Source organism: Desmodus rotundus, chromosome 4 (assembly GCF_022682495.2).
Source record: "Desmodus rotundus isolate HL8 chromosome 4, HLdesRot8A.1, whole genome shotgun sequence".
NCBI classification, from domain to species: domain Eukaryota; kingdom Metazoa; phylum Chordata; class Mammalia; order Chiroptera; family Phyllostomidae; genus Desmodus; species Desmodus rotundus.
Window position 1 is genome coordinate 146813338 of NC_071390.1, and position 72089 is coordinate 146885426.

The 72089-nt window shown below is 40.4% G+C and overlaps 1 pseudogene; it reads left to right on the forward strand.

The window, feature by feature from the left end:
* Positions 1-17574: 17574 nt before the first annotated feature.
* Positions 17575-44775, forward strand: LOC112316930 (large ribosomal subunit protein uL15 pseudogene; annotated as a pseudogene).
* The last annotated feature ends 27314 nt before the right edge of the window (positions 44776-72089 follow it).

Below are 72089 nucleotides of genomic sequence, written 5' to 3' on the forward strand. Positions count from 1 at the left end.
TGGGAAAACCTGTGTTATTAGAAATTCTGAGATTGAACAAGTTGAATACATTTTAAAAATATAACTCTGCCATTGCTCAGAGAACTTATATCTATCAGTAAACTCATATTCACTAGTTTTCCCAGATAGCAAATATGAAGAAGGTATGACAGCATTTCCTTGTTTGTACTCAAATGGAAAAAGTACTACCTTTCTAAATGAGATCTTATACCATTAACAATTTAGTTAATAAGCAGTTAGTATAAAGCTCTTCTAGCACTTACCACTTGACTTAAGTAGGCCCTTGGCCCCTGGTAGTCTCAAGGATATATCTGGAGACTTTGAAAAAATCTGAAGTGTAGGAGCTTCTAAGGAGAGTGCTGCCACAATGGAGCTTTATTTTATTTTATTTATTTTAAAGAATAGAAGTTTGTTTAATAAATAACCAAACTGTACATTATATCTCTAAATTGCTTTGAAATTACTCAGCTTGTGTCAAGGGCTCATTCTGAATTTTTAGGTTTCATTGGCTGTAATCGATGACTTGAAAAGATGCGGTCCTCTGTGTATGTGTGCACCATATATTAAAATAAGTATTTTTGTTACATAATAGCTTCTGAACTAGTTTGAATCATTAAAGATTCATTTTTTCAACCTAATTAAGCACGCTAAACTTCAGATTCTTCAAAAAGAAATGAGGCCTATTCATGTGATAAAAGGAGGAAAGATCCTGGCTCACCCCATGACCCATCCCTTCCTGCTCTTGTGACCTGAGCGTTCTTCCCCAGGATGCAACGGGCCGAGGACATGGAAAGTCCATGCCTTGGAGTCGTGACATGTCTGTTCTGGGTGTTCATGATTTGGGATCGTTTGGTTGGTCTTACAAGAAAAATATTCAGGGTTGAACTGGGTTTCAGAACTTCATTTGAGCAATCAAGATGTGCATGAGAGTGGCCTGCCTCCTTGTCTGGGGTGCCATTTTCTTTGTGTTTCCAGGCCTCTTCCCTCCCACTCACATCTTCCAGTTCTGATTCAGAGGAGACCTGTTCCTCCCAGAGTCATCCATCTCTGGATTGTTACATCAGAAATGGTAACTTACCTCTCATTTGCTCATTTTCAGTAAAGACCATTTAATCACTGCTGGTGCACTCCCTTTATCATACTGACTTAGTCTAATATCAGGAATGATAGTAATAGCAATAATAATAGCAAACAGTAACCGAACACTTTATATATATATTTGCCTCCAATAGCTTTGTGTTTTAATTTGTACTTGGTGTCATGCATATGTGAACATTTTCTGTTAATTGTTGACAATATTATGACTGCATTGCAAGACCCATTTGACCCCCAAATGACCACAAATGGAAACTGCTAATACTATGACTCTTCCTAATGAGCAGCATTTATTCTCCAAGCTGTGATTCTCTCCACCACTCTAGAGCAGGGAAAAGCCCTTCCCAAAGCACACAGCAGTGTGTCAGGGTGCAAATGTGGGCTCAAATGAAATGTTTCTTTAATTAATATCAAACCAAAAGTCTGTGCAAAGCATTTTCTTTTGAGACTATTCTGGATTCTTCATTATTGAGTTATTTTCTATGGCTTTTGGGCCCTGAAATCCTCTTTTTTCAATTACTCTTTCCCACTGAACCTTAATGTTCAGGACACAATTTATCCTGTATTCACCAGTTATGGCTTTTGAGGTAAAATTCAAAAATGAAGCATGGCTTCTCTGAGACCCTGGGAAATTGAGTCTATTGACTTGCCTTTACCATGTGCTAAAAGGCTTTGATTTCTCGACCTTTTAAATCTTAAATCTTGGCACCAAATAAAGGCGATGAGAGAAATGAGCTCTGAAAGGACAGTTTTGGTTCTGTCAGACAAACCAGCCAGGGCGTTTTTTTCCCCCCATTCTGGGCTTTGTGGGGATAAAGGTCTGGTGGGAACAGGCACCCTCTGAATGCCATGCAGTGCCTGGGGCTGAAACAGGGCCTGGCGGGAGGGCACAGAAGGGGCTGCTGGGTCCCAGGACATGGTTTGTAGGGGCTCAAGGAGGAGAGCTGTTTGGTCCCCAAGTTTCTCCTTCCAAGTCCCACAGGGTCTGCAATGCTGAAATTTGAGATGAACTTTTCTAGGTCAAGCACCTCCTTCCTTGAGTCCTTACTGAAGGGGAAACAAAAATCCAAAATAAGTAAATAAATAAATGTAAACATTAAAAAATCAAATATTGAAATCAATTGCCATTAACCCTTTAATGTGGATTTATTTCTCAGCCTTGGTAGCTAAAATCATCATGGAAAGTATTTACCAATTTGTCAGTGAGTCTGAAACAGTCCCTTTTTGTAAATCAAGTTTTATGGGAACACAGCCATGCCCATCAGTTTGTGTGCTGCCTATGGCTCCTGTCGCTCCGCAGTACAGGACTGAGCATGGTGAGAGGGACCAGAAGGCTCAAAATGCCTGAAATAGTTACTATCTGGCCCTTCACAGAAAAAAGTATGCTGACATTTTGTCTGAAGTTGTGGCCTCTAATACAGCAGCCATATGTGGCTATTCAAATGTGAATTTCTTTAATTAAATATAAATAAAAATCCAGTCCTTCATTTGCATCAGCCACATTTCAAAGGCTTATCAGCCCCCAGTGGCTAGTGGCTACCAGATTGGTCAGTGCAGAGATAGAATATTTCCATCAGTGTATAAAGTTCTATTGTGACTTATATATTAATTAATGTTATATATTAACATATATTTATCCTTTATGTTACACCACTCATGACCCAAACATATCATGTTCTTTGATCTCCATTACTTTTTAAATCAAAGATAAAAATCATCTCAGGCAATGGTTGTGAGTCTCATTACCTGCCTCTGGGCAGTATAGTAAACCTTGTTCTGTAAATAATCACCCACACAGAATTTTCTCCAGTGTATCCATGATCTAATTTGTAAAAGTGATTACCTTCTTCCATGTGAGTCTAAGCTATGGGCCTTCTAGCAGTTTTCATATGTTTTGTTTGACTCTTGCATTCACAATTCCTTGCTGGCATCTTGGTAGGAGACAGAGTCCTTGGACCACGGTGGATTTCCCTTCCTTGGAAAGGGAGTCACTTAGAACCACAGCCTGAGAACTCTTGGCTGGAGCTGTGATGAGAGCAGCAAACTCTTCCCCAAAAGTTGTGGAGACATCTCTGTTGCTAAGAGCAAGACACTGCCCCAAGGAAAGATTTTGGAAGCTGAAAGGAACCATTGCCCACAGTCTTGGCAAAGGCTTGCTTGGCCCTCTCTGAGATGATATGCGATATATTGGAACTGGTAAAGAAGGGGGTGGGACCTGGGGAACCCCTTCCAATCTGCTCTAAGAGTCCTATCTGTTTTAGGGCAAAAGGTGCAGTTGCTGTTCAAAGAGATCCAACAATGCAGTGACCTAAAAGACAAAGAAGTTCATTTCTTTCATATGACAGTCCAAGGCAGATGTTCCAGGTGTGGTTGGCTCTGTTCTACAGCTATTTAAGGAAGTTCCAAGTCTTTGCTCTGTCCTCTCCTACTCCCGTGTCCCTAGGAAGGATTGTCACATGCACAGTTGAATCTGTTTACAGGCTTGCACAATTTTCAACTTGGGGGAAGGGATGAAAAGTATGGAGGAGGCATGCCCACTCCCTGAAGGCCTGGGACCAGAGACGTAACTCCTTGCGCTGCTCCGTTGCCCTGGACACCATGACCTAACCATAAGGGTGATTGGGACTGCAGCCTGGACTTGTGCTCAGGAAGGACTGGAAGTGGATTTGGGGAGACCGACAGCACTCTCCACCATCTTTTCCCTTTCTCAGCTCCTAAGAATTTTTATTTTCAAACATCAAGACTCCATATCCACCAAGAAAATGTATTTTTCTCTCCCCTTCCCTTTTTACCTTTCTCTCTCCCTTAAAAATATTCCAAGAATAAATGTTAATTTGTTTTTGCAATCTTTTTGTTATTGTTTCAAGAATGACAAATCCTCCAAACCCATATAGTGGTTTGAAAATACATTACATTTCTATAAGGAAAAAACCTTTTCTATATAAATACTAAACTCTGCGAAACGGAAGATATGGAGTGTTTTCATGGAGCAGGGGTGGTGTGAGACACTGACCCCTCCCATCATACCTTCAACAGCCAGAAGCAGAGATACAACCAGAAAGTGCTTCAGAGCCAATCAGCTGTGTGCAAGTCTCATTACTTTGTTCCCTTCATTCCACTAGAGCGGCTCCAAGTCCTGACAATCAGTGGGGATAATTGACATGAAAATGCTCAACTCCGAAGTGCCCAAGCTTTCCCAAAACAATTGCTGAATTGTTCCAGGACCTGTTGATGCAACAAACCTCGTGCTGAGAAGTTTGCCCCGTAATTAGCAAGCAGCAGCTGTCAAGCCCATCAAGTGGTTTTATGGGATGAAGTGAATGAGACAAAGCAGTTTGTTCTCTTTCTCTGGCAGGGGAGACAGTTGGTTTCTGAGTGGAGCTGACACTTCTGTAAAGGAAACTAAGTGAATTTGGCTTCCATTTCACACTGGTGCTTTCCAGATTGATACCGAATCTATGAGGCTCATCTCTGGAGCCTGGTTCCTTGGCACTTGGCTGATGGGGTAGCAAATTCTTCGTGCAGCCCGGGAAGGAAATATAGGCTATGGGTTGTAAGCCCCATCTGCTGTATGCCTGAATAACCCTTAACAACCTCTGGGAATTCTCAAAACCAAGAACCCTTTGCACTGCTTCAACGCTGGAAGGAAGCTCCACATGTGATAGTTTTAATCTTAACATTGACTTTTCATATTTGGGGAAATTTGAAATGGGTAGGTTGAAGCCAATTACTCGGTGCTAGAAGAACACCATTCACTGTATACCTGTGATTAAAATCAAGAAGATTTTCATTTTTTATCTGCATTTAATGAAAACATACAGTTGTAAAGAGACATTGTGGCATGGCGGCAAGAGCAGCAGATAAGCGGTGGGTAGAGATTGCTTGATTTCTGTGGGTCTCAGCCACCACACTTGTAAATTGGGACCGTTCTTTACAATTTTCTCTAACTCCAAATATGTATGAATTGATGGAGAGTGTCCTATACCGAATAATACCAAATACTGCAATATATATAGCGATATACTTAAAGTGGTTTTCAGTAAAAATTTATCTCGTTATATACATACGTTAATATGTTTATATGGCCCTGGCTGGTGTGGCTCTGGATTGAGTGATGTCTGGCAAACCAAAGGGTCACTGGTTCGATTCTCCGTCAGGGCACATGCCTGGGTTGCAGGCCAGGTCCCCAGTAGGGGGTGCTCTCTTTCTCTCTCTCTAAAAATAAATAAATAAAATATATATTTAAAATATGCTTATATGTGTATTTACATGAGCTGTGATAAAGCTCCGTGGACACACTGATGCATCAGGTATTTACACACAGACTCAGAGCAGTTAGAAATGCATATGATTTCAAAATATGACTATCATGTTGCTGAATATATGAGAAGGGAAATTCATTTACTCAGCATTATATATCAATATTCAATAATCATTGTTATTAATATTATATTTATACTGTGGTGATGACTATAATACTCGTAATGAGATCTAAGAAGGCTAAAATTTTAACTGGCACTTTATGTGTGTTAAAAAATTGTGATGAGAAAGAGAAAAACCCCCATTTACTTTAAACTCTCACTGTAGGCTTAAAAAGCTTTTAGCCAATTGTGTCATTATAGAATTGGGGAAAAATATACAGTGCATAATAGTACATTGTTTATTTTATTTTACCAACCATGCCATCCATCTCTTGGTGGGCTTTAAATTGTAACCAGGTGAAATGAAATTGGACCATTGGCATCAATAGCACATGAGCGCCTATAAAATGAAATACGTACTTGGGAATTTTGTTTGTATTTCCCTTAATTTCAGATTATCTAACAGCAGAAAAGAGCAGCTGCTACATGGCCTCTGAGATAATATAGCAGAAAAAATGTCTTATTTAACTTAGAGGATGACCCAATTTGCAGATTAGAGAAATAAAATTTTATTTTTTGATTACTGCACATTTTATAATCTAGAATATTAAGACTCAGAGCCAGAGATGGGATAAGTTAATGTAGACAGTTAGGAAGTAATCCCTTCTAGTATTTCTTTGCACTTATTTTTCCCACTGTAGTTCCACCTTTTATCACTATAATTGACCATAGAAGGAATTCAATAAATCTTTGTATATTGGGTAGAGGAACAAATGAAAGAATTTGGAAAGAGGTTCCTAATGTCTTTGTGAACATCAGAGTTACATTTTGATAGAGTTCACCCAGACCAAAAAGATGAAGCATGTCTAATTTCTCTGGAAACTAAAGGAATGAAATGTTTTATTGCCATCTAAATATAGCCCATTGATATTTTTAGTGATAGAAGAGATACCCATATACCTACCTCGACTTTGTGGAGACGGGAAGACTGTGCGGAATCTGCATTTCAATCGCACAGCTCTCTGAGCTGCAGAGTATAATATACTGGGACTGAGCATTTGTTTGTTCATCAATTATTTCAGAACATTTGCTGAGCATCCCCTCTGTGCCAGGCACCATGCTATTTCCAGATATTCAGAAATGAACAATACAGGTTCTTTATTTCTACTAAAAAAGTTCTACGTCTGTCTGGGGAAGGGAATACATAAGGAGACCCAGCTTGAGCAGACTGAATTTGGAATCCAGCTCAGCCCTTCGAAGCCACGTGGCCGTGATTAAATGCTGATTCACTTTCTTCATTTATAAATTGGGAGATGGCATACTTGTGTATTCTTATTGTTTGTAATTTCATATTTGAATGCAGAATGAATTTGGAATCCTGCATCTGCTGGATCCTTGTATTGGGTGGTGATTTTTAAAGTGGGTCAAGGTAGCAGTCCTTTCTTACCACAACGTTAGGGTCCCTTCTGGGTGCAGATTGGCTCCCCATCACCTTCTCTGCCTGAAGGATTCCAGGCTGACATTCTGCTCATTTATGTATCGACCATTCTTGTTGCTGTGCATTAGGGTTTCTGTCTCTTTAATCCCACTGTGAAAACAGAACCTACTCTTGGTACTACTTGCCTAGCCTTCCATATCTGAGGCAAATTTATAGCTCATTGGAAATTTCCACGATTCTTTTCTGTAGCTGCTGGAAACAGAAGTGAAGCAGGGCTTGTGTGTGGTGCATGTGTGTGTGTTTGAGTGGGATGCAAGAGCGGCTTCTTTTTCAGTTCTCTGTTTAGTCTTTCCTACAGGTTCCATTTTTTAAGCCACAGTTTGTTTTGTTTTTTTAAAACTTTGTACAAAGGAATGAACTTCAGGTGTTTCACAGAAAAATAATACATGAAGTGAGTGTCCTGGGGTGAGGTGGAGACCATTATAAGGTGTGTGTGGCCATGGACCGGACTTATGGGAGAGATGGGCTCGCTCTGGTGGTTTCCCTGAGAATATTGCCATGAAGGGATGTGGCTGGTAAGTCTGCTAGTTCAAAAAAGACTACAGATTTCTTGACGATGCTGTCACTGAGAAGTGGAGTGTCTGTCCTCCTTAAATTTGGGTGGGCTTGCGACGTGCTTGTAGGCAGTAGAATGCTGCAAGACTTTGACAGCCAGGTTGAAAAAAGCAATGCAGCTTCTGCTTTGTTGACCAGGACTCTCACTTTTGAGCTCTGAGCTGGTCACTCTGCGAGGAAGCCCAGGCCACATGCACAGGGCACATAGAAGAGGTCCCACATGACAGCCAGCATCAACCACCAGACATGTGAGTGAAGGCTGCTTCAGAAGATTCCAGTCCCCAGATGGTGAGTCACCTCTAGCTGTGGAGTTTGTCCATTTGGGGTCCTACCTATTGCTGAGCAGACATAAGCAATTTGTGTTGTACTCTGACCAAATTCCTGACCTACAAAATTTGTGAACATAAAGAAGTGATTGTTTTAAGCTATTGGGTTTTGAAGTAATTTGTTTTGCAGCAATAGTAACTGGAAGAATAGGACATGGGAGTAAGGATGTGGAGTGGGAGGGACCAACAGCCTGCAGGAAGCATTATGTTCCCTTTTTCCTGTGGCACCTCGTATTCTGCTGTGGTTGGTTGTGTCCTGAACCAACACTGGAGCAGAGTAAGAAGACTGGGAATAAGGGTCCAGAACAGGCTTTAGCATCAGTTACAAGGGAAAAGAGAAGGAGATAGGGAGGAAGTTTTTGTGGCCAACAGCTGCAGGCAGTCATTTTTAGGCAACCCAACATAAATCCAGTGTAAACAAATCAGTGGGTACCTGTACAAAAGTTCCTTTATAAGAACCTAAGTTTCAGGAATGGGGGATTCTGTTTTTGTAAAGTCAGATATATATATCAATTTCCTAGTCAAGGTTTTTCAAAAAGAATGTTTCCATGTAGACTGTGGGAACAGTTACTCCCCTGGTTATTTGACAGCGGAGAGGAACGGCACACATGCAATAAACCAGGACTCCTCTGCCCAAGGCAGGCCCATGGAACCAGGGCAGGGAGAGTGGCGATCGGTCCAGTCCAGGGCAGGGCCCAGCCACTGAGAGTCAGGGACTTTTTAAAATTTTATTGATTTTTGTTGAGAGAGACACACACACACATCATTTTGATTTTCCACTTATTTAGGCATTTACTGGTTGGTTCTTGTATGTGCCCCGAGGATCAAACCTACAAACTTGGCATATTGGGGTGATGCTCTAACCAACTGAGCGACCCAGCTAGGGTGAGAGTTGGGGACTTCTGCTCCAGAACCTTCCACGCTGAGAAACAGCATGGTTCTCACAAGGCACTGAGATACCCTGCTACACAAATAAAGAGTGCTTGGAGATTTGATGCTTACTATACCCAGTTTGAAGTTTTCCCCTAAGATATAATTTATAGATTAATCTTTTTAAAAAAATAAATAAAATGATCTCAACTGGGGGAGAAAGGCTTCTAACCCAGTAGGTTTCTTAAATCATTCTTATGAATAGACTGTTTTTCTAATTTCTTCCCTAAGTTTTTGTATGATATATTATTACACCAGAATGTGAAACCAGCCAAATGAGCCCCAGGAAAGAAATATTGCTCCAAAGTAAATATAGAAACTTGGTTAATACTACATGATCAGATATCTTGCAAATAAGACACACAATTAAAATATCATCATATATGAGATTGGGAGTTACAGATTGTATGATATAGTCCCACCCTGCTGAAGCAGAAATTTAATATACTTACAGAGCCTGGAGAAGAATTCTGGGAACATGGAACTTTGGATCTGTATGGGGAGGAGAGAATGATTATGTAGAAATATGGCTGAAAACTAAGGGACACAGAGGAACAAAATCAGATCATAAATCTTTTATGGAGAGTAAGTGTTTAGCGAACCATTGTTGCTGCACGAAGCAGGTAACATACTTGGACGTGAAGCAATTCTCAAAGCTTAGTGGTCAGAACAAAACTGCCAGATTAAATTCTATTAAAGCAAATTATATATATATGTATAAATATGCACACACGTATATATATGCTTTAATATATATATTATATATGTATGAAATATATATGTATATATGTATGTATTTCTCATATATAGATGAAATTCAAAGTAAAACAATGTTCTACTTATTTGAAGCAAAACAATGAAACTTCACTAAATGAAAGAATTAAGGATGAGGAGGTATTTTTAAAAAACACATTATAATGTGTAAATTATATGTACCTGCAAAAGTACATGAGTAAGTAGCATTATTCTGATGCTATTGAAAGTGGCAGCATCAGAAAAGTAAATACAGGGTAGCAAAGTGGAAGCTACAAACAGAGACACTCAAACTGTAGGAGAACATCTATTATTAGAGAGCATAAAGTAAGTCATTGTCTGACATTGCAAAAATTTTTATTGTAAAAACTTTTTATGTTGTGATATTATTTTACTTTAATGAGGCAGCTTACACAACTTGATATATATATTCATTAAAAGTTAGGAAGAGACTAAGTATCTTCTAATAAAGATTATTAGGCACAAAGAGATTGAAAGATTTCCCTTGAAAACCCAGTGTAACTCTTTTTTTCTTTTTTGGTGGATCCTTTCACGGGTGGTGATCAATTTTATTCTCTGTTTAATGGAGATAGGACTCTGTTCTCCTGACCTGTGCATTTTCACACATTAAGGGACATTGAGCCTTTCCTTCCCTAGGGTCTTACAAATGGCTGACCGTAGTCCAGCAAAGCTGCAAACCCTGGTCTTAAAGGATCAAAGACTGAAATGGAGCTAATTTCCTACAATGATTCTACAGCCTGGGGAGTTAACGAAGGAAAAGGTTGCCTATTGCCATTTATTGAACTAATTAAAAAATTGAAAAAAACATAGCTTTCGATAAAAAGTATATCTTAGCACATGATACTGTTACAGAGCAAACCCGGAACAATATACTATTACGGAAAGGACCCCCCCTTTTCTCTGGGGGTCCTCCCCAACCTACTAGGTTTGCCTTGCCCACCGCCAGAGGAAAGATGTCTCTCAATGCCAGAGACTGGTGAAAAGGAAAGGAATTATTTATTTAAAAGTTATACAGACTTAGAGTAATGACTTAATGTCTTCATTAAAATACTAAAGTCCTTTAGAATACCCACAGATGCACACAGTCCTTCCTTCTCCCTCTGCCCAGTCTGGGGTACCGTATCTCAGGAAAAGAAGTACAAGTCCCTGATTCAGGCTCCCAGCACCATCAGCTGTGTCGCCACTACGGGGTCTCCACTCTGTCAAAGCTGCATGGTCCTCTCTCCCTTCTCCACCAAAGCCGAGTGGTCCTCTCTCTGGTATGACTGCCTTGCCTTGGTTTAAATCCCCGTGCCAGTCTTCCTCTGCAGCCCCATTTCTGACTCCTCCTACAGTCAGTTACACCTGCCAACATCCCCGTATCCTTCCAGCTTTCCTGGGCTGCCATAGTAAGTCTGGGCAGGTGTGGCCCCTTAGCATGGAGCCAATCTTCTCCAAGCTCTCATGCAGGCGCTGTAACCAGGGGGAGTTGCTTCCCCATTACATCTTGGGTGGAATCACTCCCATCCCCCTGGCTCAAAACATGGCCACAGCTATTTAACATATCCATGAAACCAGTTAAAAGGTTATGGATATGTTAAATGACCATGCCAGAGGTTAGCTGCACAGCTGTTGCTATATAAAACAGCTCTGAATGGCCCTGCTCCAGGTGTCCCTCCCCCAGCTCAGGCTTGTGGGGGTGAGGACAACCTATATACATTTTTCTAATATTTCCTGGACACCTTGAGTTCTGGACCCCATTACAAATCCCTATTTGGGCCCCCCCCTCTTGGCTGCACCCTGTTACAATACTAATTAGTTATTTTATGTTTTGGTTCGAAAAAACCATAACCTGATCCTACTTTTTTGAAGGTTTCCAACACTCAGTAAATTTTGTTAATTGGTTTATTAACTTTTCTGAATCTGGGATAATTCATGTTCAGACTTCTTATATAGGCTCACATTCATATCCTTTTGTAACCTCTGATTGCAGATTGGGTTTTTCTAACTACACAACAACAACACGCAGATCTGTGGGAGAAGAGAGCCCAAAAGCCTATCTTATCTTGAATGTGCTTTCCAGCAAGTGTATTCTAAGCTAAGAAAGGAAGACGTGGGGTCTCCAGAGGAGGAGGTGACTGAGTTTAGACCGTGAGCGACTAGTGAGGTCATGATGGAGCAGAGTCTTACTGCCTAGTTTCACAATCCAGAAATCCGCTAGTCATCTGCTTCAGTGACAGTCGTGCTCGAGGGAAGATGGCACAGACCTGTGACGCAGCTTTCCAGCAGAATGTCAAGTACTAAAGTTAGTTTAATTTGGATAGTGCTTTTCTGGTGAGCTTTGATTGTTTGAGTTAACAGATGCTGTAGGCATCCAGGTCTGTCAAAACATTCTTATACTGTGGCTTTCGAGCTGTTGCTTTTGAGTGGTTTTTCTTGTCTTGAAAAATTGTATGGCCTCAGGTACTAAAACCATAGGCCTCTGGGGACAGAGCCCTCTCTGATTTTGACTCATTCAAGGGTCCAGAGTTTTTCATACACATCTTCAGTTCTAACCAAGTAACCCTGAGCCCAGGAGTGAGGTTTTCCTAAATATTTGTAAAGGATGAAGAAAAATCAGGGAACAGGTTTTATCTGGCTCAGTGAGTACTTTTGAAGTCTTGAGTAAGACTGGACATTGTGTAGCACTTCCTTTGTGTGTCAGAGAAATTTTCAGCAAGCCAGGCAGCTAGATAAAAGAGAAACCTGGACCTATTTGGAGATGAAAGTCTTCCAATGAGGGCATGCCAGATTTATCGAAGAATATCTTTTCAAAGGAAATGTTTGCTTCCTTTTGAAAATTCATCACTATAAAGCCCATCGTGTGATTGTGCTAGTTGTGTGATTTTTGAGAACCGACTGAACGTAATACATGGATGCCTCATCAAAGGCATGCTTGTGCTGGGTGACCCTTTTTATTGCAATGGTGAGATGTGTGTGTTCGAAGTGCCTGGCTTCCCAAGGAAAAGACATAATTTGTACCCAATCACTATTTCTAACTGGGAAAGCTTCTGAATAACTATGGTCTGGAGAAAACTTGAGGCTTTCTTTTTTTTTTTATTCCTGGAAAATATTTTACATCTGAACTTCTGAAGAAATATATATTTTTCTGCTCTGTTTTTGGCATGCCAGATTGGTCCTGCCCTTTGAGAAATGGCACAGTTACCTTGTTAACCAGCATCGAGCAGATCCAGCCCTGACCCTGCTTGGGCTCTGCTCGGGGCAGGAAGTGGTTTCTCCCTCAAGCCAGATTTCATTTTCAAGTCTAAATCTTGTGAGATCTTGAGGCACTAAATCAATGGCTCTTATTCAGCCAGCCCTGGGAGGAAGGCAGTTATCAAAATGAACACAAGTGAAGGCAGGTCACAGCAGATGAAGCTGGGATTATTTTCCAAAGGACCAGTAGGCTCTGAGGTCTGGTGGCGCTTCCCTGACAACCCTGATCTTTTTCCTCTGATCCAGTTTGGTGTCATCCTCTGCCTGTCATCAGAATAAGGTGTGCCATTTTCTTCTTGAAATAGTAAAACAAGTAAAAATATTTATATCCTAGTTAACTAGGCAAAAATGCATATTGAGCCAAAAATAATTGCCTACGTTAAAAAGAAAAAAAATCAGCTGAGGAAGATATGAATATCATGTGCCACTGAGTGAACTCCAGCGTCAGCCGTGGCAAACTTCAAGAGATGTGTTCCCCCTCTCCTCACCCTCCCCCAACACATAAAACAAGGAAGTCAAACACAAGCACAGAGTTTTCAAAACACAGAAAGGATCCTTTGATAAAACATACAAAGGAAGGCATGTCACAATGAGAATAAAGGATTGAAAATGGAAAGACCATTTCTTCCTGGAAGTCGTCCTGGATTTGGCAACATACATTGGATTCCCCCCCCCCCCCCCCCGCATTACGTATCTTCTATTTAATGTTGAATATTATAGCAGAGCCTAAGGACATATATTATATGAGACTTGATTGCAAAGCTTCAAGAAGCTCAAATCCTAAAATTGCAGAGAGGTGGAGAGTAGGAGCATTTTCAAAAGTCAGATAACTATCAGACCTAATATATCGAAGTGAGTAATCAAATTTCCCTATCAAAACAAAGCTAAGGGTTTTTTTCCTGTACAGAAATGTTTTCCTAATGTAACAGAAAAATTCACAGAGTTGTATATAAATCAAGTGTTTGTAACTGCAGTTCTATTTTGAATATTGTCGCTTCTTAAGAGGAATTCTGGGATGATTCCTTCCTAGAAAGACTATTTTCTAATGGGCAAAACTACCCCTAATATATAGAAGTACTAGGGTTTTTATGTCCAAAGGAGGCTCCTCTCTACCAAAGCTTTACCAAATGGGCAACTGTCTTTCTGATATGTGGAAATTACTTTCCGTTCATTCCTTACATTTGGTTCAGTTTAATGTTAGTTTCAGTTTCAATTCTGTTTAAGGCACATCACATCATGGAGATAGGACAGTGGAAGCTGGGCGCTAAAGGGGCTAAAACCAAAGGGACCGTAGTACCCAGCTTCTGTGATTGCTCCTGGGTTTCCACGTCTGCCTGTGATCAATTCACACACCTTTAGGGACCAAATTTTAATCTAGACTATCCTTATCACTGAAGAAAACACACACACATGATTTAATCATTAGAACAAATTAACCAAATATACAGAAGAATTAATCTTGTCTAGACGGATAACCATAGTGCTGTTCACTTTTATAGGATTTGGAAACTCAAAAATGAGCTCAAAAACCAATAAAATTCAGATCACTGGGCATCTGAGGACTCTCATGCGTATGGCTCAGGCGTACAGTAAAAACCTGCAGCTTGGTGAAGGGCACCTTGGAAAAACTTTTGAAAGCCAGTGGCCTGTCATTCCCAGAATGCACCAGGACCAGGTTAGGGACACAGGAAGCAGTCCCCTCTCTGCTTTGGGGAGTCTGGGCATGACGCCAGCATCAGGGACCCAAGCCTTGCAGTCTCTCTGGGATGAAGCAGCAAGCCACCAGCCAATAGCCTCCAAGTTCATGAGCAGTGAAAGCTCCAGGTCTGAGCTCAGACATTGTGGAGAGAGGCTCATCAGTGGAAGCCATTTTCCTCTGCCCCTGCAGAGTCACAGCCGGAACTGGGAGAGAAGTTTGTCCTTCCAAGGAATCCTGGGTCAAATGCATTCCGTTGAATGGAATCTTAAAAAAAAAAAAAAAAAAAAATCAAGATCCCTGTGGTAGGTATCAGTCATTGGTTTCCAGTTACTCCACTCTTTTTACAAGTCTTAAGGATCTTATAAACTTTGAAAGTTGTAGTAAAATATTTATGGAGCAAGTCAAAGAAAAGTTGGTAGTCTAGGTAAAATTTTGATATGACTCAAATTCCTTTCTACTCTCTTATTTTTGATCCATAAGAGTATAGGTACCTGGCTGGCCTGGAGAAACATCCGCTCATTCCACCCCCTAGACCTACAGAGGTGTGACTTCCACAGTTGCTAAATTATTTTATTTCTTTTCTTCCTAGAGTTAAAATCCAAGAGATGATTTTAATGGAAAATGACAGTCCAAATTCATGCTGGTGCCACAGCTGAAATCTCTCAGCTCATTACTCCTTCTGAATTTTCCTGGGAAAGGGCTTTGGATCTACTTTTGCACCATGCATAAGAAACCCCAGCGTTGCAATTGGTGTTTTAGGTTTTTAGGGGAAATATAAAATGGAGGCCTGACTAGTAAAATCTGCCACCCAAAGCCCAAGGTACTCTTTATTGAAGCAGTCATAGGGCCCTGGTGGAGCTCCATCTGGAGCAGTCACCTTTTGCCTTTGTGCCTTCACTCCCTGGCCAATACTTGGGACCCTCCCCTTCCTGGCCAGGGTGCGGGCCTTTAATAATAGGGTGCTGTTCAACTGCTGCCGCAACACCATGGAACAGTGGGATTGGTTTTAAGCAAAGTACTTCGGGGTTCATAAATGTGCACGGGGCAGGAAAATGCTATCGTGTATAAATGTGTGCAATATTATTCCAGGAAAAACATATGAATGTTTTGGAAGTCATAAGGGATTTCCTAAATAACTACATCACATGGCAGCCAAGAGGCTTTTGCTCCGAGAGAGCCCAAGATCATAACTGCAAGTGTGTTATGAGGCAAGAAAAGGTCAAGAACCACAGGCAAAAGTAATGCCTTGTTTGGTTCTACTACCCTAATTCTGGGGGTGAAATCAAGTTCATGTCTCTTTGTTCCAAAGCATGATTAAAAAGTAACAGAGTAGGTGCCTCAACAAATACATCTGAATAAATGTGGCTTTCCAATTAGCCATGGGGAAAACTCTAATTACCGTGATACATGTTTGCTGAAACCTTTTGAGAAACTCTTTCCTCAACCCCTCTTATCTCCTAGAGTGTTTATTTTTATAATTAAATATTTTCCCCGAGATTGTGATATGCACGACTTCTTGACGTTTCGTTATATGTTACCATTGTGACGATTCCCACTGAACGCCGTCACTAGTTATTTTCTGGGTTTGTGCCCCATACAGGAATGTATCCTGGCACAGAGTAAAAATGTAAAAAAGTTTACTGAATGAATGGCTTTCAGAGGTAGTTTATGACCCACGCAACAAAAGTTGCCTAATACTTAGAAGCCACGTTTTGCTTTATACCAAAGCAGTGTCACCCATTCGATCATCAATATTCACCAGTTCTATTTTCAAATGATTTTTGGTTAATTTTAAGAATGAAATGCACCTTCTTGGTATACAGATTTATAACCATTGAGACTATTTTAAAAGAATGTACTCTTGGCTTTGGAGTTGATTCCAAAGGAGGAATTTCCAAAATATTTTAAGCCATGACTGCATCGTTGTGTAGTGATGCCCAGTGGAAAAATATTTTTTTAAAGCAGTACGACTGTTCTTTAAATGTTACTGAGACTTACCGGAGGCTGAGAAATCAACTCAATATTGTGACAGATTTCCTTCATTTGGGGGAAAATCAACAGAGTAAGCACTTCGGTTTGTCTAAGAACAGTCATTTCTGTAATGAAAATTATTATCAATTCATCCTAGACATTGCAGGCTGAGATGTGATGTGTTTTAATTAATAAAATTGAGTCCAATTTTAGTAGGACAATGTCCTTGCAGCCTCTCTGAATAGGGATTCAGACTTTAGTATTTCTCTCTGACGTTGTTCTAGGAAGATGTATTTGTGTGTGTGTGTGTCTGCAGGCATATTTTGTCAATTTCTTTGTTTAAGGATATTGCAAAACCCAGAAGGTAGCCTGACCTTCTCTTCACATTGAGGAAAAGACTGGGAATAAAAATTAAACCAGATTTGGCCAGTGCTGTTTGAGTCAGAGCCCCAGGCGTGGTGTGATTAAGGCCAGTAGATGGAAATGAACCATTGATTATTGTGATTGGTGTTTGGGAGCCGTGGAGACTGCATCACAGTTGGTGGGCAGTTTGAGGGTTCCTTTTGTAGGAAGGCGAAGCTCCTTTTGCCAGTCATTTTGGGGTGAAAATAAGTAGGCCTGCAACTTATTTACTGGATTCAGGAGTGGGAAAGAGACTTGGAGATTAGTTGAGAGGAGACTGAGCTGGCTCAGCCATGTAGAAATTAGCCCAGAGCTCGGCAGAAGGCCTGAGTTTGGCTTTTGCAGCTGTGAACTTCCAGAGTAACAACTTTTTTTGGTTAATTTTTATTTTCCAATTGCACTTCACATTATTCTGTGTTAGTTTCAGAGAGTCATAGGGATGCAAAATACAGCATAGGGAACTTAGGCAATAGTGTTATAGAGTAACCACTTTGAATAAGCTTGTGACTGTTTACCTGAGTTGTGATTGTGTCAACCTTGAGCCTCCAGGAGAATGTTAGGTGGAACTGTTCCTCGCTTTGCTGTGAGGATCTCTGGTGTCTGCACTTAGGGGGCCTTGCTGTGGGGAGGGCTGAGCAGCTGGAGAAGCCAGTTTCCAGCTCTCTCAAGGGGACTTGCAGAGTGTGGGGTCAGAGTGGCTGGAGGGATGACAAGAGGCTTCTGGGAGTGATGGATGTCACATCCAGCATCTCTCAGTTGTTCTCCAGAATGTCCATGGACCAGGCAGAAGGTAAGTCGAGGCATGGCATTGGGCCTCAAAGTCATGGCAATTTGGATGCTTAAGGAAACATGATCATTTTGGTCGTTATAGGTAGGTGGGCTCTGGGAACACATTGATTCTAACTGAAGTCATTCAAGCTGACTGCTTGGAAGGAGACACCATTGACATGTTTATAAGATGCTTGTTATCTAAAGAAAAAAGGAAACAAATATTAAGTTCCATATTCAATATGTATTTAGAGGTTCTCATGATGTATGTGAAATGTCAAAATTTCACTGAAATATTTAGTTTTCAGTGAGCTGTTTGATATTCTTCACTATAACCTTTTTTCTTCTGCCCTTAATGTTTCTCACTCCCTCATGTATAGCTCAGTAGCAAGTCCTTCATGAGCCAAAGATGCCTCAAGTCTGTACCTTCTCTCCCTCTCTCTTGCCGTCGCTCTCTCCTGAGTCACCATCCTCTCTCCTAGGCCTCTGCTAAGTGCACACTAAAAACACAGTCCTTCCAGAGCAGCACAGAGATCACTTAAAAATGTGAGATCATTCCTTTTCTTGCTGAGAACTCTCCATGGCTCCCACGGACTTAAGAAAAAGAACCTCAGACAATCCACTTCTGGAAGACTCTATGTAACCACTCTCCCCCGTGAGATCCCTCGTCTCCTCATTCCTGCTGTGCAGCCACACAGGCAGTGTGCTGCCGCTGTGCGTTCTCTCAGGCACTTGCATCAGCATTATTCTGCTCACTGGAATGGGTTTTTCTTGGGTGGCTGCTTTTCCTCAACAGATGTCACCTTAATGTCACCTCCTCAGAAAAGTCTTCCTTGACCACCCTGTTCCCCTTCTCTTCTGTACACATGACTACTTCTTCAGAGACCTGGCATAACCTCAGTGAATTCACTCAGTGTTTGTTTCCTATCTGTAAGCTCCCTGTGCGCCAGAGCTTGTCTGTCTAGTTTACTGCACCATCCCTAACACCTAGCACTTGGTAGTGTTTTTAAATAAGTGCTAAATAAATTAAATAATGAATGTATACCTGAACATGGAAAAAGCAAAAACAGTGGAGTCCATCACAGAATAAATGGTCCTACTGAACACATATATACATAAGATCAAGAAGGGCGTGTAAAACAAATAGCCTATGAGGGTGGACTCTAGAAGGAGGTAAACACCCAACCCCACCCCACCCACACAACTCTTCACTTCAGTCTCAGGTTGTCCCCTGGGATTCATTTAAGAGTGGCTCCTTGGCCTTAGTCATCACTCCCAAAATGCTCCTCAGTGGGCAATCTGGGTCTTTATTCCCCGTTCTTTCTCTGCTTCTCTGGACCCATCAGGGAGCTTCTGCCACGGGCCCTCCATTGTCCTCCAGCGTCTTCAACCTTTATGGTCCACGTTCAGCCCCCTGTCCAATGCTACACAGTGTTCTTTCTCTTCCTGTGTATGGCCTTCCTACTGAATTCTCAGCCATTCCCTTCCATCTTTTCCCTCCTCCCTCTGCCAGGTGCAGCTGAGGGCTCAGCTGCATGGGTTGTTGGGAGGATGTGGGTGAAGGATAGTAACTCTCCAGTCTTGTGCTCAGGCTCGGTCTGTAAGGCCGTCAGACTTTTCCAACTGCCAAGGATGACTGCCTCCTAGAAAACTGTTCAGTGTGATTATAATCAGTCTCTTGTCCACTTTAAGTTGTATTACAAAAGATGCCCTAGTGTGTCATCAAGAGGGAAACATGCATCTCACTACACTGACATAAACACAGAGCTCTCAAAGGTGATGGCTACTTCTTCATTTAAAAAAATATCTACACAAATGTCGACCACTACTGAGGTGCTTCATTAGTATTATCTGGCACATTCAGCTTCTCTGTATCTCCCGGGTGCAGGGCAGGGCTGTGGGAGTTGGGGCAGGACAGCTTCCCTCTTCCCTCTGGCCCTGGGGAATCAACTTGACCCAAGTGGGTTGTGTTTTTGGTAGAGCTGAGTGGGAAGTATTGTTCTCAATTTTCTAGCATACAAATTTCCAAATAAGGAGCAGTGTGTGCTTCTTCTTATTAGTTTGATTGCATTACTAAGTCAGAAAAGTGTCTGGCTAACTTATACTAATTATTTTTAAATAAGAAAACAATTCAGGCACATTTTTAATTTGCAAGACAATTTTGAGAAAACTACATCCTAGGAAGAGATTAGGAAGCAGGTCTGGAATTATGCCTGGCTCCTGTCTCCTGGCCCATCCCTAAAGAGCTGGATGAAACCCTTTATGGTGCCAGTGTCCTACGTGTGGAATGAGGTGGGTGGAGGACCTTGGGAGGTGATGTCACACTCATAGCCCTTGTCTGTTCTTATGTCCTGATTCCCAGGAACACCAACTTCATAAAAATATTCTTCTCACTCAAACCTCCCATTAACCTTTCTAAGTTGGCTAATGATTAATGTTATTAGCTTCAGGATGGGATGACAACTCCCTGAGAGGGTATGGTGCCCATAATGAGGAGGGTTGTAAGAACTCCGCAAACCTAGCCTGCTGTCTCAGTCTGTCTGGGTGTGGAGATAATGGTTTTATCCCCTCTATCAGTGCTTTTTATTGCAGTCATAATTATGCATCTGTTCAGTAAGCACCTGCCCTCCTGGTGGGGAGAGAGCCCAAATAACAATGTCAGGTTGACCAGACCTATACAATGTGTATGTCACCAATAATGTGGCAACCTTGTGTTTGGGAACCAAAGTCTCCACGGGCTTGAGAGCAGCCCAACCACAGTTTCTTAGGCTCTGTTCTGATTTCTTTTATCCCTGACCTGATTCTATCAGGTTAAACTTTTATGAGATTGCTATTTCAATAGGCAATTGCCTCAAGTATCAGCAATTTCATAGGGTTCAACCCAAGATGTTTTCTTAATGTTTCAGAACAACAATATATGTCATTGGCCATAGGGAACAGGCAAGAAGAATAAACTCAAATGAGAAAAACCTCAAAGTTAGGGGTAGTACATTTTTAATTCTAAATTGCTCTAGAGAAGACTACGTGGTTATTGTATACTTTTGCAGTAAATAAATGTTGTAATATTGTACATTAATATTATATGCATGTGGCTTTTAAACAGTTTCCTCTCTTTTGGTTGAGACACTTAAGGTAATAAGTTCATAAAGTTTCATGTCATTGCAGTGCCTGAAAATAGTTTTTATGGTATTTTCACTAATATATGAGGAATGAGAAGGTTGTGTTTACAGAAAAAACAATGGTAGTCTTAGATGTCATGTGGGACATTGCAAATAGCACGGGATGGCTGCAGTCAGGAAGTCTTGTTTGAATTAATAGAAGGTGTAGTTCCAGGCAACAGAAGTCACTACTTGTCCCAAACATTTAGCAATGGGTAAGTGACATGAGAAAGGGAGAAGAATTACATTGCTTACGTACTATGAGACATATCTTTACATGTATTTTGTCTCTGTATCCTCATAACGACCCTTTGGGGCAGGCATTGCTATTGCCATTTCACAGATGCTGTGCAATGCCAGGTGTCAATGGCCACGTCGCTAAACATGACAGAACCAGAATTTACGACCAGCACAGTCTTACTCAAACCCTATTGTTCCCTTATATCTAGAGCACGGGCGTCCAACTCATGTTCACTGGGGGCCACACCAGCCTCCCGGTTGCCTTCAAAGGGCTGAATATAATTTCAACTCCTTAACAGGTAAGGAGCAGTTACATTTATACAGTCCTAAAATTATTTCGGCCCTTTGAAGGCAACTGTGAGGCCGATGTGGCCCCCCGGTGAACATGAGTTGGACGCCCCTGCCCTAGAGACACTCGATGGCCGGGTTGCTGAGATGGTATAGATTTACGCCTGCAGTTCTGGCACACTCACCAGTGTCCCACACCGCCGGCACCTTTCTCCCGCATTGGTCCAGTCTGCGTGCGTTTCAGGAGACCTCCTCCGGTGTGAAGCCCTGTGTTTTGGGGTTGCAGTCAGTTGCCTCCAGGCTCTGCTGCTCCAGGGGCCCTGTCTTTAGGCATTGCTGCTCCCAGGAGAGCTTGAAACTCGGTAGTTGCTGAAACATATTTTTTTAGTGGTGTCTCTGATGGCCTTGTTAGGCACATTTTCTTGTCAAAAATTCAAAAAGGATTTCTAAATCACTTTTGTGTAAGCAAAATGAAACAGTGTTGGAACCTTAAACCACCAAATTCTTTTTGGGTCATGTGACGGCTGTAGGTTGATGAGCCATTAAATCAAGTAACAATTACGCTAGCGCACTCCTGAGAGAGCAGATGGGAGAGAGAAAAAATAGTTTTGATGCTGGCTTTTACTGCCGTGCTGATTCTCAAAGTGATTCAGTTTTAATCGGCTCCATGGTCAGGGCATGGATAAATGCTGCTTTTACATGTACACACAAGTACTGAACTTGGAAATAATGAGGACTAATGCAGTAATTTAATACATATGAATCTGTTTGCTTACTTATTCTGCATCTGTCACAGCCTATAAACCCCAGCAACCTAGAAGCTGCTAATCCTACCCTGTTGCTGGATGCACAACGTAGAGAAATGCCAAAGAGGAGGCACGGAAACCCAGCTGGTCTGCAGATGGTAGTGGGTTCGTCATTGCTCACAGTGGATAGTCTCCTCATTCTACTGAGCTTCGGTCAGCTGTGTGCACAGAATTTCCTCAGGAAGGGAGGCAAACATACATAAAGTAGCATTCCCTGTACATTTTTTGGCCATTTGCTCATTGAATGACTAGCAGTGACAGGCTGCAGTTAATTTGATTCAATTCAGCCACTGAGGACAGCGCTTGGCGAAGCAGGAGTTTAATAAACATTCGAATGACAAACATTTGCTGTGCTCCTATCCCTATATTAGCCAGAGAAGTACAAGGCACTTACACTATTTTTATAGAGATGATGGATATAGATGAAATACAGTAGACCCCCTTATCTGTGGTTTCACTTTCCACAGTTTCAGTTACCCAAGGTCAACCGCCATCTGAAAGTATTACAGTTCGCCCTTGAATCAAACCAATCTGAACTGCAGGGCTCCACCCATAGGTGATTTTTTTCCTATAAGTACAGCTGGTCCTTGTATCTACAGGTTTCACATCCTCAGATTCTGCAGATTCAACCAATTGTGTATAAAAACCAGTATTTTTACCTTCCCAACAGCAGATTTCCAACTGTGGTTGGTTGAATCTGCAGATGGGAAGGACTGACTGTACTGGAGTCCAAAGTTAAAAGAGAATTTTTGACTTCATGTGGGTCAGCGCCCCTAACCGTCCACATTGTTCAAGGGTCAACTGTAAATGGAACATTCCAGAAATAAAGAAATTCACAAGTTTTAAATTGCAGGCCTTTCTGATTCTCATGCTGAAAACTCACGATGTCCAGCCTGGGATGTGAATCATCCCTTTATCTAGTATCTCCACGTCCCCTGTCCCCCTGCCTTAGATGCTCTCCGCCCCTCAGTTACTTAGGAGTCTTCTCAGTTGTCAGGTCAACTGTCCTGATACCAAAGGGCAAGAGCGGTGATGCTGGCAGTCAGGACATGCCACAGAGAAGTTGTCAGGCGCTTCGTTTAAGAGAAAAAGTGAGTACAGTACATTTTGAGATACCTCATTCATGTAACTTTTATTACAGTATATTATGATTGTTCTGTTTTGTTATTGTTGTTGTTAATCCCTCACTGTGCCCACTTTATAAATTAAACTTTATCATAGGTATGTATGTATAGGAAAAAAACAGTATATATAGGGTTTAGTACTATCTTTCCTTTTAGGCATCCACAGGGGTCTTGGAATGTATCTTCTTGTGGCTAAGGGGGAACTGCTATAATTAGACCTGAGAGGTTTAGAAAGCAGTACTAGAAAGGTTAAAATGAGGTGAATTGAAGATAATCAAGAGCCAAGTTAATTACTTCAAACCCCGAAGTGGTATCATTTGTCCAGTTGGCTGCACTTTTAGGGGGACCTGTTTCATGGATCTGAGCCAAAGACAGAAAAGACATAGACAGCAGAGTGGAGACAACTGTATTTGAACAACAATAAAAAAATAAAAATTAAAAAAGTTAAAAAGATTCTTAATTTTAACATTGAAAAAGTCGGTCAGCCCTTTTTTTTAAGGTTAGGGATTTTTATGTCTTTAAGAACCGCCCCCCATACTTTGAATCCATGAAGACCTTTCTTTTTATTTTCTTCTAACTTTGAAAATTAGTTTAGTCTATAGGACACCAGGAAGTGATTTTTATGGATGGTGTGAAATTGGGATTCAATCTCATTTTTCAAATGGGTAACCAATGATCTCTGAATTGCTTTTTCTTTCTTTCTTTCTTTTTAAAAAAGATTTTATTTATTTTTTAGAGAAGTGAAGGGAGGGAGAAAGAGAGGGAGAAAAACACCAATGTGTGCTTGTATCTAGCACACCCCCTACTGGGGATCGGGCCCACAACCCAGGCATGTGCCCTGACTGAGAATCGAACCAACGACCCTTCAGTTTGCAGGCCGGCACTCAATCCACTGAGCTACACCAGCCAGGGCTGAACCACTTTTTCTTTCCCCACTGATTTTAATGTTAACGTTGTCAATTTAATAATGATCTATACATGTAAATCTGTTTGCGCTCCATAGCTTGTTGTCATCTGGTTGGTCACTTGAGTTGTTTTCAAATTTTTGCTATTATAAATTATCGTGTGAGCAACAGTTTTGCATGCAGATATTTGATACAGGTCTGTTTGCTGTTTACTTCCGTAAGATAAATGTCTAGATGTGGTTTCGCTATATCAAAGAGCGAGCACATTGTGATTTTATTACTTTGCCCTGTGTACAGACTCTTCCTCACCCTGCTGTCTCCACATGGATTTTCTTCTCACCTCATTCAGGGTCTGACTCCCCAAACCAGGCTGATGCTCCTCCCAGGCTCCCACAGTCCACCCTAGGCTACCGCAGCTCCTCATGGCCCCTCTCCCCATATTTGTGAGTTTAAGGTAAAGTTGTTCATGAAGAAAGGAAAGAGAAACGAAGAGAAACAGGAGGAATTTAGGTGCATTTTAAGGTGGGCATTTTCCTTTTTTAATGATACAGCTCTCACAAAGGCTTTACTGATCCCTACTTCCACCCGCTGTGTACTTGACCTGAAGGAGGCTCTGTGAAGTCACGGGGTCAGTCTTGTTCATTGCTGTATTTTTTGCACAGTTCCTGGCACATAGTAAATGTCCAATAAGAATTTGTAAAATGAATGACTGTGCTGCTCACTTTTCACCAGCAAGTTTTTATCATTAAAAAACAAATCCACTCTATCTATGTATAATGGCAGCATCTCCCAGCCAGGCGTTGGTCAGCTGTGGAATGCAGCAGAGCCCAGGTCTGTGATGTCTTTGGGGGGTTCTACCAATGCTTCTCCTCTGTAATGCTCCCCTGACCCACCACGGTCAGCACGCAGTTCTGTGAACTGAATTTCTGCAGTGATTTCCAATATACCATGCCAACTAGAGTTTGTCCTCACAGATTTTCTGCTTCCTAAGTGAAATGTAAGACCAAACTGTGCCCAGCATGTAACTGGTTTCATAATTATACAACCAGGAACAGATCGTTTTTATACCATCGTGGGTAAGAACATGGGCTACCGAATCTAACTGACCTGAGTTCAATGTTGGTCATATTATTTGGTAGCTAAGGAACCTTGGGAAGTTTAACCTCCTCCACCCTCACCCACCGTTTCCTCATTTGTGCAGCGTGGGTAATGATACCTAGCTCTCAGTGTTCCTGGGAGGATGAAGTGAGAGATGATGCGTATAAAGTGCTTAGCGCAATGCCTGGCACATAATTCTAATGGCTACAGCTTGTTAGGCACTGATAATTATTAGCCTGCCCAGAGAGCTTAGAAGGTCTGTTTGCACCAAATTTATTTATTAACTCAGTGGAAATGGAGACTTACTTCCAGGAGTGGGGAAGAAAAAGAAAAGCTTTACTTTTAATTTGATTGAACAAACTGCCTCTTAAAGTTCTTGTTGCTTTACTATGGGCTTTGATTCCTATAAATTTCTCCTGCCTTGCCTAGGGTAGTATACCAGGGGGCCAGTAATGACTTCATAAAGACCAGTGTGAGGGTTGGGAGCAGGAGCTAACAGACTAATAAGCCTGCCCCCAGGCAGGCTGTGCCCATCAAAGCCCCAAATCATCCAAGGTCCATCTCCCCCTCCTCAGTGGACTTGCCTTTAAGCACAGTTCATCAAAAGCCGCCATCCTGCACTTCCTGACACACGGCTAGATGATAATAAGTTATGGAGGGCATGAATAGACTCAAAGACATTGCTTATTAAAGCTGAGATGTAGCATGAGAAATAAACCCAATAAATGGCCTCCTTGAATGGTAAAATAAATGCTGTAAGAAGTTATAAGAGACTTTGTGAGCTGTAACATCCTTAGGAGGAATTTTTTTAAAAAGTGTTTTGTTTTTTACAATCTTTCATCTCTGATGGAAAGAAATAAAAATTCTCCTTCAGTGTGAACCCCATTCCGATGAGCAACTCACTAGAAATGCCATCTTTTCTCTGCCTTAAAGTGAACAGAGAGAGGTAAGGGGAAAATATTTCTTTTTATTAGTAGAAAAGTGATATGAATTCTTGGAATTCTTGGCTAGTTGTTGCTTTGAAGGCTTGGCTGACTAAGGACTCATTTTGTGCATCAAAGACTCATTTAGCTTTTCCTCAACAGCTGTGATGAGGATTATGATCAGTTCCTACAAGTGTAAAAATTAACAGTGCTTGGCATCACATCAGTCTCTCCGCTTTTCAGAAGATCTTTAAGGCTTACAGTCTCCCAGTTCTCCTGCCGCTGTGTGTGGATGGAGTAGACTTTACTGGAGGTGAGGAAGGATAGATGGAGGGCATGGCAGGCAGGGCAGTTCTGAAAATGCTCTTCTATGCTTTTGGTCCTCCAGGTCCTCACTAAGCTGCGTGTCTGCTGGCTCCTCTTCTCTCCCTCCCCTGGCTGCTTCTCTCTCCTGGATTGCTCTGGGAGCTTCGCTCTCTTCTTCTCCTTGGATGTAGAGCAATTCCGTGCTCTTCTACAGAACTCTCAGGTTTGACTCCCAGTGCAGGGTCCTGGCAGGAGACAAGCCACACCAGTGATTTTAGCACAGATATTTTAATATAAAGAATTGGTGACTAGAATACCTGGTTAACTGAAATGGCAGAGAGTACATCGAGATACCCAGAGGAAATAACTGCAGGGAGCAGCTACCACCCCCAGGACAGGGAGAGCGAGTGGACAGGGAATGCTGCGGGTGCCACATGTGCCCAGCCCCCTCTGGCTCCCACATTCCCCCCGCAGTTCTCTGAGTGCACGCACTAGGGCAGGCCTGGTGTGACCTGCACAGTATCCTAAACAGGAACGGCAGAGCACAGTTATGAAGACACAGACACTTGAAAGTGGGCTTAGCAGAGCAGGTGCCTGAGCTTGGAGGAGGAGTCTGCGGGGCTGAGCCCCAGACTTGTGCTGACACTGGTGTCTCTGAAGCTGGGGTGTGATGACACTGATTCTGCAAGTGTAGGAAAACTGCCTGCTGGGTGCAGCCGCTGCTCCGGGAAGGAACTGCCTGCGCTTTGGGGCAGTAGCATTGCTGGGGTGGTACTCACAGCACTAGCAGATGGACAGAAAGGAGTCCCTTCCACCCCACAGTAGCCCTGCAGTCCCCCTCTTGGTGGGCCCTTCACAGAGGAGAATGACAAGCAGAAATGTGGTTTGAACCATCTGCCCCCAGCATCACAGAGCAGAGCACAGAGGAGGATCTGGAACCTGGAGACAGCAATTGAATATGTGGTGCGCATGCCCGGAGTCATTAGGGTGCTCAGCAAAATCACAGGGCTTCCGTTGGACATGGGCCCCCTTTTCTAGAATGCAGTTGTGGTTATGACTAACAGCAACAATAAGATGCCATGACACCAGAATTTTAGAGAAACAAACTTCCAGTTCAGGTGCTCCATTTTATTGCAGTTAAGATCCGTGTGTCCTGCCCAGCCATCTGCCAACTACTATTCGATTTAGCTTCCATAAGGACCGATTTCATCACGTCACCTCCCATTACTTACACTACTCAAGTCTGAATTCTGTGCAGTACTTTAAAATTCACCCTTACCTCACGCTTTCCACTTTCGGCAACCCTCCCCGGCCTCCATTTCACACAAAGCCACCCCCCCTCCCCCATAATCTACCGCAGTGCTTCCTTCCTCCTAACCATTCCTCTCCCTGCCTCCTCCTCCCCGCCGGCCCCACCCGTTTTTCTTTATTTTTGTAATTCATTTGTTCTTTAATTAAGCTGGGTCAAAAACTTGTTTGGAATCGAATAAAAGGTAGAAGGTTTCTGCCTGGAAAATACACAGGGACACCACCTTCGTGTGTAATTCTGAGGGCTCACGGACACCCTGAAGATCCTGGGTATGGGTCCTTAGGGGGTCAGCAGTTCTCAGATTAGGGTCTCCCAGAACTGCAGAACCTGGAAGTCTCTCCTCACAAAGCCAGGCCCCACAGCACCAGCTGCACAGATCGTCTTTGGCTCTGCTTCGTCTCCTACAGTGTCCGCTTTATTTCACCAGCATAGAAGGGGCGGGCTTTAGTGACTGAGAGTCTCATGTATTGATGTTCCAGCTCCTCAATGAATGCCAACCCCTTTGTGTGTAGGGACCGCCTCCCTTCCCTCCCTTCCTCTCCTGCATCACACAGCATTAGGTTTCACAAGAAGAAGAAACAAACAATACATATTTATGGACATATATTCATTCAAGACTATTTCTGACACTAGGTTTACTTGATATAAGTTTTAATACCTTCTTGTTATGTAATCAAACTACATTTATTTTGACATATTCCATAATCCCTACTTTTTGTTAATCAGACAAGTGCCTCTCCTACTTAATATTAAGTTAATAGTTTTCTCAGTGTTTCAGAAAAGCACAAAGTGGTGACTTTTGTCATTGTACATAACACATTTTTTTTTTTCAGTCACCAAATGATAAACACGAAGTTTGTTGCTGGGTCCAGGGACACATCCGCAGGGCAACCATCCTTGCTGCGCTTGGCTGTGCTCCTGTGTCTGTTCTGAGGTTTTCCCCATGCAGGTCTGGACTCCGTTTTCCTGCCCCTTCTCTGTTCTGAAGCCCTGCTCTGGGGTCTGCTCAGAGGGCTCCTTTCATCAATGATTTGTCCCCCCCCCCCCCAACTGTGCTGCTCCTAGCTGCTTCTCTAGCCCCTGAGCCACACAGCCTGTGCCCTGCACCTCCCCCTTCGGCAGCCCATAGGGAGCCCCTGTGCCAGTCTCGCTCTGCTCCATGAGAGGGAAGACGGCACCTATGAACAGAGTGCCCTAGCAGGCAGAGATACTGCCTGGAAGAACTAAAGGGAGGGACCATCTGGTCACGGTCGTGGGTATAGTTCAAAGGCAACAACAGTGAAGGTGTTTCTCCTAACGTTCATTCTTTTTGGTGCCAGCTGGCAGAAGACTGTGGAGAAATGGCAGTGTGAGGGTGCGGGTGAAGAGCAGTGAGGCCTGTAAAGTGTGCCTCCTCTGCCCAGGCCAGAGCCTCAGGTCTGTGCGAACCCCTCTGCTAGGGGCTCTGGACATCCTCCAGGAGCCTAATGAAAACCCACCACAGCTGTTTCCGCTCAGCTCCCTCACCATGCACTTTGAGCTGTGTGGGTTACTGTGGCCCCCAAATCTGTGAACTTGGATTTCTGCTCTGCATCTACCCCTGTTTTCATGGCCTGCCTCACCTCAGACCCTCCCCTGTAGGGGCCCTGCCATCCACCCCACACCACCATCATGACCAAGGAGCAGATTTGTATCCAACTGCTTTCATGCCTGTGGACCAACCTCTGCCTCTCAGAGGAGGGGTCTTGACATGTTAAGTGCGTGAAATCTTCTCTCCTTCACTATAATTGCAGGTATGAGTCCCACTTAATGATTAAATTTTCAAATATCCAGAGAGGTTAAGTAGCTTTCCCAAGGTCACACAACCAGTAAGCGATAAAACCAGGCTTCAAATACTTGACAGTTCGACCCCAAAATGAGTGCTACATCTCCTCTTGAAAATGACAATTACATAGAACCTATGCTATACTTCCTTCCCCGCACTCTCTCATCTGTGAATGGAGTTAGTACAGGATAATAGCACTCCTTTCTGCTGATTGAACTCAGCCTCGGAAGCTTTCTTAACACAGTGCTCTAGAAAGTCACTAACGATGAAATTGGTTGGCATATGGGATGACACTTGTCTACCATGCTTGCCACGAGTCCTTCTGTTTTAGATGAAGAGGAATGGCGTGTCGAGTTTGATGAGCCAGGAAACAGAAGCTGCTGTTCAGCATCTCGTTCTCTCATATTTTTTAGGCATGTGTTCTTTTGGATAGGATTTGAGATTTGTTCTGGTGCTCCAGATCAAAGCCAAGGAACGTGGGGAGAGAAGGTGGGAAGTGTGGCAAGGCAACCACACAGGAGGACAGTCCCTGGCTCCCAGAGAGAGCTACTTACCACCTTTCAATCCTTGGGCTCCAGCTGCCCAGGTTCCTTTTAGTGAAACCTGATGCTAGCTGGCCATTTAAAGCAGCCCAGGGAAAGGCAAAGCAGATCTGGCAAGGGTGGACAACTCGCTGCTGCTGCTAAAGCGTGCCAGCCGCAGATTCTAGAAAGGGATTGTGGAGGTTCTGGGGGCGGGGTGGGTTGTGCTGAGGATCCTCAGATATTTGTCCTTCAGGACAGGTGTCTGCCTGTGGGGTGCAGGAATGCTGCGGGATGCCACATGTGCCCACCCCCCTCTGGCTCCCATGTTCCCCCCACAGTGCTCTGAGTGCACGCGCCAGGCCAGGCCTGGTGTGAAGCGCACAGTATCGGAACAGGAACTGCAGAGCACAACAAACACAGCGCGTGCGGAGAATCACAGGGACTGGGAGCAGCAGACCCACCTCCTCAGGGGCTTGTGGCTCCGGGAGGCTGTCGGAGGACCTTTGGCCAACCTCAATTTTATTTCAGGAAATATGGCCTGACTGCAAAATTAGTGCAGTGAAGGGCTCCCTGATACCCAGACACGTCAATCAGGGCCAATGGGCAGAATGCAAGCAACCTGCCCGTCCTGCGCTCAGGTGCCCAGATGATTGGTTAACCTGGTCCAAGACAGGCTGTCTTGAGTTTCCAAGTGCAAAAGGAGAGGAAATGCCAGAAATGGGGACTGTGTGGTTTCTCAAAGCCAAATTGGTGCACAGACAGGACCTTGGGATTGAATAAGCTGGGAACTGGTTGTCCATGGTTCTGTGGAGTCAGGGGTCAGGACACAAATTTGAAGAGTCCGATGGACTCTGTCCCCTGCCTTTGTGATTAGATCTGAGCTACTTAGAGTTCTCTGTTTGGTTTACAAGCCCTTGTTCAACGGATTCAGGCTGGAAGGAGGCAAATGAGTGTGTTGGGATGTGTGTGTCTGTGTTGGGAGGTTGTTCGTAACTTCACTCATTTTGTGATTCTCTCAGAAGCTCAATGTTGTAAATAAAAACCTCATCTGTGTTCGAGAACTTAAGGGGGGATTTGCTTGTTTACTTATCACCTGTATGCACTGCTTGGCTAGGTGGAAATATGGAGGTGAACTGGTCCATGGGGGGCTGGGAGGACGAGCCGTGAGGAATGATGCGCTAGAACTCCTGGCCCACGGTGCCTGGCGAGGAGGCCAGTGTGAAATGTGCTCCCTGCAGAGAGCTCCTTTGTCTGATAGGACATTGCCGTTGTGTTAGAATAACCTTGATGAGATTCTGTTGTGATTCCCTCCACTTTGGATGAAAGTAATTATTTAGTATACATGTCCTTAAAGAAAGAACACTGTGTCAGGAAGTCATCCTGATCTCCTAATGCCCCTCAATATATTCCTAGCTGTGGAAGTTTTAACAGCATTCATAACTTGTGGGGGCCAACTCGGCCTGTCAATACACACACACCCACATATGGATGTGTATGTGTGTGTATATACACACATACAGATGTTTATATCACACACAAAACTATTATGTGAAATCATTGACTGAATTTGTGTTCTAATTAGAAATTAATCCTCTCATTAGTCCCTCCACATAATCTGCTTCATTACAGGAATGCTTTGTTCCTCCTAACCATGCTTCCTTCTCCCCCTCCCTCCAGCCCCCAGCCACACACATTTTTCTTTATTTTCGTAATTCATTTATTCTTTAATTAATCTGGGTCAAGAACTTGTTTGGAATTGAATAAAAGGTAGAAGCGTTTCCCTGGACGTTACAGGGACACTGCATTTGTGTGTAATTCTGAGGGCTCCCTGACACCCTGCAGAAGTCCATAAAGAAGCAGAGGGCAAGCAGAGGGCATGCTTTCCAATTAAGCAGGAGGTTTCAACATGATGATGTAAATAACCAAATAATTATATTTCCCCAAGGCATTGTTAAACTTGTCCTTTAAGGAGAATGCAGAACTTTTCGTTTCTTTCTTGATGAAACAAATTTTGTTTTAGCAGGAAAGCTTCTTGAAGCCAGAAACCAGGTCTTTGGCTCTTTTATAGCTGTAATAATCATGATTGCTGTTCATGAAATATTTCCAGTTCTCTCCCCTACTGGGCACATGGTGGGATTCCACTTCCTGCTCCTTTGAGGGTAGGTGGTGCCCTGAGACTAGTCTGGCCAATGAGTTATGATAGAAAACTACACCTATCACTCCTGTGCTAGAAGCTTTGGTCTCCTGCTTGAGATTCTCCAGGGTTTACTTTTCTCTCTGACATGGCAGCCAATAATATTCAAGATGGTAGCTGCTTTATTTACCTAGATACCTGAATATTTGTAAAGAACCAACTCTTTCCTCTCCCACACTTCCCACCTGCCACTCCCCAAGCCTCCTGCTAACTCTCAATGGATATGTGGCAAGAGTGAGAAATAAACTTTTGTACATTTAATCCACAAAAAATTTGGAATTGTTTGTTACTACAGCATAATCCCGACTAATACAATGTAAGACCTAGCCTATATTTCAAGTACGTATTACATCTGCATTTTTTAATATAGTCTTAGGGCCTCTAGACTATTAGCACCTTGAGGGAAGACACAGCATACCTGAAGCAATAAGGAAACATGAAGAGAATGAGCAACAGAATCCAATGTTTCTCTTAAATTGTATTTAAGCTAACAGTTTTAGCTTTTTCTCTTATCATTGCCCTCAAAAGGACATCTTTCAAGGCTAAAACTTTATTACATGTATTTCCTCTGTCCCTGGACAGTTTCTAGCAGAATCATAGTAAATCCCAGAAAAATAATCTTTGGTCATGGGGCAGCGGGGAGAAACTGGTTACTACATGGCTGAGAATCAGTTATGCTCAGAACAAAGGCGCTGCTTCTCTTTTGCATAATAGGAACACTTTCAAGGTCTATTGTGGGAATAGAAGTGGTCCAGTCTTATATAGGTGGCAGCCTCAAATCTTTTTTTTTAGCCTCAAATATTTCATCACAAATATTTACCATGCACAGCCACCAATAACTTGTTAAGTTATAACTCATTTTTCTGTATTTCAATCAAATTTAGTTTATCCAGATCACTCATTTAGTTGATTAGAAGGAGATAATCAGTAATAACCATATCAAATGGCTATGTTCCCCAGCAAACTAAGATTCATTTTAGTTAACTCACATAAGCAGAGTGCAGTTTCTACTGAGCTTTCTAAAATATTGAAAGTAATTTGGAAGTTCTCCATTACTCCCTTTGAGTAACAGCCTAGAGACTTGCTGTGGCTTGCTTCCTCAGTTCATTGAGGCCCCCGGCTATGCTACCTGATATAGCTATAACCACACTCCCTGAGCATGTCTCCCCTATTCTTCTTAGAGAATTTAAGACCTGAAATTATGCTCTTTTACTTGTTTACTTGGCTATCATCTAATCTTCCCTACTAGAGGGGAGCTGCATGAGGACAGGAGAGTCATCTCTTCTGTTCCCTGCTTTATGTCTGACACCTAGAACAGTGCTTGGCATGTACTAACTACTCAATACATGCTTGTTCACCGAAGGGACAAATGATTGAGTGAAGGAGTCCATCATCAATGAATTGCATGAATCATAGAATCCATATGATAGAAGCAGAAGGAAACCAGAGCTCTTCAGTGCGTAGCCTTACAGATGAGTGCACTGTGGGTCACATCTAAATCACACACAGGTGTGTGGTAGAGTCAGAACCATGGCTCACAGTTTAGTGTTGTTTCCATTTCAACATGCAAATGCCTCGTGTGCAGCTGCTGGAGAGTGGGAAGGTCGTAGGAAGGTGGAAACACCTGGAATGGATAGGGGAACTGTTGGGAACAGAGGCCACCAACGCCTTCAGCATGTCCAGTCTCCCCATTGCTGCCAAACAGATCCATCCATTAGTGAGGGTGATGATGAAGGGAGTGGGGATTCTGAAGGGGGAGGAAAGTCAAGATGTGTGGAGGGCACCAAGTGGAGAGGGGAATTAAGAGAGAAGCTGTACTTCTTTGTTCCTTTCCATCATAAACTTAGCATGCCTTTTCCCTCTCTTTGTGGCTCTTTTTAAAATTATGAGCCACTGATTATTTTAAATGGGCTTTCTGTTATGTCATAAATATTCAGACTGGGGATGGTAATTGTTCCCTGTGATTAATTCTGCTTACTTGGGAGAGTTGTGCAAGGTTTTCACTGGAGGGTATGTCTTTTATGTTTTAATGTTACTTGTGGATAATGCAATTTGTCCTCAGCAGCCGTTGAGACAGTGGAGTTAGGCTAAGGGCTTTTGGGGTCTTTTTCCTCATGCTGATGTTTGGAAGTACTTAAATTGAATGGTTTATATTACCCCTCCCTGGGCTGAGATGAAGGTAATTGATGGGGCTCAGGGCCAGAAGTTCCTACTGGCCCTTCCAGTGGTCTTGGTCTGGGGTTAATGGAGAAAAGCGCCATGTTGAAGGTTACAGCATTTCCCTTTGCTTCCATTTTAATGATACTCGCCTGCCAGTGTTTTCTCTTTGAAGAGCAATTTAATAAACAATCACTGGCGTTTCATGTTGAGGGCAAGATTTGTAATGGCATTCATCTCCCCGGGAGTTCTTCCTTAGCATGTGACTGGATCAAGCCCTTTGCAATGAATACAGGCAAACGCTGGTAGCTCCAAATGCACCATGGGTCCCCGCCTGCACAGGAGGAAAGTGGGCTGGGGCTGGGGGACAATTTTTAGGATGATTCTGGGCTCTGCTTATGTTTCTCTTACCTTAAAAGCATTTCCCGAAGAAGCTGAACCTGAGCCTGACATTATACTGAGGACCCTTAAAGGGAGGACTAATGGGGCAGTGGGTGCACTGAAGTTCTGCAGTGTGATCTTCAGCTCACTCTGTGCTTCAGGGGAAGAAGGAAGCTGAGCAGCCAAGGGCTGTCATTGTTGAAGATGACAATGGAAGCTGTTAGGCTTGACAAGGAACATTATCACCAAATCTTCTTAGTGCCCACAGGGAGAAGACACTGTTCTGGATGCTCTACAAAGACAGCCCCTGCAGGGAGTTGAGTCGTGCATCTATTTTTGATTAAAGTCAAATGTGAGTTTATATAGCCAGTTGGGTGGGCCTCAGGCTCCAGCGAAGGTGCCAGCAGGCCCAAGGAGGCTGAGCCTGAGCATCGATCGGCACTGCCCGTGACAGTTTCCCTGTTTCTCCAGTAATTAACAACAGCAGTGCTCCAGGCACAGCACCCGGAGAGGGGAGCACCCTTGAGAGACTGCAGCAGACCCCGGATACGGTTGAAAAAGGCAGTGTCCTTTCATCTATACAGAGTGCGGCTGCTCTCTGTGAGGCCATTGAGGCCCACACAGCTTGTCTCAAAGACTACCACAGCGACAGTTTCTGTAGGACCAGAGGTCGCAGCATCTCAAAAGTGGCAAGCAAGTTTCCTCGTTTTTCTTTTGGCATGCCAGGATTGGAGAGAAAGTGGTAACCAGGCATCACTGTTTTGGGCTCCTTTGACAGTGAGGGAGGGGTGTAACTTTTCACAGAGGGAAGGGCTGACTGTGGCCATCACACAGGCATTTCCAGGAAGAGGTGGTGATGGGCACGCTGGGGGTAACTCACCCATAGGGTTGATAGTGGTCATTTTGTGGTTGTTGACATGCATATTGTAAGTTTCTGTGTTCTGTTTATCTTCTAAAAAATCCCACAGCAACAGGATAGTCTAAGTTTTAGCCAGTGATATACTTATTATAAGTAATATTGATAATATAAAACTTATACCAGTGATTGCAGAATAATTAGTAGGGTCCCTTGTTGACGGTGAAAATGAGTTTTGGCTTGTGGGTATGAGACCAGCTGTGGCCAGTGCATGTTAGGGGTGGAGCTGGAGCTGCCAGTGACCTCCTGAAATAGCTTTGTAGTCAGCCTTGAGGTTATGCAGACAACCCAGCTCTTACCCAGGCAGCCACATAATCCAGAGACTGACGCTTCCTCTGGCTTAGTCAGACAAGCAAGCATATAAGCAAGATTAACTGTAGGATAAGGAATTAGGGTCAGGGCAACCTAACACTCCTCTGGTCTCCAACCCATCCTCTTGCCCACTTTTATGCCCAACAGTGTGCACTGAAGTTGTCCTCTAAGACTCCAATGAAGTGGAAGAAGAAGTGTGATTTCGCCTCTTCACTTTTGGGGGGAAGAATGAATTCTAATTCTGGTGGATTCTCCTATAGCAATATTGTGTGATAAGTGGCTCATGAGCTGTGATAAATGGAAGGCAGGACTGTTAAATGAGGAGGTTCTTAGTAGAATCCCGAAGGGCTGAGTTTTCCTGGCAAATAGGACGGCACTGGGCCTGGTATAGGGTAGTGGCTGAGAGATTGCTCCGACACTGTTTTCCTGAGTTGCAATCCCAGCGCTGCCATTTACGGGCTGTGTGATCTTAGGCAGAGTGCGGGACTTTTTCATGCCTTCGTTGCTGCATCTGGGAAATGGGCATGGTATTAAAACTTATCATAGATTGTACTGAGGGTTAAGTTATTGTAAGAATTAAACGAGCATCAACGCAAAAACCACTGGAACAGTATCTGGCACATGCTAATACCTGATAAGTGTAACTAATATTTCTTCTTAATCCAGAACCTCAAATAGGTATACTTATTTTCTTCCCTCTCACCCATATTGGCCGAAAACCATCACAGAGGAATCTGTATTGGGCATGAATCTTCTGCCTGATAATGTTGCACTTACTTGGTTTACTAGAAAAATGATCAGTGCAAAGTCTCATGCCCTTCGTGAAAAACAAGCAGGCATGGAAACAAATGTTTGATGAGCAGGCCTGTCGCTGTCCTCTTCCTCCAGGCCAGTGAACTGCAATTCTAGGTTAGGCTAATAAAATGTAAGGGGGGAAAATGTAGGTCTCTATATTTGTCCAGTGAATTGGAAAAGGCATCAGTTATTCAGATTTATCAAACAAACCAGTAGCTCTTAAGTATAGTTGTGTATCAGAAACACCAGAAAAATTTAATATACATACCAACATCTGGGCACCACCCAAGGCGTGTCTGTGATGTGGCCTGGCATCTGTGCCTCTAACAAGTGTTCCGGGTGATCCTGAGGTACAACCATGTGAGAACACTGATGTGAAGAACCTGAAAATTAACAAGTGAGTAAACAACCCATGCCAATTTAGTTAAGCAGACCTGAACAAAGTACCACTAAGGAACTGCTTCTTTAATAGAAGAAGCTTGCTTGCTTCTTAAATAGATTCTTTTGCTTGCTTAAGTAGATTAAGGAACTGCTTGCTTAAATAGATTCTTTTTGGTATAGCTCATTATAAAATTAATAATTTTCTCTTATCTCTGGAGAGGGATAATTGGCAAAAGGAATTCGAAAGAAGTCAGGTGTTAAGTGGTTATGAAAATCTAACAGTCTCAGCTAGAGGTTACATTCATGAGCCTTGTTGTCAGTCTGGGTTCACATTTGGATTATGCTAGAAGTCAAGCATCCCAGCGCTGTGCGACACACTCAGTATCAACTAAAGAAGAGCAGTGAAACAATTTAGATATATTTGCAATTGCCCTTGAGCTCTGAACTTAAAGAAACACTTTTCATAGGGTGTTAGGCCTCCCCTGCCCCATTGCGAGGCTCCAGAGGGCTGTTGGCCTAGGGCAGAGTGAAGACTGCCCTTGATGTTGGCCCTGCAGGAAGGGGTCCAGTGCTCATGGACCCTGCTCAGCACATCCTTGCCTTTGCCCAGCTGGAGTCAGAGGTCCGCCAGGTTGTCCACCATCTTACCAATTTCTTCCTCTTCCATCCTCCTGCCCATCCTTCAACAGGAAACTAATTTGTCCTATAAACTGTGTCCCCCTTTCAGGTTCCAAATTCATCCACTTACACAGTTATTAGAAAAGTTCAATCAGAAGAAAATTCCTAGGCCCTAGACATGAACAGAACAGTTTTATGTCATTAAATGCAATGACCAAGAGACTTTTTATGAGAGGAACTTCTTTGGGAGGTGATGCCTCTGTGCACGTGAGTCCTGGCTCCTTGTGGGGTTCTTCCAGTGACTTCCAGCCAGTTCACCTCCCTTAGTTGGGGCCTGGCACCCTCATTAGGTCATGTTTACTCAAGGTGCTTGTTTTCTATGTCTCCATTCAGTCAGTTACAGGACACAACAGGACAAAGCGTGTTGTTACTGACCACCAATGGAGCTGGCTCTGCTCAGGGATTATGGTTGCCTTGGCAACGAGCTTTGCTGAACTCACCACAGCAAACACGGAATGAATGAATGGCTGGGTCAACACTCCAGATAAAAAGAGGGTTATGCAACTATTTGCTGAACCTTGGGCAGGATTTTTTTTTTTCTGGATATTTCCCAGAATATCCCCATATTCACAAATTCCAAATGAAGAAATCTAATTTAAACCCATAAGTATTTTCATTGTTTGCAGAAAAGAGCTGTTGCTGTTGGAAATATAAGTTAAGGTCTGTAGAAGATTTGAACTGGGTGTTGCTTCAGTTTCGGTAACAGCTAGAAAGCATATTTAATGATAAGCATTCCCTAGACAGGAGACCAGGGAGGCTACTCATGTATTTCTAATGATGTACATAAATAATTTCATCTACTTAGTTTCCAAACTTCAGCCATTAAATGGTTTTACTCTCATCTCAGCTAAAAAGAGTCTTGAAAAATGAATTTTAAAATGCAGAAATAAGCTTTTGAAAAAAATTCAGAGACAGAATGGAGCCTCTCTTCGTAGAAAAGCAAATTGGCAAACAGGACAATTTATTTAAGACAGTGAGTACAAAGGAGCAAGGTTCTGGGAGTGGGTCCTTCCCCAAACCATTTAATTCTGTGCAAACAATTAAATGGTAATATAATCCAGGTTTCCAGAGCAGTTTATGTTTATTTCTGTCTCTGACCGGAAGAAAAACACTGCACAGAGTAAGATAGTACCAGTTGTTATGACTCGTACCTGGCTCTTTGACACGGCATTCCTCAGGATCTTGCTTCTGTGTATTTTCTCCACTTGTGAATTACTTCTGGGGATTTCTTCTCCATTTCTTTCTCCTCTCACTTTTTTCCTCCCCCCCCAACCCCCCTGTTAAAGCTGGTCTGATGTTTTATACAAAGTAAGCACTAAGGCTGGTTGTTGTCCTCTGAAGCAGCTCATTTCAGATGCGTGAGTTAAGGTCTTGCTTCCTTTCCTCCTGCTTGCTCCTCAAGGTTGAGGTGACAACTCTGACCACACTGGCCACATTTCTTTAAACTCAGGTTGTACCATCCTCAGTAGTACCTGGTTCTGTCTTTAATATCCACCTGGGAGAAGTGGAACAATGAAATATCATAAAGGTTTCTTTTCTTTTTACTTTTTAAAAATTGTTCGTGACCCCGATAAATTATTTTGGATTGAGTGATTGTTAGGCGTAGCAAGATCATTAAAAACCAAATAATTTCAAGATATCCTTCCTTTTCATTGTGCTATTATTTCCCATTTTATCCTGGATACAGCCTGTTCTTTTTGGAAAATTCTGGAGAAAAGTAAATAACATCAAAGGAGTATGTGCTTTTCTTTCCTGAAGCAAATATTTTAAATAACACTATTATTTTTAACTTTGTATTTTGCAATAATTATAGAGTCACAGGAAGTTCCCAAAAATGTATAGGGAGGTTCAGTGCCTCTTCATCACATCTCCCTCAAAATTAACATCTTGCATGACTATAGTATAATATCCAAACCAGGAAGTTGACATTGGCACAATCTGCGGTTTACTCAAAGGCCATGTTATACAGCACTAGAGCACATATGTGTGTCTGTGTGTGACTCCGCAATTTTGTCACGTGTAACTTTGTGTCACTTTGACTACCAACAAGACACACAACTAACCTCACCACAAGGGTCCGTCATGTCATCCTTCCACAGTCACATGTACTCCCTCACCGCTCCTGGGCAAACACAAACCTGCTCTCCGTCTCTACAATTACATTACTTCACAACATATGAATGGAATCCTGCAGTATGTATCTTTTTGAGACTTTTTCACTTGCTCAACATCATTTCCTTGAAAGTCATCCAGCTTGTCTCATGTATCGATAGTTTATTCCTTCTTATTTCCAAATAGTATTCCATGATATTGAGGTACCACAGATTGTTCAACAATTCACCCATTGAAGGATATGTAGGTTATTTCCACTTTTTGGCTCCTATGAATAAAGCTGCTATAAATCTTGTACAAGTTTCTACATGAAAGTAAATTTTTATTTCTTTGGAATAAATGCCCAAGAGTGAAATTGCCAGGTTGTATGGCAAGTCCAGTTTTGGTTTTTAAAAGAAACTACAAACTATTTTCCAGTGTGGTTGTGACATTTACATTTCTACCAGCAATGTGTGAGTAATCCAGTTTTTCCAGATCATTGCCAGCATTTGCTGTTGTAACTATGTTTTTTAAAATTTTACCTATTTAAATAGGTATATAGTGATATGTCATTGTAATTTTAATTTGAGTTTCTCTAATGGTTAATGATGTTGAACATCTTTTTATAGTCTTATTTGCAAGCTATACATATTCTTCTGTGAAAAAATCTGTAAATGTCTTTTCCTATTTTCTAACTAGATTTTTTTAATGTTGAGTTTTGAGACTTCTTTTTATATTTTAGATGTGAGTCCTCTGTTGGGTATGTGATTTGCAAATATTTTCTCCAGGTCTGTAATTTGTCTCTTCATCTTAACAGGGTCATTCATAGAGCAAAGTTTTAACATTTTGATGTTTTTAAGGTATTCCTTTTACAGATCATGCTTTTTTGTGTGAAGGCTAAGCAATGTTTTCCTAGTCCTAGGTCCTAAACATTTTCTGCTAAAAAAATTTATATTTTTATAATTTATCTTTAGGCCCATGATACACTTTAAATTAATTTTTGTATAAGGAATGAGATTTAGGTTGCGGCTTATTTTTTTCTTCTATGGATAACCACTTTTCCAGTACCATTTTTTAAAAGAAAGCTTTCTTATTTTATTTTGTTTTTTCACTTTTTAAAAATTGTTGTTCAAGTACAGTTATCTCCATTTCTCCCCCCCCCAACTCCCCTCCCACCTCAGCCATCCCTACTTCCCCCCTGCTTGTCTTTCTTTTATTTAATTGTTTTTGTTCCTTTGTCAAAAGTTAAATGGGTATATCTGTGTGGGTCTATTCTGATTCATGTAACTATCACTCCACAAGCACCACACTGTGTTGATTATTGTAGCTATATAGTAAACTCTTAACATCGGGAAGAGTGATTCCTTCTCCTTTATTTTTTGTTTTCAAAGTTGTATGGGCTATTTTAAGGCCTTTTGCTTTACATGTAAATTTAAGAATAAATCAACTTTTCCCCTAAGATTTGACAATTACTACATTATATCTATAGATCATTTGAGAAGAATTGAAAACTTTATTATGTTGACTCTTCCAGTCTATTAACGTAGTATATCTCTCCAATTATTTAGGTCTCTCATGATTTTTAATGAAAACTGTAATTTTTAGCATATATATATTTTACATGTTTTGTTAGAATGGGAGCAATTGCAAATGGTATTGCACTTTTTATTTTGGTTTGAACTTGTTCATTATTAGTATATAAAAATTGTTTTTTGTGTACTGATCTTGTATTCTGTGACCTTAATGATCTAATTTATTTGTTCTAGAAGTCTTTTGTAGATTCTTTGAAGTTTTGGAGTTTTACACATAGGCAATCATCTAATCCATAAATAGAGTTTTATTTTTTTCTAATTCCACCTGTATGCCTCCCCCCTTTTTTCTTCTGGCCTTATTGCATTGGGTAGATCTTCTGTTACTATGTTGAATAAGAGTAAGGGCATATATTTTTATCTTGTTTCTGATCTGAGAGGGCAAGCATTTGGTCTTCCACAATTAAGTACAATGCAAGCTAAATGTTTTTGCAGATGCTATTTATGGGGTTGATAAACTTCCTCTCTATTCCTAATTTATTGAAAGTTTTTATCATAACTGGGTATTGAGTTTTGTTAAATTGTGTCAATTCAGATGATCCTATGATTTTTCTTCTTTAAGTTGTTAATATGTTGAGTGACATTGATTGGTTTTCAGATGTTGAATCAGCCCTGCATATGTGAAAGAAATCCCATGTGGTTGCACATACTGTTCTTTGTATACATTGCTGGATTTGATAATATTTTGTGGAGGATTTTGTGTTTAAACTTATAAGATATATTGATCTGTAGTTTTTCCTTCTTGTTCTTTTTACATTTGCCTGGTTTTGGTATCAGGGTAATAACTGACCTCTCTAAAATGAGTTGGGGAGTATACCCTCCTCTTTCATTTTCTGGAAGTGATATGTAAATTGATGTGAATTCTTTTAGTGCTTGGTTTAAGTCTCCAGTATAACTATTTTTCAGGAGCTTCAAAATTGCAAAATGAATTATTTTTATTGTTATAGGACTATTTTAAGCTATCTACTACATCTGGGCAGGAATTTGATATTTAGTGGTTTTTGAGGAATCAGTCTATTTAGACTAGTTAGAAATCTAGACTAAATCTATCAGTCTAGTTAGAAATTGTTGCATCTCTGAGTATGTTTATGGTATTCCTTTATTGCTTTTTTAGTGGTTGGAAAATCTGTTGTGGTTTCCCTCATTTGATTAATGATATTAATGTTTCGTGTCTTCTCTTTTTATCTTTGTCAGTCTTCCTAGATGTTGAATTTTTCCCAAGGGACCAAATTTTAACTTCATTAAATTTCCTGTTTTTAAATTTATTTTTTTTCTGCTCTTATCTTTATTATTTCCTTCCTTGTGCTTGCTTCGGGTTTAGTTTGCCCTTTTTTTTCCAGTTTCCTGAGATAGAACTTAGACTGTTGACTTGAGACCTTTCTTCTTTTCTAATGTAAGCATTTAAGGTTATATTTTCTCTTTTAGCAGTGCTTTAGATGCATCTCCAAAATTTTGATATGCTGTATTTTCATATTCAGTTCTCTGTATTTTTAACATTTTCCTTTGAAAAATTTTCTTTGAGCCATGTATTATTTAGAAGTGTGTTGTTTGAAGAATTTTCTTTTGTATTTCTATTATTGATTTCTAGTTTAGTCTATTGTGGTCAGGAATATACCCTGTGTGACTTCAATGCTTTTACATTTATTAAATTTGTTGCATAAATAACCATATAGTCTATCTTGGTGAGTGTTTGCTGGGCTCTTGAAAATAATTTGTATTCTGATGTTGTTGGGTGGAATGTTCTATAAATGTCAATTAGGTCCTACTGATTGAAGGTGTTATTGAGTTCTATATCCTTGTTAACATTTTGTTTAGTAGTTCTATCAATTGGTAAGAGTGGGATGTTGAAGTCTTCAATATAACTGAGGATTTTATTTTTCATTACAGGTCTACTAGTTTTCATTTCATTTATTTTGAAGCTCCATTGTTTGGTGAACATAACTTTAGAATTGCTATCTATTCTTGGAGGATTGATCCTCTTATCACTATATAATGCCCTTTTTTTCTAATAATCTTCTTTGCCCTAAAGTTTACTTTACCTTATATTCATGTAGCCATTCCTAAGCTTTTTGATTAACGCTTCCATAATATATCTTTTTTCATCCTTTTACTTTTGGCCTACTTATATTGTTACATTTGAAGTGCATGTCTTGTAGACAGCAAGTAGCTGCTCATGTTTTTTTTGTAAATGCTCTCTGCCAATTACTGTCTTTTAATTGGTATATCTTGATGATTTATATCTAAAGTAATTATTGATATGTTAGGCTTAAGTTTTCTATTTATTTTTTTTTGGTTTGTTCTCTGTTTCTTATTCTTCTGTTTTCTTTTTCGTCTTATCATGGACTAATTAAACATTTTTTAGAATTCTATTTTGATTTATTTTTAATGTTTTTAATATTTCATTTGTATTGCTTTCTTAGTGATATCACAATTTTTATGTAATTTATTACAGCCTACTGGTATTGATGATTTATCACTTAGACCCTTGTTTCCATTAAAGGCCCTTTACTTGCCCTACTTTTAAAATGTTTTTAAAAATATAATTCTTTTCAGCATTTGTTCTTCATACACTAAACATCAGATAAGATAGTGATGTGTTATAATTTTTTCACCAATCATAAAATGTGATTTAAGAATATCACAATTGAAGAAGAGTTTATTATATTTTCCTTTAAATTTAGTCTTGCATCTCAGCCACCAACATGCCATCCAGGTGAGGGAGACCCAGAAACTTTGGGGCCATGTGAGCCATGGCCACATCTGCATTGACAAGCACAGGAATCACCTGGGAGGCTGAGGTCATGCTGGTGGCTTGCATCATCACAGGATCAACTCCGACAAATACCACCCAGATTACTTTGGGAAAGTTGGTATGAGGCATTGCCACTTAAAGAGGAACCAGAGCTTCTGACTCACTGTCAACCTCGATAAACTGTGGACCTTGGTCAGTGAGCAAACACAGGTAAATGCTGCCAGAAACAAGACTGGAGCTGCTCCCATCATTGACGTGGTACAATGAGGCTACTACAAAGTTCTAGGGAAGAGAAAGCTCCCAAAGCAGCCTGTCATTGTGAAGGCCAAATTCTTCAGCTACATGCTGAGAAGATCAAGAGTGTTGGTGGGGCTTGTGTGCTGGTAGCTTGAAGCCACACAGAGGGGATTTCATTAAATGCTCACAAGTGAAAAAAAAAATTTACCCATTCAGATGTTGTTTTTCCGTTATGAAGTTCCCAGCTTCCTTCTGTTCTTTCTTTTTATTTGGAGGGCTCTTCTTAGCCATTCTTTAAAGGTAAGTATGAGAGTGATAAGTTCCATTAATTTCCCTTCATTTGAGAATGTCTTAATTTTTTCTTCATCCTGAATGATAGTTTTGCCATGTAAATGATTCACAGTGGACAAGTTTTATCTTTTAGTATTGAAACAATTGTGCTTCTTCCTTTTGGCTTCCATGGTTTCAAATGAAAAATCTGCTCTAGTTCAAATTGGTGTTTCTCTATAGGTAATGTGTCATTTCCCTCGTCACACGATGAAGATTTTTCATTGTCTTTTGTTTTCAAAAGTTTAATTGTGATGTGTTTTGATGACTGTTTCTTTGAGGTTATGCTATTTGGATTTGCTCAACTTCTTGGATCAGTTGGTTAAGTCTTTCACCGAATTTGGGAAGTTTTCAGCCATTATTTCTTCAGATACTTTTTCAGTCTTACACTCTTCTCCTGTTCTGGCACTTCAATGATACAAATTTTTAAACTTTTATTCATTCCCCATAAGCTCTAAGGATCTAGTCATTAATTTTTTAAGTTTGTTGTCTTTTTGAATGAACTCTATTGACCTATCTTCAGCTTCACTGGTTCTACCCTCTGTTATCTCCACTTCACCACTGAACCCACATTCAGTGCATTTTTAATTTCACTTACTGTATTTTTTAGTTCTGTAATTTCTACTTGGTTCTGTTAGAAAACATATTTCTTTGCTAAGTTTGTCTATTTTTTCAAATTTTTTCGAGAAAATTTATAGTTGTTCGTAGAATCATTTTTATAATGGCTACTTTTAAATCCTTGCCAGGTAATCCCATCATTTAATTCATCTTGATGTTGGTTTCCACTGATTCTTTTTTATTTTTAAAGATTTTATTTATTTATTTCAGAGTGTAGGAGGAAGGAAGAAAGAGAGAAACACTGATGTGAGAAAGAAACATTGATCACATTGATTAGTTACCTCTTATATGTGCCCTGACCTGAAACAGAATTTGAAACCCAGGCATGTGCCTTGACCAGGAATTGAACTGGCAACCTTTCACTTCGTGGGATAGTGCTCAACCAACTGAGCTACACTGGGTCAAGGCTCATTGATTATTTTCTTACTCAACTTGTGGGTTTTTTTGGTACTTTTCATACAATTAGTTAAATTGGATTGTACCCTGGACACCTTGAATACTGTATTTGGAGATTGTTTTATCTTATTTGAACTTCTAATATGCAGTCACCCTATTTAGATTTAGATCTCAGATTATTTTTGTAAGTTATAGTTTCAATGAAAACTGGTTTTCAGAGCCCTTACAATGTTATTCTGGTTGAGTTCATTCTTTTGGTTCTGTGGGGCTCTTTTCTCAATCTCGTAGGGCTGCCCAATGCAAAGGATGGGTGGTTTGGAAGCCCTGGGCTTTGCTTGCTGCTATAGCTGATTGAGCCTGCCACTAACTTGGGTATGTATTAGGATGAATATCTCCACTAGGTCTCTGGCTACCCCTTTCTTGTTTTGTCTTTTTTTCAGAGAGAGCAAATCTTTGAATATGTATGTGCCTGCAGGTGGTTCTAGGCTGCAGGTCTCTTCGATGCTCAGTCTATGATATATGGGCCATAGAAAAAACTGCAACAAAGAAACTACAACAAACTCATGATGATGTTGTTGTTTCAGGTTTGAGGTCTATAGCTAGTGCTTCTTCTTTCCACCTTTTGCAATTGTCTTATGATTGTCTGATGAATTATTGTCAGAATATTTAGTTATATTTAGAAGAGGAAGAGGGAAAAGTGAGTCTATGGCATCTTGTGCCTGAACTGGACAGACTTTAGTTTTTAAGTAAAGGAAAAACAAACCTCTCAACTCTAATAAGAGCAATCAATTTTGTTTGTTGAAAAAACTACAAAATAAAACAAAAAGAAAAATGGAAGTAAATACCAATACTCTCTTGGTTATATACATCATTAACACTTTGACGTATGCCTTCCCTGGTCCCCTTCTGCGCATATGCAAGTTTTGAAAGAGTTATCAAGTTTTTAACTTACTTTTACACCAATATATCTTAAATATACTTACAGGTCAACATATAATCTTTCATTTATATTAAGTACTTTTACTTTGCAAAGGAGACACACAACTAAGTTAACTGATGAAAGCTAAGATTAAGATATGGATGAATCAAAAAAGCTGTCTTTGTAGTTGTTCAAGTGTTCTGGGTACAGAATTTCAAGAAAAATTGGAATAATGGCTCATCTTCAGAATACAAGTCCAGCTCAAGGGACCTTCACCTCTAATGACTGGGCTATTTTATCCCCTGATGCAGAGATCTATTGTTCCCTGATACTTTCTGCTTTCTGACAGGTTCTAAGAGAGAAAATATGCTTGCATCAGTTTTTACGTCATTTAGTATGGAGCATGTATATTGAACAAATTCTTGAGCCAAGCCACATGATAGAAAGATAGCCTCCAATATGACCATGTTGTACCAGTTCACTTGGGTCTCCCATGGTTCAAGCCCAAGTCTAATAACACATTTTGACCTGAATAACAGGGATGATATAACACAGTATATGACACTTTACATGAAAAAGAACTACTTGGGGTCAATTTTCCCATTAAAGAGTTATGGGAAGGAAAGCACATAGAGAGACCCCAGGCCTTTATAATCTAGATACATAAAACATTTGGGTTGATTTCAATATTTTATACTAATGAATTATATTGCAGCAAATAGCCTTGTGGCTTATTTTTGCACTGGTTTTTAGTATTTTCACTGACATGGGTGAGTTTCACAGTTTGCAGTAATAATACAAAACTAATATGACATATAGACCCTCAATAGATGTCAGTCAAAGAAATTCACTCATGTTGCTATATTTTACAGAATTATTATGCCTGAATATTACATTATAAAAAATTGAATATATCCCAGTGGAAAATAAAGACCATAGACCCAAAGTGGTATATTTAAAGATGCATGACTAGACTGGTAAAAATATTAGGTGTAGATTCCATGTCTAATGACTTTTAGTCCAGGTGTCTTGCCCCCATATCAAACTCTTTTTCTCCTCTTAGAAAAAAGTATTCTCAGAAGACCCAGGCTATAATACCATCTAGAAATCCTTTTTATTTACACATTTTAGGATGACTTTCAAGAACAAAGGTGAAATAAAATATAGAGTTTTTCTGGTTGACACTCAATTAAGAATGAAATTAATTAAAAATTTCATTCTTAAATATTTTTGGTAAATTGAAGAATTCATACAAATAATGATATTTGATATCTTCTGTATAAGTCTATTAGTCACAGATGCTTGAGTCCCGAAGCTGTAGGATTCTCCATTTGCTGCATCATTAACTCCTCAGGTCATGTACATATCCAGGATCCCTCAGGGAGCTGATGACAAAAATTTCCCCAACTTCTTCACCTCAAAGTGCCTACTTTTGGGGAGTCTCCAGGACATTGCTTTAGGCATAGGAGCTTAACAAATGGAACATGATTACTGGTACTTCTAATTTTAAATTTGCATTTAAAGTATATGCCTTGAAATAAAGAGAAACAGACGTTTATTTTTCTTTTCACACATGAACTCATGTTAACAAGAATCAAACAGTGTTGAAATTATTACTTCTCATTCAGGTGCTTGATATTCCACAGAGTTTTGCCTACTGGATGGTAGAAGAATGTGAGAGGCAGTAACCCAGTTATGCACAGAATATAATTAAAAGAACATTTGTCAGAGATAAGAGAGGGGGTGGGCAAGGAGAAACTAATATTTTCAGAGCACCTAGTATGTGATGGTTACTTTAAATTGTTATGTCACTCAATTCTCAAAACAATTCTTTGGTTCAGCAATTGATAACGATCATTCCTTCGCACAAATGAGGGAAGTGAGGTTTTGAGAAGCTTGCTGATTTCTTAAAGTTCCTTAGCTAGTAAGTCAACAGGAAAGGAGTAAAATCAAAGTCTGTGGATCTCTAGATATTGTACCCTTCTTTCTACAATATAAACTGGTTCTTGAAGCTCTCAGAATTAAGACAGGATTCTGAAAATTAAGGATATCTCTCTACATTTGTAGGGTGTAAATCCAGCACACAATTCTCCTCAGTTGAATTCTAATCAGTCTATCTTTAAAACGCATGCAGGTTGAAATTTGAGTCTTTGGTGACATGAGAGCACAACAGCCTGGAGCTTGTTGGGTTTGTTGCAAGACTCAAGGCTAATGTGCCTCTAAATCCCTCAAAGGCACATTAGTGGGTAATTACAACAAATAAAGGCTAATGGGAGAACCACATCTGTTTTGTTGATTTGGCTTAGGAAAGAATTCTGGGTTAGGAGATTTAGTCAAACTGCTTAACCCTCTTTAACCATCCCACCCCCAATCCAAACCATTCCTGCAAGGGGCCCATTGTCTAATGGAAAGATCTGTTGACCTCATGTATGCATAGGAGAAGCACAAGCAGGCACATACTAATTCTCATCCTGTTTCTGAAATAGTGACCTGGCTGATGACTTTCTGGCTAATGAGTTTAGACAGGCCATACATTCTCCTGACCTAGGAAAGACCGTAGAATGTGCCCAAGAGGAGGAATGTCATGAATAGACTTTTATCTTCACTATCTCCTAAGGGACCCAAATGGTTTTGCTCACCCCTGTATCAGAACCCTGATAAGGTTGTCAGTAGTTTTTTTTTTTTTTTTTTTTTTTTTTAATCAGAGATCTCATAGACTAGGAGAGAGTAGAATGATATAGTTAGTGTGCTAAAAGAAAAAAAAATTCCCAAACAGAATAATTTCCCTGGCAAAGTTGTCCTTCAGAAGTGAAGGAGAAAAAGATTTTCTCAGACTACCAAAAGCTGAGGGAACTTATTACCACTAGACCTGCCTTAACAAAAAATTGCTAAAGGGAGATTTTCAAGCTTAAATGAAAGGATTACTAACATGAAAGCATATTAAAGTGTAAAATTCACTGGTAAATATAAATATACAGTAAACTTTAAAATGCTCTAATATGAATGTTGGTGTATAAAACCACTTTAACTCTAACATATATGTTAAAAGACAAAAGTTTTAAAATAACTATAGCTACAATGTTTTGTTAGTGGACATACAATATAAAAAGCATGTAAATTGTGACAATATGAATTGTGGAGGGGGACAAGTAAATGTACAGAATTTATTAAGAAATTGAAGTTAAGTTGTTATCAGCTTAAAATACACTGTTGTAACTATAAGATGTATTATGAAATGCTCATAGTAATCACAAAGCAAATAGATACACAAATAACTGAGAGAAAAGAATGAAAATATACCATTACAAAAAATAATTCACAAAGAAATAGAGGAAGAAAGGAACAAAAGAGCCACAAATCAATCAGAAAATAATTAACAAAATGGTGATAGTAAGTCCTTACATATCAATAATTAAATTAGTCCTTAGCAATCAATGATTTAAATTCTCCAATTAAAAGATATAGGGTAAGGAGAACATAGGCAGGAAAATCTCACATATTCTGTGCAGCAATATTTTCACCGATATGTCCTCTGAAGCAAGGGACATGGAGGGGAGAATAAACAAATGGGACTTCATCAAAATAAAAAGCTTCTGCATGGCTAAAGAAAACATTGGTAAAATGAAAGGGAACCAACCATATGGGAAAATATATTTGCCAATGATATCTTGGACAAGGGTTTGATCTCCAAAATATATAAAGAACTCACATGACTCCACTCCAGGAAGACAAACAATCTAATTAAAAAATGGACAAAGGACCTGAACAGACACTTCTCCAAGGAGGACATACAGAGATATATGAAAGGATGCTCAGTGTCACTAGCTTTCAGAGAGATGCAAATTAAAATCACACTGAGACACCACTTCACACCGGTCAGAATCACCATCATAAACAAATCAACAAACAATAAGTGCTGGTGAGGTTGTGGAGAAAAGGGAACCGTAATATATTGTTGGTGGGAATGCAGACTGGTGCAGCCACTGTGGAAAACACTATGGAATTTCCTCAAAAAACTAAAAATGGAACTATCTTTTGACCTGGCAATTCCACTGCTGGGATTATAGTCTAAGAATCCTGAAACACTAATTCAAAAGAACATATGCAACCTAATGTTCATAGCAGCACAATTTACAATAGCCAAGTGTTGGAAGCAGCCTCGGTGCCCCTCAGCAAATGAGGGATCAATAAACTGTGGTACATTTATACAATGTAATACCTCCCAGCAGAAAGAAAGAAGGAGCTCCTACCCTTTGCGACAACATGGATGGAACTGGAAGCATTATGCTAAGTGAAGTAAGCCAGGCAGTGAAAGACAAATACTATATGATCTCACCTATAAGTGGAACCTAATCAACAAAACAAACAAGTGAGCAAAATATAACCAGAGACATTGAAATAAAGAACAAACTGAGAGAAGGGGAGAGGAAGACAACAGGGGAAAGAAGGTAAAGGGTCATCAAGGAACATGTAGGAGGAACCCATAGGCAAAGCCAAAGGGTGGTAGGATTGAGGGTAGGAGGTGGGGGTGGATGGGGTGAGGGAGGGTGGGGTGGCAGAAAGTGGTGGTGGGAAAAAGGAGATGACTGTATGTGAACAATGATAAAAAATGATTAAAAAAAAGATATAGGGTGGCTGAATGCACAAGAAAAGAAGACCCAATTATATGCTGCCTATAAGACATTCACTTAAATTTAAGGACACTCATAGGCTGAAAGTGACATAATATAAAAGAAATCCATGCAAATGGAAACCAAAAAAGAATACAGGTAACTATACTTATATCAGACAAAATAGTATTTAAATCAAAAGACAAAGAAAGAGGGTCATTATATAATGTTAAAGGAATCAATTAATCAAGAGGGTATATAACAATTGTATATATATGCATGCAATATTGGAGCAACTAAATATGACAAGTAATTATTAACACATTTGAGGGCAGAAATAGACAGCAATGTCATAATAGCAAAAGATTTCAATATTCTACTTTCAACAATGGATAGATCATACAAAGCCAGAAAGGAAAAAATGAACTTGAACTTCACTGTAGAGCAAGAAGACCAAACAGACATATGCAGAATATTCCATTCAATAACAGCAGAATTCACATTCTTCTCAAGCACTCATGGAATATTCTCCAGGATAGATCATATTTTGGCCACAATAAAAGTGTTAACAAATTTAAGGTTAAAATTATATCAAGTATGTTTTTTGATCACAATGGTATAAAAGTGGAAATCAGCCAAGGCCAAGTGGCTCACTTGGTTGTACCATCATCCTGTACACCAAAGGCTTGCAAGGCACGTACCTAGGTTGTGGGTTTTATTCTCAGTTGGGGTGCATATAGGAGGCAAGTGATTCATGTTTCTCTCTCACATCAATGTTTCTCTCTCTCTCACTCTCTTTCCCTTCCTATCTCTCTAAAATCAATAAAAACATATCTTTGGGTGAGGATTTAAAAAAATGGAAATAAATAACAAGGAAATCTGGAGAATTAAAAATATGTGGAAATTAAACAACACATTTCTGAACAAACAGCGAGTCAAAGAAGAAATCAAAAGGGGAATCAAATATAATTAAAGGGACTTATCTAAGAAAAAGAAGATAAAAAATATGAACAGTAAAATGACAATAAACTCACAATTATTAACAACCGAACCTAAAACAAAAACAAACTAAGCAAACAACTAGAACAGGAACAGAACCACAGAAATGGAGATCACATGGAGGGTTATCAGCAGGCGAGTGGGAGGGGAGCAAAAGGGAAAAGGTACAGAGAATAAGTAGCATAACTGGTAGGTAGAAGATAGACAGGGAGAGGTTAAGAATAGTATAGGAAATGTAGAAGCCTACGAACTTATATATATGACTCATGGACATGAACTAAGCGGGGGGGAATGGGGTGGGAGCGGGTGCACAGGGTGGAGGGGAATAAAGGGGGGAAAATGGGACAACTGTAATAGCATAATCAATAAAATATATTTTAAAAAAGAAAAAGATCAATGAAACTAGTAGTTGGTGTCTTGAAAAGATAAACAAGACTGGTAAATCTTTAGCTTGATTCAAATAAATAAAATTATAGACATAAGAGAAGACATTAAAACTGACACCACAAATATACAAAGAATCATAAAAGACTATGAAAATTATATGCCAACATTAGAAAACTTAGAATAAATGGATTAATTCTCAGAAATATACACCTTACTAACATTGAATCATGAAGCAATAGAAAATCTGAACAGACTTATGATGACCAAGGAGAATGAATCACTAATCACTAATCAAAAATCTTTCAACAAATAAGCCCAAGATGGCTTTACTTGTGAGTTCTTCCAAATACTTAAAAAGAATTAACACCAACCTTTCCAAACTTTTGTAAAATATTAGAGAGGAAAGAACACTTTCAAATTCATTTTATGAGGCTAGTTTTATCCTGATACTAAAGTCAGACAAGAACATCATGAGTAAGAGAAATTACAGGCCAGTATCCTTCATGAGCATAGATGCAAATATCTTCAACAAAATACTGGCCAAATGAAATCCAAGAGCACTGTACACCATGATCAAGTGGGACTTACTCCTGGGATGCAAGATGGTTCAACTTATGCAAGTTAACAAATATGATGTTCCACCTGAGAAGAAGGAAAGATAAAAAAAAAATTTCAATAGATGCAGAAAAAAACATTTGACAAAATTCAACATCCTTTCATGATAAAAACTCTCAAAAAATTAGGTATAGAAGAAATGTACTTCAATGTAATAAAGACCATGTATTACAAGCTAACAGCTAACATCACACTCAGCAGTGAAAAGTTAAAAGCATTTCCTATAACATCAGGAGCAAGACAAAGATATCCATACTTGCCACATCCAGCCAATATAATACTGAAAGTTCTTGTCAGCAATTACTCAAGAAAAAAGAAATAAAAGCCACCTAAATTGGAAAGGAAGAAGTAAAGTGATCCCTTTTGGCAGATGACATTATCTTATGTATGGAAAACTCTAAAGACTCCATGAAAAAACTGATAAACTGATAAACAAATTCCGTAGATTTGCAGGATACAAAATCAACACAAAAATCAGTTGCATTTCCATATGCTAGTAATGCACTATCTGAAAAGGAAAGTAAGAAAGCAATTTCATTACAATTGCATCAAAAACAATAACATACTTAGGAATAAATCTAACCAAGGAGGTGAAAACCTTATACACTGAAAACTATAAGACATTAAAAAAGGAAATTAAAGAAGACACAAATAAATGGAAATATATCCTGTGTTTATGGATTGGAAAAAGTTAATATTGTTTAAAACTGTGCTACCCAAAGTGATGAACAGAGTCAATGCTATCTCTATTACAATTCTAATGGCATTTTTTCACAGAAATAAAATAATAATAACCCTGGAATTTATAGGGAACCACCCAAACCCCGAATAGCAAAAACAATCTTGACAAAGAACAATGGATGGGGCCATCAAACTTCCTGATGTCAAACTATACTAAAAACCTATAGTAATCAAAACAGTATGGTGCTGGCATGAAAACAGGCACATAGACCTGTGAAACAGAATAGAGAACCCAGTAATAAACACACACATATATGGACAATTAATTTATGACACAGGAGTCAAAAACTTACATTGGGGAAAGGATAGTCTCTTTAGTAAACGGGGTGAGAAAAACTGGATATTCACATACAAAATAATGAAACCAGACCTCTGTCTTATACAACTTACAAAAATTAACTCAACATGGATTAAATACTTAAATGTAAGACCTGAAATTATAAATCTTGTAGAAGAAAACCTAGGCAGTATGCTCTTTGGCATTAGTATTGGGAATGATTTTTAAGATAAGGCACAGAAAGTGCAGGCAATTCTACAAAACAAAACAAAACACAGGTGGGACTACATCAAACTAAGAAGCTTCTGCACAGCAAAGGAAGCAATCAATAAGTTAAAAGGCAACCTATAGCATGGGAGAAAATATTTGCAAACCAAATATCTGATGAGGGGTTAATATTGAACATATAAAAGATCTCATACAACTCAATAGCCAAAAACAAACAATCCAATTAAAAAATGGGCGGATGGCCTCAGTAGACATTTTTTCCTGAAGAAGACATAAGTGACCACTAGATACATGAAAAGCTGCTCAACATCAGTAACCATGAGGAAAATGCAAATGAAAACCACAATGAGATATCACTCCACACCTGGTACAGAGGCTATTATTAAAAAGACCCAAGATTTCAAATGTTGGCCAGGATGTGGAGGAAATGGACCCTTGTGCACTGCTGGTGAGAATGTAAATTGGTGCACCCACTATGGAAAACAGTATGATGGTTCCTCAGCAACCCCATACCCGAAAGGAGTAAAATTAGTGTCTAAAAGAGATGTCTGCACTCCCATGTACATTTCAGCATTATTCACAATAGCCAAGATGAGAAAACAAACTAAATGTCCTTTCATGGGTGAATGAGTACATACACACACAGGAATATTATTCAGTCATAAAAAGGAAGGAAACTGCCATTTGTAACAACAAGGATGAACCTGGAAGGCATTATGCTAAGTGAAATATAAACCCAACAGGGAGAGACAAATATTACATGGTATCACCAATATGTAGGAATCTAAAAAAAAAAAAAAGCCAATTTCATAGAAATATCCTGTGTACCTTTATCGAAGCAAATTGCTGCCTTTGCCAAGGTCAGTACAATAAGTATTATCTTGCCTTCTTGCCTTCTAAGTTTTTCCACAAAATATGTAAATAAAAGATAAGGAGACAATGATGAAAATTTGGCATTTCATTGTAGTTTAATTTCCAAGGTGTTATTAGTTGCCATAGTAGAAACCCTCTTAAATCGACACACTTAATCGGTTGACTTCTATGCTAGGCACTCATCTGGGTACAAGTGGTGGGACTAATAAGCAAGACGTATTCTCTCTTCATTAAGAAACCTATAATCTTAGTCTAGAAGGGCAGAGTAAAAGATGCACACCAATGAGAGTGATTCAGACTGAGGCGGGTAAATAGCTCCAGAGACACAAATGTAGGGCTGTGAGGGTTTTGAGGAGAAGGAAATGGGCATTCTTTGAGCACCTACGATGTGCTAGAAGGTACACTGACATGTGCAGTGCCAGACTTCAACCCTTGTTCAGCTCTGACGACACGCTTCAGGAATGCTATCGCCGTTACAAAGCAAAGAGAGCAGACGAGATGAGCTCTCGTTTTGCATTAGCTCTGTCCCATGGTAGGCCCTTATGCCATTTTTCAGGGGACAGAATATGAACTTTGGAATATATTATAAACCATCCCCATAAATTTTTGTACTTATGGCCTTTTGTGGTTTATTGCTGATGATTTTCACATGTGTATTTAATGAGATGTGGAAATAATCTTTTAAAAAATGTGGGAAATGAGGAAATAAGAGTAGGTGAGCAAAAAACCATTTGGTTGTAACTTTTAAAAAATTAAAAAAATTTATAGTAGCTTTATTCTTTTTCTTTTTCAATTTTCATTTATTTTGATCGCTTTGCTGCTGCAGGTTTTGACAAGTTCAAACCATAACTTACGGACTTACTGTGACTGATAACGGAGTTTTCCTATGCAATCTAAAGGAATCAGGGATGTAAACATGACCTCAAATCTTTAAGCCCAACTGTAAGGGGAACTGAATGATCATCATTTGGATGGGAGCAGAGGTTCACCTTGGCTGCTGTGAAAAATTCAGGTGTTCCTGGCTATTGCTCCAGCCAATTGGACTAAGATCTGTCACAATGGGATAGACCTGCAGTAATTTTTAAAGATATAGGTGATCCCAGTGGACAGTCAACATTACAGAATACCTCCAGACGAGTGATATTTAAGCTCTAATCTGTGCACGAAGCCCCCAGATGCTGTTAAAATGCAGATTCTGACTCAGCAGGTTGAGGGGGGCGGTGAGGCCTGAGACACTGCATTTCTGACAAATGCCAAGGAGACGGTAGTGCTGCCGGCTCCTGGAGCACACTTTGTGCAGCCGGAGTTCAAGTGAAGTGTTTCTTAGAGTGAGGTATAGACCCCTGCATCAGAGCCACTGGGCTTGGGGGTGAGGGAGTGCTTGCTAAATAGCAGATCCTTGGGCCCACCTTAGATCCCCTCAGTTAGGATCTGTGGGGGTGGGCCAAGACTAATTAGCTGGGGCGTCTTTTTTTTTTTAAGTGTTCATATTCATACCCAATCATCTCATCCTCCCTCTTTCCGGATTGTAAATTAATTGGTTGAGGCTAGGGCCCACACACTTTCAGTTCCTTGAGCTGTGCAGGTGATTCTAGTATGCGGTCAGACCTGAGACCCCTGGGTTAGGGCAGTGGTCCCCAACCCATGCTCTCCTAAACACTGGAAGCATCTGGAAAACTTAAACTCCTGGTGCCTGTTTACCACCCTCAGAGACTGGGATTTCACAGGTCTGAGGAGTGGCCTAAGCGCTTGAAAAGTTTCCCAAGTGATTCTAATGGGCAGAGAAGCTTGGGAACTGCTGGGTTAGGGTGTCCGTATTTGAGCCCATTGTCCAGGTGATTCTTGCACATTAACATGTGCTAGAGCCTCTGCCCTGGAAGGAAAGTCCAAGTCAACTCTTTCGTTAGTGTAAGGAGAAATTGCCTGCAAAAGCCTCACTTAAAATTTTATGAGCAGTCTTAGAGCTATGACTCAATCTTCAAATGTGTTTGATTCAATGGAAATAGGAGGATCCAGGTAAACAAAAGAAAGATAAAGTAGAAGGAAAAACGATACATGTGCTCTAACCCTTCCAGAAAGATTTACTACTTGTATGGCATAGTTGTTGGGTTGCCGGGAGTTCTTTACATAGTAAAAGATTAGAGTAGTCCCCAGGGGATGTGTCCCAAGACCCCCAAAGATACCTTAAAACACAGACAGTACTGAACCCACATATGAACCTTAAACATATATGTTATATTTATTTGGATACATATATACATATGATAAAGTGTAACTGATAAATTAGGCACATTAAGAGATTAACAACAGCTAATAAGAATATAAAACAATTATAATGATACTGTAATAAAAGTTATATAAATGTGCTCTCTCTTTCTCTGATAACTGATCTGATAACTGAGACTGCTAGCCAGGGGCAGATGGGCAGGGAGCATATACATTGTGGAGATGCTGGACAAAGAGATGATTCAGGTCCCAGGCAGGATGGAGCATGAAGGTGTGAGATTTTATCACACTATTCAGAATAGCCCACAATTTAAAATTTATTAATGGTGCACTGGCAGGGTAGCCCAGTTGGATATTTTTGGAATTTTACTTTTTCCATTGACTCTTGAACAACGTGGGGGTTAGGTTGCTGACAGGTACGCCATTGAAAACCCATGTATAACTTTGACTCTACAGTTACCCTTTTGCATCTGCAGATTCAACCAACCACGGATCCAAAACAATATTTTCAGTCAGTGGGTGGGAGCCCATGGTTGGGAATCTGCTGATGGGAATACGAAAGTACTATTTTTGATCTCAAGTTAGTTGAAGCTGTGGATGTGAAACATGTGGATACAAAAGGTCGCTGTATTTATTGAAAACATTTTCCATATAACTGGACCTGCACAGATCAAATCTGTGTTGTTCAAGGGTCAATTGTAATGTTTTTATTTATTTTTTAAAAATAAGTTTTAGATTTTTCAATTACAATTGACGTACAATATTAGGTAAGTTTCAGGTGTATAGCATAGTGATTAGACATTTATATAATTTACACAGTAATAACCTGAAAAATCTAATGCTCATCTGACACCATACATAGTTATTACAATATTATTGACTACCTTCCCTATGCTGTACTTTACATCCCTGTGACTATTTTGTAACTACCCATTTGTACTTTTTAATCCCTCCCTTTTTTCAATCCAATACTCTGACCCTCCTCCCATCTGGCAACCATCTAAATGTTCTCTGTGTCTATAAGTTTGTCTCTGTTTTGTTTATTCACTTACTTTGTTTATTTTGTTAGATTTTACATATAAATGAAATCAAATGGTACTTGTCATCCTCTGTTTGACTTATTGCACCTCTAGGTCTATCCTCGTTGTTGCAGACAGCAAGATTTCATTCTTTTTTATGGCCGAGTCATATCCTATTGTATATATGCATCACTTCTTTGTTCATTCATTCATTGATGGACATTTAGGTTGCTTCCATATCTTGTCTATTGCCAATAATGCCGCAATGAACATAGGAATGCAGATATATTAGTGTTTTGAGATTCTTTGGATAAATATTCAGAAGTGTTAACAGCTGGGTCCTTCTTGGCCTCTTGTTATAACCTTTATTTTGAAGTCTACTTTGTCTTGTATAAATATGGTTATCCTAGCTTTTTTTCTGTTTCTAATTTCATAGAATATCTTTTTCCATCCCTTCATTTTCAATCTGTGAGTGAATTTCGATCTGAAGCGAGTCTCTAATAGGCAGCATATGTAAAGGTCTCATTTTTTTTATCTGTTTAGCCACCTTACGTCTTTTGATTGGTGTATTCAATCCATTTACATTTAAATTAATTATTGATAAATCTATAGTTATTGTCATTTTATTATTCAATTTTTTAAACCTTTTTTTCCTACTTCTTTTTAAAGAAAATCCTTTAACATTTCATGTAATACTTGTTTGGTGGTGATGAACTCCTTTAGCTTTTGCTTCTCAGGAAGCTCTTTATATGCCCTTCCGTTCTAAGTGATAGCTTTGCTGGGGAGAGTAATCTTGGTCGTAGGTCACTGCTTTTTCTCACTTTGAATATTTCTTGCCAATCCCTTCTGGCCTGAAAATGCTCTGTTGAGAAGTCAGCTGACAGTTGTAGGGGAGCTCTCTTGCAGGTAATTAATTGCTTTTCTCTTGCTGCTTTTAACTCCTCTCATTTTCTTTAATCTCTTAATTATAATGTGTCTTGCTGTGGGTCTCTTTGGGTTCATCTTGTTTGGGACTCTCTGTGCTTCCTGGACTTGTATGTCTACTTCATTCACCAGGTTAGAGAAGTTTTCCATCATTATTTCTTCAACTAGGTTTTCATTCCTTGCTCTCTTTTTTCTCCTGCTGGTAGCTATATGATGCAAATGTTGTTATACTTAATGTTGTCCCAGATGCCCCTTAAACTATCCTCGTTTATTTGGATTCTTTTTTCTTTTGCTGTTCTGACTGGGTGTTTTATGCTATCTTATCTTCCAAATCTCTGATTTGATTTTCTGCCTCATCTATTCTACTCTTGATTCTCTGTAATGTATTCCTCATTTCAGCTATTGTATTCTTCATTTCTGACTGGTTCTGTTTTATGTTTTCTATCTTCATTTTGATATTTCCTGTCTGTTGAAGTTTGCCCTGAGATCATTGAGCATCCTTATAGCCAGTGTTTTGAACTCTGCATCTGACAGATTCCTTGTCTACTTTGTGTAGTTCTTTATCTGGAGTTTGTTCTGTTCTTTAATTTGAGAAATGTTTCTTTGCCTCTTCATTTTGGCAGCCTCCCTGTGTTTGTTTCCACGTATTAGGTAGAGCTTCTACATCTGCTGGTCTTGGTAGAGTGGCCTTATGTAGTAAGTGTCCTGTGGGGCCCAGTGGTGCAGTCTTTCTTGTTGTTTGAGCAGGGTGTTCCAGGTGTGTTCCTTTTGGGTGTTGTGTCTGTCTTCCTATTGTAGTTGAGCCTTGATTTCAGTTGTTACGTCGATGGGAAGAAATGACCTTCAGGTTGATTGGCTGTGAGGATTGTGGAGAAGCTATTGTGCAGGGACTGACCCTACAAAACAGGATTCTCTTCATCAGCATTCTGGTGTCTATGAAGTGTGCCCTTTGAGTATGCCATTCATGGAGGTGTTTTGGTGGTGCACTGGTGTGATTTAAGGCTGGCCACTGGGTATCTTAGTTCTGGGGCTTCTTGGGAGGGGCTGTGGTGCAGGCCAAGTTCAGCTGCAGCCTGCGCCCTGCCTGGGGCCACTTGGTATTAGCAACAAAGTGTTCCATAGATGGTTGCCACTTGTGGTGGGTTTGAAGTTGCCTGGGAGAGGCCAAGCTGCCATCTGAAGCCAGCTTCCACTGGTGCCAGGCTTGGAGCTACTTTGCAGGAGGTACAGGGCATGCCAAGGCCCGATGCTGCCTTTTGAGGGTTTTGAACCATTGAGAGATTTTAGGAAAATCCTCAGCATGAGCCAAGACAGGCCATTTGTATGGAAAAGCCACTGGAAGGGGCTGGGGTGGGCCCAAATATTGGGTGGGGTTGGGTCTCAGGGATTCATCGGGGCAAGCAAACAGCATTAGCCAGGTTAATGGAGACCCAGATATGATGCTCTCCTGCAGGCTGAGTGGGGGTAGTGCTCAACAAAGGAGCAATGACTTCTGCCAGCACTTCTGTCTGGCAGAAGGTTGACCTGTCTGCCTTCTCCCTGAAGCCAGACAATTCAGTGCCTTCCCATATATCCTTATTGCCTTTTGAGCTGTTGTCCCAGTGCTGGAGCACAGAGTGAATGAGTTTGAGTAATTCTGTGTGGGGGCCCTTTAAGAGGAATGCCTGGGATTCTAGAAGCCTTTGTCTCACTCAGCCACAATCTCTGCTGGTTTTTACAGCCAGTTGTTAGGGGGACTTCTCTTCCTGGCATGGAACCCTGGGCTGGGGAACTGGGTGTGGGGCTTGGGCCCCTCTCTCCTCATGGGGTAACCTCCAAAGCTGAGGTGTACCTCCTGATTTTTATCTACAACACGTGGGTGTGGGACCAGTCCATTCTGCATCTCTGCCTCTCCTACCAGTCTTGTCTGGGTTTCTGTATATCTTTGGTTATAGAACTTCTGTTCAGCTAGATTTCAGGTGGTTCTCAGTGATGGTCGTTCTGCAGCTTAGTTGTAATTTTGATGTGGTCATGGGAGGAGGTGAGTACAGCGTTTTCCTATTTCACCATCTTGACCGGAAGCCAACTGTAATAGTTTCAGACTATGGTTGACCACAAGTAACTGAAACCACAGAAAGCAAAGCCATAGATAAGGGGGACTACTGTAATACAGAAAGTATGTGATTGTAAGTAGATGATTTTATTCCTTTATGAGTTACCTTTTCAATCATCATGTTGGTGGGTACTGATCATCAGTGGTTACTTGTATCAGTTTTTGGAGGGGAAGAATGAGGCTGTAAAAACTGATATACATCATTGTTTCTGACGCCCAGTGTGTCGTGTACACTTCTTCTGGATACACAGTCCCTATTTTGAACTAATTATTTTGTTTAGGGGTTTAAAAAGTTACACTTGCGTTAATGTGCCTGGCCTTGTGTCATAGGACCTGACCTCCTTCTCTTAACACCAGACCTCAGTCAGGCTTCTTAGAGTTCTCCTCTAGGATTCCTTGAACCAGAGCTGGTTTGACTATTGTCATAAAATGACATCATCTCCTGTGGTGTGGAGGGGACCTGCCTGCGGTGGGAGAGGATCAGGCCAGTGTAAGCAGGGAAGCAGGATGAGCCTGGGAAGGGAAACTCCTATCCTTTAGGTCCCTGAAGAATCTGGTTAAATTCAGTCCTACCTTTAGTTCTGTGAGCTGTCCTGGTACCATTCCAATAAATCATCTTTTTTTGCTTAAGAATGCTTAAATAAATTTTCAGACATTTGCAAGCCAAAGAGTAATGGCCAATTCATTATGGCACCATCCCCTTAGTTGGTCTAGATGTTCAGGAGGAGACACCAACCTCCCCCTGGCAGCCTCAAATAGCTGGCAAGTCTTGGTTCCTGAAAATATGGAGCCAGGTCATTGCAGGGCACAGGGAAAAGTCTGTTCCATCAGAGGTGGAAAAGGGACAAGTGGCTGGAAGCAAAGGAGAGACTCTGAAAATGTGAGAAAAGAGATAAAACCCCTGTGAAGATACCAGTGGGGAGAAGTAGGTGTGTGGATTTCCCACACTGCCCACCTTTGGGCGGTGTAATTTGGGATAAGAATGATTTACTGGGTGTCACTCATGCAGCTTGTAACATGCTGGGTTTTGTTGGGCTGTTAAGGCCAGAAGCACCAAAATTTATACCACACTTTAAAATTTACAAAGTGTATTCAGAGATATCATGTCATTTTTCAGGTGAGGAAAACGGCTCCGGGAGAGAACAGGTTTCCCTCAAGATCCCCACTCCAAAGAACCGGAGTCGAGATTCAGACCTAAGTCCAACCGCGTGGCCTTCATCAGTGCACCACTGTGTCTGCCTCCACAGCATAGATAACAGTGGGGGACGCCAGCAACTCAGCCCACGAGGGAGGCCTTTCCAGGAAAATATTTCTCCAATTTCGTCATGAAAGCCAATAAGAAAATAGGAATTCTTGCCATTCTTAAGTAAGAGATGCCTGTTAGACAGCAGAAGTGGGCAGGGACTGTGATAGAAATCATTTATTTTAATGAGTATTTTTTCACAACAAACAGTTCCCCTGAATTATGTCAGGTCAATGAGTACCTTTACAACAAGAAAGACCACAAGACAAGAAAATAAAAATCTGGATCCTAATCTAGTGTCATCATTAGTTGTTTGTATAAACCGCAAGCAAGCTTCTTAACCTTCCTAGGCCTCAGTTTCTTCATCATCCCGGGTTGGACCGGATAATCTCTGAGGGCTTTTCCAGCCCTATAATTCTGTGTTATTTACTGGAATGCTCAGAGCAAATATGCTACATTGTGGTTTATAGCTCACTCTAATTATAGGGTTCTGAGAAGGGGAGATCACTGACTCCTAAAGCAGTTCAACACCTAATTCTTGTCTAGTCACGTCAGGCCAGCTTATTTTTACATACATGGAATTTATGGCACTGCCGCCTTTTAGAGGAGGAGATGAGGAAACTTCAGGTAACTTGTCCAGGTGAACAAAGCCAGAAAGCTATAAATTATAAATGAGAGTAAGAACCAATTAGGGCACCTTCTACTTTTCAAGGCATGCTCACAGCAAATCCATAAGCTAGATGGAATAAGTGATTGCTTTTTTTCCCCCTTCAATTACATTTTGTCAGATGAGGAAGATGAGGCACAGACAGATTGGCGTGATTTGACCAAGGTCTCCTCATAACATAGCCAAGACTAAGACCCAGATTTCCTGATTCTGGTTCTAGTATTTCTTCTGACAGTCTCGAAGAGTGTACTTTTTCTGGAGGGTCACATTTCATTACATTCTCATTAGGAAAATGCTGTTCTGATGACTAGAAAGGGGAGTTGGCAAGTGTCACTCTCATTGGCAACTGTTAGAGAGGGACGTATTATTAGGGTGCAAAGACCACTTCTGAATGTTCTTTCTAACTTTCTCAGTATTTACAGAGGCAAAAGATAGATATATCTTAGGGACTTCATCACACAAACTGAAATAAAAGGAGAACTCGCTTGGACTTAGAGAGACCTATCATTATTTCAAATTGTGTCTGGCAAAAAAGAAATGGAGTTTTCAGAATGTCGTCATTGGCTCTGTCCCTTCATTACAAGGCTTGGTTGTAGCGCCTGCTGACTCTTTCATCTAAGCACATTTGCAGTTTTGCTTTATATGACTCATCTTAAACTTTATTATCATATTCATTGTCTTAACACTGCTTGACAACACTTTAAATACTTGGCTTCCCATGATACTAGGCAATTAATTTTTATATTGCATCTTTAATAAAAAGTATCGAGACAAAGTCTTTAAACATCAAACCAAAGAGGTAATGATTTTGGGGGTATGGGAATTAGATCCAGACAGTATAGAAAAATTGAAATGTAGAAATAATGGAAAGAGAGACAGATTAATATAAAGGTAGCGGCACAGGGGGATGAGATATTGAGTAAGGCTACCCGAGTATTTTTTTCTAGAAGCTCTAAAATGTTGAATGGTCTGGTGGTTTTTTGCTGAGGGAATCACTGTATCAGAGGCTATTCCCCCTTCTATTTTTCTGGAAAAATGATTTAAAAAGGACAAGACCTAGCTTACAAGGTTATTAATAAAAGGGGCCACAAAAGAATTAGTATGGGGTTTATAAATCATCCTGGGTAAAAGGAAATTTGAAAAGAGATGTTTAAATCCAGAGGGAACCATGTCCTCAGTGCCTTGGGCAGTCTTGGTGGTGGGGTAGCGCTGACCGAGAGCCCAGAGTGGATGGCAAAGTACAGAGGTGGAGGCAGATAGAGGCATGCAAAAGGTAATTACACCAAACAGACTGAAAGGCGTGTCTGCTAACCTCAGCTTTCCAAAATGCAAGGGAAGTTAGGGAAGTTCGGAGAAGAAGGAGATTTCACTCTGGACTCCAGGACCCCATGTTAGATGAGATTGGTTGTCCCAATAATGGCATTGGTGATACTGGGTGCGTTCAGGACAAAACTGTGGCAGAAGCCATTTGTCTTTTCAACCACTTCCTCCTCTACTGACGTTTCAGCAGCTTCTGCCCTTCTCCCTTCAAACTTCTAGTGCCCATAAACTTCCTCAGATCAAAGACAATCCTGTGAGTTCTAGAGTTTCATTCCAACACTTGATTTGAACTCCGCCAGTTTTGCCATCTGTTTCCAGAAGATCATTCACCACCAGCCATTTTTATTTGAAATGTAATGTCAGTGAATGTGTTCCTTACCCAGGGGTATTTGTGTTTTCATTTCATGGTTAGAGACAGTGAGTAAAAGCTTTGTCTCCTGTGACCTTCTCGGAGTCCCTTAAATGATGCAGCCCAGGTGATGACCCATTCCACTTGGAATCAGAAGAACTTTGTTAAATACTCATAGCTCAGTTGCTTAAAGCTGCTGTACCTGCCTCCTCCAACAGTGCCAACTCCTCTGGCATTTGTTCTCTGTTTGAGGCAAAGTCCCAACCACCCATCCACCCAACCTCACACTTTGCTGTGTCCTCACCTGGACTCTCCCTGACTCTCTCAACATTGACTTGGCTCTTGTATCTAACTCTGTCCTGTCTCACCTGCCCAGCTTTCTCCCTGAGATCTTCCTGACCAGGACTTTGACTTCCTTGAAGCCTTTTCTTCCTCCATTTCCAGCAGGGGCTTCTAACCGGCCCGTGACACTATCCCCTTCCTACCTACCTGGATACCAAGTGTTTCTTACCACCTGGGCTCCATTCTGTGGGCAGGGCTCCAGCAGCCACCCAGATGCTGGAGGATGCTCAGATGGTGGAGAAAGAGGTATGCTCTAGCCTGTTTCACCGGAGTAGGTTCATGAACCTCAGTCAAGTTGTGGACTAGACCAATGGCTTTCAGAAATTTTTTTGAGTCATGGCACACTCTCTTTAAATGAAATCTAATGTGGAAGGCTTCATTCGTAAACTAGAAAGTGCTGATCTGCTATACTTAAAAAGCGGGGCTGGAATCTCGCCTGCTTAACCCTCTCCCTGTCCCTCCTCCCCCCACGGCTATGAGAAGCATGGCTTTGTAACCCTTTGAGTGGAGGACTCTCAGCCTTCCTGTCACATTACATGCTGTCCTTAACCAATGTCCCCCAGACCTGTGACTCAGCTGCCAGCTCACACTGGTGATTTCTAAATCGCCATCTGCTGATATTTATTCTGACTTTCAGTTGCACATTTCGAGTTCCTAACTAGAATTTGCCCTGCGAAGATCCCTGTGTCCCTCCACATGACTGGAATTTCATCTAATTATCCCCCTACCATGCCCACCACCATTTACCTTCTCTATGTCTTACTTCCTATGTAAATTGGAGGGATTTCCAGGAAGTTTGGAATTGTCCTAGGGTACTTCTGTAATCTCAACTCCTGCCTGGTTAACTGGCCACCAATTTCTATGATTCTACCTCTGAAATTTCCCTTAGATTTGTAACTTATTCTCTATCCCCACTGCCATGGCTTGGGTTGGGCTTTAGTCATCTTGGGCAGGGATCATGTCATCGATATTATGACTTAGTGCCTGACCTGAGCCTTTTTGACCCTGTGATGAAGATGAAGCCTTCACAAATGTGAGCCTTAGATCTCCCACTGAACAGTGGGTAGGATATTTATAAGACTTCCTTTGGCCAATCATCATGATTCTGCTATATTCCATGAGTATATTCTAAGAGTATGAGGTTCCTTTAAAAAAAAGTTTCTCATATAAATGTCCATTGAGGGACATGCAAATACAGCCCATTCACTGGTTTGCCTTTTGTGTCTTCTGATAGAATGACTTTTCCCCCATGCATGGGTGTACTGTGGTCGAGCAGCTGTTCTAGTGAGTGTGGAATCCCATGGGCATCCCACTGCCAGCGCCTGTTATTCACAGAGGACAATCTTCCTGTGTATGCTTCCCGATTCACCCACCGTAAGAGAAAACTAACACACAGAAGTGGTTGTTCTGTCTCCCCAAAGAAAGGTCCTTATTATGACAAAAAAGTTAATTTCTTTTCTGTGGTTTCTTAAGAGTTCTCTAATGGGGTAAGCCCCTGCTTACCCCTGGGTGTGGTAGCTTCTATATTGACATCTTTGTTCTACTACTTGCACAGTGAAGCCAGAGATGAGTAATTCAAACCAACACAGAGCATGAGCTAGGTAACAGAGCTCTCCAAACCACCACATGTGAAAAGCAATGACCCTTAAGTTCACTGGCATTTTCTTCCACTAAGCATTTTTCTCACCTGCCTATGACAGATGGCATATGTTACAGCCCCACATCTGCTCCGGAGGTGGACTGAATCGATCTGTCGGACTTCAGGAGCTTGAACCTGGATTGCTTTGCAATTTATTCACACTTGATCAATAACTCAAAATAAGCACAAAAGTTTCCAATTCTTTTTGTTTTGAGAAAAATTTAAAATATGAGAAAATATGAAGGACAATGTAACAAAAGTCTATATTTCTATTATCTAGAAATATTAGCTTTTCGAATTTTGCCTTATTTGCTCGCAGTGATGTTTTTTAAGGAAACAAAAGATGAGAGAAAAGTTTAAAATTCTCTCCAGCCTCCAACCCCACTCCCGTGCCCATTCCCAGTCCTCTCCCCAGAGGCCGCCGTCCTCACGAAGTGGATTCCCCTACATGGAATTTATTGATTGCCTTTTTATTCTTGTGGTGGCAGTACAATTTAAATATACATACTTACATTTATACCTCTCTTTCAGAATCTGAAACACATCACTGTCTATATGCTCCTTAACAAGGTGGCGGGACCGGCAGCTGCTGTGCTGCCTTCGACCGTTCTCCTCCCCTCGACTCTATGCTCTCCCGCAGCTCAGTTCAAGCTTCTTTTAGTCAAAATTCCTTTCCTTTTTTTCTGTCTTTCTCTTTCTGTTACTTTCTTGTATTTATTTTTTAAAAGGTTCTTAATTAGGTTTTCTACCATGTTTTTAATATTTCTTTTCTCACTATTGTCCCTTGCAATATGTTCCTTCAACATGGCTTTTGTTTCTTCTGCAGGTATAGTTTTTAGTGGTTCGTTCAGTAAATATCTGAGGGTGTATATTTTCTATGACTTTTTATCTCTGAAAGTGCTTTTATTTTGTCATTCTTAAAGGCTAGGGTAGGCATAGGATTTCAAGTTCATAGTAATTTTGCCTCAACCCTCTGGAGATATTATTCAAGTTTCTCCTGACATTTTATTGTTCATGAGAAATCTGCTATTGATGATCATTTGGTGGGAAGTCTAATTTTTTTCTCTCATAGCTTCTGGTGCTTTCTCTTCCTCCTCAAATTTCTGCAATTTTAATATGGTATGTATAGGTGTTTTAAGTTTATTAATCCTTAGTGGGTGTTTTTATTTTCTTATCTTCCTATTCTCCCAAAAATTGTGCCAGTTTTAAAATTTGCATATTTTCTCTTCTTTAGTCTCTCTATATTATCTTTTCTTTTTGGAAATTTATTAATCAAATTTTTATTCTCTTCTCCATGTGTTTTAAAGATTTTTAAAAAATAATTTCTATGTTTTTACCCCTCCATGCTGTGTTCCAGTACATTTTCTCAGATCTGAATTCTAATTCACTATTTTTCTCTTTAGCTGTGTTTAGTTTATGAATAATCTCTCTGTATTTTTCTTATGTAACAATTATTATTTTTTTTATTCCTTTTGAGTAGAGCTATATTTTCTCATTTGGAATAATTTAATGTTCCTTGCAGAGGTGTCCAAACTTTTGGCATCTCTGGGACATGCTGGAAGAAGGAGAATTGTCTTGGCCCACACATTAAGTACACAAACACTGTCGAAAACTGACGAGCCAAAGAAAAGGTCTGTACGTAATTTTCATGATATCTGCCATCACAGATAAACAAAAAAGTCCTCTCTTGCAGCCTGTGGACTGCAGGTTGCAGGACACCCCTGTGTTTGTACATTTAGCACAGGAGACATTTCTATACCTTAGCAACAGAAGGGAGGGGGCTTAGCGGGTACTCAATTCACAGTATTGATTACTTTTTGGGTTATAATGAATTGCATCCTTTCCTGAATTATTGTATCTAGTATTGTTGCAATGCTCATGTTTTCCAAACTAAATACCAAATTTCATGGTCTGACAAAAGGATTGTTTTATAAGTTGACAATTTCTTTAAAGGAAGCATCTTGCAAATTATCCAAACAAGTCACATTTACCAGTTTACTGAAAATAACAAAATTACACCAACCGTAATAATCCCGCCATACCCAGACAGCTAATGCCACTGAGTAAACACTTCTGAATCTACCTTGATGACTCAAGCAGCTACAAGGCCTAGAGGATTCTTTCTTGTTCTGTAAAGTCTCCAGATGGAGGAAATAGAGGTGAAATAAACATGTTTTCTTCTGATCTGCTCCTTTCTTATCAAAGTTCAGCCTAGCAGAACATTTCAATTATTTGAAATTTCTCTGTGGACTGATGGCAATTACAATGTTGGGTTTTTGTGCCTGTTTGAGGACTGAATACATTTGTAAACATACGAACTATATCCATTGAGAAATTTATGTTCCTTCATTAAAGGAAAGTGTACAAAACATTTCTTCATCATTGCCTCAAAATCATTTTTGTGCTAGAATCAGTAGCATAAATAGTTGAACAAAGGAAAAAGTGACCTTTTTTTTTCTTTTGTAAATGGGGAAAAGCATCAGATATTCTTTGTTACTTTCAGTGCTTGTGTTTGAAAAGTTTTGGTTATGAAGTCAGGGAATTGTATTACACTTAAGAGCAAATGGCATATATAAATCTTCCTATGTCTTCTTGGTTATTAATTAATGTGCTAATGATGCCAAGAAGTTTCTTAGCTGGAACTTGTGGTTTAAAGTAGCTGTTCTAGGAGGGAAAAAAACCTGGCCAGATTCCATTCATAGACCTAAATACTTTAGTACTTACCATACAATGAATGACTTGTCCTCATTTCTGGAAAACAAATGAAATTGGTAATTTGTGACTCATGTCAGTTATAGTGAAGGAAATCACAATAAAATCTAAGTAAGAAAAATTGCAAAAATTCAAACAAAACAGTACATGTAATGCTTTCAAAGTTCCTGGGAGAACAATTTCTTTGAAAATTACAATTATTTATTGTTTAGTGTTGTTACTGATGAGCCACCTATCTCTTAAACCTGCTTCCACTCATGTACTAGAGGTTGTGTGAAGGCTCTTAACACCTTCCTTCACTCACTCCCTGAAATAATGAGCTGGTTTCGGGTAAAGTTCTCTAGCTTTCTCCTTGCAAAAAGATCAGTGCGGGATAGAGATCTGCTTAACATTTGAAAAAGAAATCCCACAAACAGACAGTGACATCAAATGAGTAGTGTTTAAATCTTTATTCTTGCTATATTTCAAGGCAGAGAATAAATGGGCAGTGAAATAGTCCTTTTAAAAGAATTAAAATTAGGCCTAGACTAGGAAGACGTAATCTTGCTGATATTGACAATTATCAATATCTAAACCTAAATTAATCACTGAGCTTTAATTCAAAGGCATGTTAGTTACTAAGATTTAAAAGGTTTTGATATCGACTATTGTCTCACCAGATGTCTTAAGTTTCTACATCTGTGAAGATCTCTCTGCACAGTTGTTCTTTGCTTTCCAGATTCTGCCCAGAATACTTGGGATAAACATCCAGAAATACACCATTTCTCATGGGATGTTGGCATTTTCCTCTTAATTGAAAACAAAAGTTAAAAATGAAGTGAAAGTGAGCTGAGCATTTAACAACTTGAGAGAAAATCATGTCTTGAAATACAGGGTGGGGCAAAAGGAGGTTTGTGGTTCTGAGCGTGTGAAACAGTTTATTCTTTGACTACTATCTATAATTATCATATTATTTTCCATACAAGCAACTGTCAACTGCTTTGCCCCACCCTGCATATTGAGTAACTATCTTTTAAGACTATTTAGTGTTTTCTATACATAAATCTATATATCCTTGCACGTTGTTTTTTCACCTTGTGAACAAGAATTTTCAATTCCTTTGCACTCGTATAAGAAAGCTGAAGTATCCAGAAAAGAAATAACATGTAAGAGGGATACCAGAAGTCACAGAAGGAGCTAGATATTGAAATCAGGTTTTTTGATATCACTCTGCAACCAGAGGAGAAGTTGGGAGAAAAGCTCCTTCACACACACACACACACACACACACACATGCAGACAATAACAATGCTGTTTGTAGTACCTGAAAACAGATTAGATTTAAAGATTTTAGTGTGAACAGTGGGCACCCAGAAAGTTAAAGTTTTTGTGTAGGACAAAAGAGTGGCAGAGATTACTGGAGTTACTTTTTGCGGCTTTGACAACAATGGGCATACCGAATCTCCTGACATGAATTTTATAGTATTTTTCATCTAAATGTAATCTTCCTCCCTTTCCTATAGCACCAGATTTAAATGCGCCAGATGTATATTTTTAACATTTTTGAAAACGCGGGAGAGGAGGCTAGTGTGAACTGATAGCTTTGAGCTGCCAGCTCCTGGTGCAGCGGAGTAACCAAGCACGCCACTTTGCCTTGGCCGACTGCTTACCCAGGGTGCCCAGAGGAGGCAAGCGTTACAGAACAGCAGCCTCAGAGTTTCACCCAACCCATCCAGGGCTGCTGGGTCCCCGCCTCCCACAGCATAATACCTTCCTTTATTAAATATGTGCCTGGAAAGTTTCCTCAAGAGCCACGTGCACTTATGTTCACATTTTATATAGTGGTAGGTTGTAGAGATGGAGAGAGAGCATGCCAGCAACCCACCTTAATGAGGACTCTGAAAAACATTCCCAGTCTTACATCTTATTTTTCAATGTATACTTCTGGAATGAGGGTGAAGAATTAGGAAATCAATGGGATTAACTAAATTCACTGCTCTCTTATT